Genomic DNA, 68,953 nt, shown 5'->3' on the forward strand with positions numbered 1-68,953 from the left:
AAGCTCTGATCATGACCATGTTGTATGTGTAGAAACATTGCTTTATTAAACAAGAATGAATACCTGAGAACTTAAGATTATATTGTAATGCTCATGCAGAAGACAGCAATTGAGGCTGGTCATTCAATCTAAATTGGATAGTCCTACATGTCCTCACCTTTATATGTAATTTAAGTGATGCATGTAGCTTTCACATTTAAGATATTTATGACTTTTCTACACTGAAAATAATAAATGAATATATCAAAGAAAGAAAGTAAAAGGAAAACAAAACAAGCAAAGAAAAAACGTTGCTTAGATAAATGCTTTTTTTTTACTAACCTCATTCTCAGGAGCAGTGGCATTGTTGAAGTCTCCCCACAATGCCTGCATGTTTCAGAACTCTGCCGTGCCAGCGCTGGTGCTGAGCAGGCACTTCATGCAGGGGATGGTGGACCTCCAGCTGGGTGCTGTGGTGGTCCCAACCCACCTTACCAGGGATCCCACCTACTCGTTCCTCCCTTGGCTCATGCAGCCCTACACCGGCCAGCTGGACCCCCCACTAGGCACACTTTAACTGCTGCCTGGGCTGGAACCACGCACTAGTGGAGTGTGCCTTTAGCTGCCTCAAGGACACTTGTGCACCCTCACTGCCCGCTTTGAGTTTCCCAAGGACAACATCCCCCAGGTCATCATTGCGGTCTGCATGCTGCATAACATCTGTGAGGCCCAGGGGGAGCTGTTACCACTGCAGAGAAGGTGCAGCGGGCGGAGCATGCCTGGCAGCAGGAGCAGGAACTGCAGTGGCAGTGACAGCAGCAGGCTCCCCCCACACTGAGGCCTCAGGTGAGCCGCACACCCGCCAGCAGGGGCCAGGACACCAGGTGTATGAGGGGCGACACGTAGGGGGTGCACGGGGATGTATGTGCACCCCCTGAGAGCGCCAGTGCACCCCGTCAGGCCGCACACCCTGTGTAGCCAGTGCCCCCCCTGCGAGCGCCAGCCAGGTAGTGGGGCTGCCAGCAAAAGTGGCTGTGCCCATGTCCCAGGCGCTGCACGAGGAGCTGTTTGCACAGACTGAGGGGTGCCCAACCCACTCTGCCCTGCTGCTGCTGATCGCCATGGTGCTCCGGGTGAGTCAGGAAGAGACATGAGGAGTCCTGAACACTTTTTTAAAATCACTTGTCCATGCTAAATTTCAAATGTAGAAGGTTTTAAAGCAGGGGTGGATAATCATTTTGGGCGGAGGGCCACTTACTGAGTTTTGGCAAGCCATCGAGGGCCATATGATAGGCAGCCAGGGGTAGATAAATGTTAATTTTCTAAATTTTTAAGGGGCCCCGAGGGCCAGATACAATGGCCTGGTGGGCAGCTTCTGGCCTGCGGGCAGCATTTTGCCCACCCCTGTTTTAAAGGAAAGGACACATATTTTTCCTCACATCAGAACTGAGGAAGTGGCTGCCATCTCTTTTTTGTGTTTTAGTTGTTAAAACTTCCCACTAGGCCTGGAGTATTTATCTGACTTTCAGGGTCTTTGGGGACCTGGTGAATCCTCCCGGTTCCTCTTTTGCTTCAGGCAGAACAAAGGTTCTCTTGGAAAGCGTTGCTTTGAATTGGAGAAAGCTTCTGGTCCCTCACTCTTTGGGGGTGAGCCCTAAGCAGAAGGGACAATTCAAATAGCCAAGGATCAAAGAGTTGGCCTTTCTCCCCCCAAAAATGAAGGTGCTGAGCTGCCCCACTTCAGCACCACGCAAAAATTGGGGATAAGGGCAGTTCAAGCCAGCACTGTTGCTCCTATCATGATTTGATATGGGTAGGCTACAAGGGCTACTCAGTGCAAATGCTGATCAGAGGTGGGCAGGGAGCCAAACCATAGGCTTTCCTTTAAGACAGTTTTAAAACATCCTATCCAACTAGGATCAGCCCTAGCACACCGCAAGGGGTTCCACCAGTTTCTACTAGGGGTTTCACGCTGTCAAGCATTCTCTATGGGTGTTCATTTTGGATCTTTCCCTTCCCCATGCTGCTCCCATGCCATGCTCCCTGACCCGTCCTTATGATCTGACCTCTCCTCTATCCTTATGTCTGGCCTCCTTAGGAAGCCTGGCCTCCCTCCACCTGTGGTCCCTCCATCTTATCAGTCTGACCACTCTCCTTACATTGCTCCCAAAACCAGTCAGAGTCTGATCGCCTCCACATACTGACCTACATTACCATTCCTTGTTGACACCCTAACATAAGTCACTGTAGGCCTTGCATATGCAGATATCACAGCTCTGGTCAGGTTACCTTGACTACACTGCTACCAGGATCCTGTGTTTAGGCCAGTGTACTTTTAAGCTTCCTGAGACTGAGCAAAGTCCAGGTAATACCTCGGGTTTGCGGATCCTAGGCCCACTCCTGGGATGCCTCCAATGTTCTTCTGAGAACTGAGACCCCTTGGTCCAACTGTCCATGCCCTATGAGAAATCCTTTCATCCCCAGGCTACCTGATAACATATTCCCATACAGACTTGTGATAGGGAAAGCAACTAGATTTCATTAGTTATACATAAATTGTATAACTAATGAAAGGAGGCAGTAAGGTCAAAGGACATGGTCATTAAGGTGACTTAAACTTTCCAGACATCTGCTGGGAAGAGCAGTCAGCCAGGTCTGACCGCTCACGTAGGTTTGTAGCCGAGATATAGGACCTCCATCTAACCCAGGAGGTGCACAGCCCCACCAGGGGAGACGCCTTGTTGGATCTGGTCCTGGCCATGGGTGATGACGTGGTGAGGGGTCTTCAGGTGCTCGAACACCTGGGTGACAGCGATCATCACCTGCTGGAATTCACCATCCAGTGCAAGGTGGTAAAGGCCTGCAGCAAGACAGCAGCCCTGGACTTCTGGAGGGCAGATTTCAATGAGGTAAGGAGAATAGTTGGGGGGAGGCACTGAGGTCCCGGAGGAAGAGGAGTCGGGTGTCCAAGAAGAGTGGTCGTTCCTTAAGGAGATGGTCCTCCAAGTCCAAAGGGAGGTAATCCCAACACAGATCAAAGAGGGCAAGAGGGTGCAAAAGCCCTCATGGCTCACCAAAAGCATCTGGGAACGTCTCCTAGCTAAAAAGGAGGCGTACACCCAATGGAAGGAAGGGGCCATCACCAGGGAGGTCTATACCTCAGTTGCTCGGGGCTGTAGGGGGGCGGTCAGGAAGGCAAAGGCGGAGATGGAACTGGGACTAGCTACCCAGATCAAGGACAACAAGAAATCCTTTTTTAAATACATAGGGGGTAAAAAGAAGGTTCCAGGTAACATGGAGCCTCTGCGGGACACACTAGGAAATCTGGTTGTCGCACCAGACAGCAAAGCTAACCTATTTAACTATTTCTTCGCCTCCATTTTTCTGAGCAGGGAACGGGTCACCCTCCCCAACCGGGACCCCTGTAGGCCCCAGGGGAGGTCACCCAGGCTTAGGGTCAGTGAGGACCTAGTCAGGGAACTTCTGGAGGGACTGGACATATTTAAATCAGCAGGTCCTGACGATCTCCACCCCAGAGTGCTGAGGGAATTAGCAGAGGTCATTGCGGGACCCCTAGCACGGGTTTATGAGCACTCGTGGTGCTCTGGTGTGGTGCCAGAGGACTGGAAAAGAGCCAATGTGGTTCCCATTTTCAAAAAAGGGAGGAAGGAGAACCCAGGAAACTATAGGGCAGTTAGTCTTACCTCGATCCTGGGTAAACTTTTTGAGAGAATTATCCTGGCGCATGTCCACGAGGGGCCAGCAGGGGAGGTTATGCTTAGGGGCAACCAACATGGGTTCATTAGAGGCAGGTCCTGTCAAATCAACCTGGTAGCCTTCTATGACCAGGTCACAAAATCCTTAGACACAGGGGTAGCAGTGGATGTAGTCTTTATGGACTTTAGGAAGGCCTTCGACACGGTCTCTCACCCCATTCTCATTAAAAAACTAGGAGACTGTGGTGTCGACACCTACACAGTCAGATGGGTCGCTAGTTGGCTGGAGGGCTGCACCCAGAGAGTGGTGGTGGACGGGTCTTATTCGACCTGGAGGGAGGTGGGCAGTGGGGTCCCCCAGGGCTCGGTCCTCAGGCCCACACTGTTCAACATCTTCATCAGTGACTTGGATGGGGGTGTAAAAAGCACCCTGTTCAAATTCACAGATGGCACTAAGAAGTGGGGAGAAGTGGGCACGCTAAAAGGGAGGAATAGGCTGCAATCAGATCTGGACAGGTTACAGGGGTCGGCAGATGAGAACAGGATGGGTTTCAACACAGACAAGTGCAAGGTGCTGCAACTGGGGAGGAAGAACCTACAGGCTGGGGAACTCCCTTCTCGTCAGTGCAGAGGCAGAAAAGGATCTTGGAGTCATTATTGATGCCAAAATGAACATGGGCTGACAGTGTGGGGATGCGGTCAGGAAGGCCAACCGTACCTTGTTATGCATCCACAGATGCATCTCAGGCAGGTCCAAGCAGGCCCTGCCATGGCAGGGGGTTGCACTAGATGATCTGCTCAGGTCCCTTCCGACCCTACCGACTATGAAACTATGAAATTGTCCAAATTGCCACTGCAGGCTAATTTTTTTAAGCTTCTTTTTCCACAGGTCTGAAAGATTTTGAAAAGGCCCCTTTATATTACAGTTCATTTACCAATCTACTGAAGGCAGAATAAGCCATATCTAAGCCATTCCACAGTCGTTTGCCTAACCCAGTCTTATAAACTTCCAAGGAAGGAGATTCCACAGACTTTCTAGGTGATCTGTTCCCCCATTTAACCACTGTGATGCTTAGGAAGTTCTTCCTAAAATCCAACCTAAAGTTTCCTTGTTGTAATTTAAAACTGTTACTTCTCACAGTTTCATAGTTGGTAGGGTCGGAAGGGACCTGAGCAGATCATTAAGTCCGACCCCCTGCCATGGGCAGGAACGAGTACTGGGGTCAAACGACCCCGGCTAGGTGATTATCTAGCCTCCTTTTGAAGACCCCTTGGGTCTTCTCCTATCCCCTGTGGCCACAGAAAATAATCTATCACCATTCTCTTTATGAACACCATTCTTGTATTGGAAAACTGTTAACAAATGATCAAATGCCCCCTCAGTCAAATCTTTTTGTGTAACAAGGTGTATGACTGAAAAGCCTAGCTGCAGGGGGTTAGAGGGTAATACACCTCCTTGCCTAGGAGCTCTGGGCCAGCTGAGAGTGCTGACTGGCTGGACCTGGAGGAAGTTAAAAGCTCCCAGAGAAATGATTCTGGCGAGGGAAGGAAGCTGAGAAGAAAGGCAGCGCTGAAGCACCATGGTGGAGCCCTTGTCCTGGACAGGAGAGACAAGGTGGGGTAGGGGCAGGGAGGTTCTATTGATGTTTTGCTATTCTGTTTAGTTTGAAGTAGGAAAGTGGGAAGGCTGGCTCCTGAGCCTGGCTCAGGGAGTAGCAACCTGCTACATTTCTGGACTAGATAATTCCAGCTCTTCTAACCTATCCTCAAATAAAATGTTTCCCAGACTTCTTGCTCTTTCCTGGATTCTTTCCACTTTTCCAGGTCCTTCTGAAAGAATGGTGCCCAAATGGAAGAAATTTTCCAGTGCTCCCAAGTACTGAATAGAGCATAGGAATAATTTCTCTTGAGTTGCAGGCAACACTCCTGTTAATACTACCCAGGATATGATTCCCTTTTTTTTGCAACAAGAGCACATTGCTGACACGTATTCAGCTTGAAGTTTACCATAAACCCCAGCTTCTTTTCTGCAGTCCTGCAAGCTACCCAATTATTGTACACTCTATGTTTGAGTATGTGATAGTTTTGTGGCTAAACAATCTCCCTGTCCTTAGCAAAGTTTATTTTATTAATTCCAGATCTTTTTCCAGTTTATCACGGTTATTCTGAGTTCTAATCCTATCTACCAAAACAGGGGTACTCAATGTTTTTGTGCAGCAGGCTGGATGAGTGGTATGCAAGGCTGGACACAGGCATGGGCAAACCAGGCAGCTGCCCAGGGCCCGAACAGAAAGGGGGTCCAAAAATAGTAATTTAAAAATTATTCTTATTATTATCTCTGGTGAAGGGGGGGGCGATACTAAAATCTGCCCGGGGCCACCAGAAGTTTTGCTATGGTGCTGGTGGTATGGAGCCTGTCCATTGGCAGAATTAGACTCCATACACTAAGATTCGGCCTGCACTGTCAGATGGGGCCCCATGCCACCTCTCTTGGCTCCCTGACATACAAATGGGACCTGCACCACTTGATCAGGCCCTGTGCCACCTCTCTGGGGCTTCACACTACTTCCCTCAGCTCCATGATTTCCACACCACCTCCCTTAGCTCTGTGCTGCCTCCTTGGGGCTCCAGCACTTTCGTTTAGCTCCAAGCAGCCTACACAGACTCCCTGAAGCTCTGTGCTGCCTGTACCTCCTCCCTTGGCTCCATACCCACTCCCTCAGCTCTGCACCACCCGTGCTGCCTCCCTAGGGCACCATGCCATCAGATCTGGGCACTGTACTGCCTTCTGTTGGCCCCATGCTTCAGGATTGGGCCCAGTACTGTCTCCAGCCAGCCTGTGTGCCTAGAATAGGCCCTGGACCATGTCTGTGCACTAATCTAGCATGCTATCTGTCCCATGATGCTCGCCACAGGTCCAGAAATTTGGAAGTAGGGGTGCAGCAATTGCTGCCACTGCTCCCCCACTGAATTGTCAGGGCTGTGGGGATCCCTGCAGCCTGGGTGGCATGGCTCTGTGGGCTGGATCTGATCTGCAGGATAGGGGTTGAGCACCCCTTCTCCAAAGGATTTACAAGCACTGTTTGGTGTCATCTGCATATTTGCTAACTGTGCACTCAGTCCCATCGTTCAAACCATTAATGAAAATATTATAAAGTCCTAAACCCAGTACAGACCTGGGGAGCCACACTTAATACTTCCAATTAGACACTGAGCCATCAATGACTGTTCTTTGATCATGATAATCCAACCAGTTATGTATCCATCTTCCAGAGTCTTCTGTAGACTGTATTTCCTTACCTTACTGATGCGAATGTTGTGCAAAACAGTGTCAAAAGCCCTGTCACTGTAACATGTACTATTTACATAGTGTGAAACAGCACTGTTCCATTTTGACTTGTGTTTCAACGGAACAGCGTTTTGTTTTGAATTTCATTTTGATTTGAAACCGCTGTTCTGTTTCGTTTCATCGAAACAGTTTCGCTGTTTCGACATTGCACCTATAGGCTATAATGGGGAAGCTCAAAACAGCCTATAACTTTGCCATTTCTGGCCTGAGTTGGATGAAACTTGCAGGAATGGTATCCCCTTTTGAAGGCATGAAGCCTGCCAAGTTTCAAGGAGATAGGTGCAGGGGTACAGGGAAACTACACCTTAAAGTCTTGAAAGCAAAACTCATGTCACATGTATGTGTTAAGTCACAGTGGAGTCGAAACTGCTAGCCCCTGCTGAGGCCACAAAGCCTGGCAAGTTTCAAGGTGATAGGTGCAGGGGTTTTGGGGAAACTGCACCTCAAGCTGCAGACAAGCAAAACTCGTTACACAGGTGATACTGTGTGTGTTAAGGTTTCATAGATTTCATAGACATTAGGGCTGGAAGGGACCTCGGAAGATCATAGAGTCCAGCCCCCTGCCCAAAGGGCAGGAAGTCAGCTGGGGTCATAGGATCCCAGCAAGATAAGCATCCAGTTTGCTCTTGAAGGTGTTCAATGTAGGCGCTTGAACCACCTCCGGTGGCAGGCTGTTCCAGACCTTGGGGGCTCGGACAGTAAAGAAATTCTTCCTTATGTCCAGCCTGAAACGGTCTTGTAGTAGTTTATGACCATTCGACCTAGTTGTCATCCCTTGGGGCACTCTGGTGAACAAACGTTCCCCCAGATACTGGTGGTCACCCCTGATAAACTTATAGGTGGCCATTGGATCACCCCTGAGCCTGCGCTTTTCCAGGCTAAAGAGCCCCAGGGCTCTCAGCCTGTCATCGTAGGGTCTGCTTCCCTGACCTCTGATCATGCGCGTGGCTCTTCTCTGGACTCTCTCAAGCTTCTCCACATCCTTTTTGAATTGTGGAGCCCAAAACTGGACGCAGTACTCCAGCTGCGGCCTCACTAAGGCCGAGTACAAGGGGAGAATGCAGCAGGGTGAATGCTGCAGGCATGCTAGCCCCTGCTGAGGCCACAAAGCCTGCCAGCTGTCAAGGAGATAGGTGCAGGGGGGTTCTGGGGCCCTGCACCTCTAGCTGCTGACAGGCAAAACTCGTGACATGGGTGCTTGTGCAACTGACTGTGTCTGTCTTAGGGCACAGGGGGGTGAAAACTGCAGGCCTCCTAGGCCCTGTTGCGGCCATGAAGCCTGCCAGCTGTCAAGGAGATCAGTGCAGGGGAAGTCTGGGTTCTGGGGCTCTGCACCTCTAGCTGCTGACAGGCAACACTGGAATACGCAGCCCAGTAACTGACACCAAGGCAGAAAGCAGGGCAGTTCAAACAATGCTGCCTCTTACGCAGTTTTTCCATCCCCCCCCCAGAGCACTGGGATTGGAAGAGACCTCAGGGAAGGATGATAGTCAGTGGCCAGCTACACAGTCAATAATGAGAGCACTCCTTCCCCCTCCCTTCCTCCCTCTCCTTACTTTAGTTTCTGTTTCCCTGCAGGCAAGCCCAGCTTGAGCTTCGAAACTCGAAACATTTAGAAAATTTTGAAACGTTTTGACTTGCCTTGTTTTGTTTCAAGGCTGTTTCGAAGCTCTCTGCTGCATTTCGATTTTACTGTTTTGAGCTTGAAACGAGTTGAAATGACATTGAAACAAAACTGCCAGCAAAATTTCGCACAGCCCTATTACATAGCCCCTTACGCAAGTTAACACTCTATTGAAAGACATCTTGTCGACTCCCACCAGATCTCTAGGAGTGTTTCTTACTGTGTATTCAGCAAAATGTTGCAGTAAGTAAACATAACAATGGGCAGTCCTGCCTTTTCTGTAAAAAAATATTCTATGGACCAATACATCTCACTGTTAAAATGTGTTACCTGGTGTAGAGCTGAACTCTTCCTTCCACCTCATAGTCTATTCGAGTGACTAGTGTGTTGCAAGATCTTTTGAAAAATTTGGAGATAAGGATGTGAGGGAATAAGTGCAGATTCAGTCTGGTCCCTTCCTGGCTGCTGCTCCATTACCACAGCTGGGACCTCTGCAAGTTGGTAAGCATGGTAATAAATAAATAAATTAGGTCCCTGGCACATGTTACATTTAAGACGTGATTAACCAGTTAATCACGTCTTAAGTACTTACCTGGTTGCCTATTAATGCAATTAATGGGATGGTAAAACAAAGAATAAGCCTCAAAGTTATTACACAAAATATGTCCAATAACTTTATGGCTGTTCAATATCATGCCATTAATTGAACATGTGACCAGGCTGATTGGGGTTCCCAGCTTCCAGAGCACTTGGGAGCCCTTGATTCCCATGCACTCCTGAGGCCTCACGGGCCCATTGAAATCTCTGAAGTGCCCCTGAGGCTGGGAGCCCCAATCGAGCGCCACTCACAGCTGCAGGGACACATCAGAGCCCTTGACTCTGATTCTTCCCTTCAGCTGACAGCAGTAGCAGACTGGGGCTCCTAGCCTTTGGGACACAGCTCGATTCAAGGGCTCCACTGAGCCCCTGTGCCTGGGTGCTCCAGTCAGCTGATCTAGGCTCCCAGCACTGTGGGTACACCATGAACCCCTGCAGCTATCATTTGATCCAGGCTTCCACTCATGAGAGCTTGCTACTTCTTGTTGCGGGGGAAGCACAGACTCCCTATACATGGGCAATATGGTGTGAGGGGATCTGACACATGATCCCACAATCACACCTCCTGCCATGAACGTATGGCATGGCAGGAAGTGCAATTGTGGCAATCAGTTTTCAGATCCCATTGCACCTCTAATTGCATGTCTGCCAAGGGCCTTTATTATTTGTAATGAAGTGTTGCTCAATTCACAAGTTACAGAGGGGTGCCTCAAGTCAGACAAGGGGTACCTCTAGTCCAGAAAAAGTTGAGAACCGTTGCTCTGTTACCTTCCACCCACCCCCTACCTCACGCACAATTGTTGTCCTTAGTCAAAGAAGTCTTTATGTTGATCAGCGGAAGCATCATATCCAATGTAACTGCTTCACAGACATCTTTGCAGTTGTCATTATTACAACAGAAGTGTTACAGGCAATATTGGCAAACATATAGGTCATAGACAGTCACATGGGGTCACAGATGTTTCAGAGGTTACATATCTGTAGCTCAGGTAACTCGGGTATATACTCCCCTTCTCCAATTGAAGGGGATTGTTAGCTGGCAGGTGTGCTGTGGGGGAACTGCAGACCGCTCAGTTTCCCTCCGTCCCTATAGGACCAGGCCAGGACAGTCAGGGGACTTAACTATATAGACATTATTTACATTAACTTATCACAAGGAAAAGAAACAGGGATATAAACATATGTACAATTTACACACACACACACACACACACACACACACGATATCTAAACAAATAACATAAACAATACAATCTGGGTAAATGCCATAAAACCTTATATCAGTGCTCCAGATACAGGTAAGTCACAGGTAAGTATCTGATCTGAAACAGATAAAACCCAAAATAAACATAGATAGCCAACATATAACCTATAGATAAGTATGGGTGAACAATAAATAAGCCACAAATAAATACAAATAAACAAGCCATACCTTGTCGTGCATCCAAAGATGCATCTCAAGTCGGTCCAGAGAGGCGATATTCGCCTTCTATGTAACTTTGGTCAGGCCACAGTTGGAGTACTGTGTGCCGCACTTCAAAAGGGATGTGGCCAGCCTGCAGAGGGTTCAGAGGAGGGCCACCCGCTTGGTGAGAGGGCAGCAGGACAGGCCCTATGAGGAGAGACTGAAGGACCTGAACCTGTTCAGCCTCAGCAAGAGGAGGTTGAGGGGGGACCTGGTGGCTGCCTACAAACTCATCAGGGGGGATCAACAGCAAATAGGCAGAGCTCTTTTCTCCCCAGCACCACCTGGGGTGATGAGAAACAATGGTCATAAGCTGATGGAGAATAGGTTTAGGTTAGAAATCAGGAGGCAATTTTTTATAGTTAGGGTGGCCAAAATCTGGAACCAACTTCCCAGGGAAGTGGTCTTTGCCCCTACCTTGGGCAAATTCAAGAGGAGGTTGGACGATCACCTGTCTGGGGTCTTGTGAACCCAGCATTCATTCCTGCGTGTGGCAGGGGGTCAGGCTAGAAGATCTGTTCAGGTCCCTCCTGACCCTAGCTACTATGAAACTATGAAACAGGTAAAATAATAGCAACAGGGGGTCCCAGCAGAGCCCTAGGACTTGACTCATCTACTCATTTACAAACATGAGAGTTCACAAAATGTAAGGCATGGCATCACACCACTTATGGCGCAAGAACCCCAAAGATAAACTTAATCCCAAGGGGAAACCCCAATGCCCTTGGGGTTTTCCCAAGCCCTATGAGGAAGCTGGTAACTTAAGGGGGGCCCTCTCAGTGGGACCTCCACTTTCAGGAGCCCTTCACTAACCAGGGGGGATGCCCCCTGCCCTGTGGGAATTCTCTTTTCCCTGAGGCTCCCAGGCCTGGAGGGTGACCCTCGTCCTCTGTGCCAAGCTGCTCTCTCACCTGCAGTGGGCTTCAGGGGGGTTGCTGTCCCCTGGAACAGGGCTCCGCTATGCAGGGCTTCTGGGGCCTCTGGCTTGGCCCTGTCTGCTGGCTCAGTAACCCGAGCACCATCTGGCTCTCTAGACACAACCTTTTGCTATGGGTTGGAGGCCTGGGCTGCCTCGTGCACCATGCTTCGTCCGCTCCCGGACCCTCTGTGCAGCACCTCCTGCACCGAGCTCCCAGCCTCGTTCTGGGGGTTGAGGACCTGAGCTGCCAGGCGCTCCAAAGGTCCTATTCCGTGCACTGTCCTGTGAACCATGTTTCTGGCTGCATACCAGAGGGTGCAGACCCGAGCCACCTCATGCAGCTCCCAGGGTCTGGACACTGTGCGCCGTGCTGCACACCAAGAGCCTAGCTGCTGGAGCCATCCACCGTTCCCCGCTGATGGAAGTCTTCAGGGGCGCTTCTGGGCTACTGCTTCGTCCTGTTGAGCAGCTCTCCTCAGGTCTTCTAAGCCCTGCTCTTCTCTCTTCTCTGTCCCAGATGTGTCCCCTCATGCTGGGCATGCAGCTCCTTTTATACGCTCCAGGGCTCCACCCTTGAAGTCTTCCAGACCCGAGTGTTGCAGTCATCAACCAGGTGGGGGGGGGGGGACACTACACTCCTGTCCCCCTCCCCTCAGGAAAGGGGCATGCCTTAACTCTTGTTGCTGCCTCCTGATTGGTGGATGGGCTCCACCAATCAAAAGAGCAAGATTTCAAGCCTGGGCTTGAACCCAAGCTCCAAAAGGCAAGCCTGCTACATCTGCTAAGGTCCCAGGATCTGGTAATCCCGTATGTCCCATGTGCTTCTATTTCATCACTGTCCAGTAGCCCTTTGAGAACTTGTTTCTGCCTCACTGTCCCCCAAACATACAAACAAAAGATGGCGATAAGACTTTTGGAACTTCCATGCTTAATAGACTGTTATCAAGCATTTTGATTCTCAGCTTTCTTCTCCCAGTTGTTGGGTTCAATGTTCATTGCTGTCGTATCACTCTTGAAAGCATCTTTAAACTAGAAATAAGGATGGTCATCATCTTGTTTTATTCTCCCAGTACTCCTTTTTAATGGCTCAGCAGAGCAAGCCCCTGGACCTTCTGAAGTTTAAAAGGAAACTATCCAAAAGCTCTTACTCTTCACTCATTGTATGACTTCAGAAAAATAACAGAACAATTGTTCTGTTCCAGAAAAACTCAGGAAGACCACAACAGGTCAGAATGTTTTTTGACACTATGGATTCCTGTTTGAAATATCTGGGTTTATCTTGTGAATCATTTGTAGGTGTCTGCACAGCTAACAGTGCTAAATTGTACACCACCCTGCCATACCTTTAAAAGGATCCTGCAGCACCCTGAGTTGAGAATCACTGGCTTGGAGTTTCATTTATTTCATTTAAACCACTTCTACTTAGAATAGTGGTGTGTCTCCCTCTAGTGGTGGTTGGGACACAGGAGGGGTTCAGGATCCTACAGAGCTGTAACTACTAACATGATTCATAGATGTTAGGGTCGGAAGGGACCTCAATAGATCATCGAGTCCGACCCCCTGCATAATGCATAATGATGATTCTACTACAGCCATTTCTAATAGATTTGAGTCTTTTAGCAAAAGCAGTAAAGACTCACACATTAAAATGCAGAGTTGCCAGTCACTGATGGCCTAGCCAGGGTGCAGGGTTTTACAGACACTTATAAGTAGGCCCCTCACATTCCCTGATCAAGCCTGGAACCCACATGAAATGCTTGGAAGGTTGTTCTGCTAAAGACTATTCCATCAGAAAAGCAACAATATTCAGATTTCAGGGGTATAGGTTGTAGCCATGTTAGTGTAAGGATATAGGCAGACAAGGTTCTTTGGTAAATCTGATATCTTTTATTAGACCAACTCAAATAGTTGGAAAAAAATCTTCTTTGCAAGCTTTAGGACACAAATACCCTTTGTCAGGTTGAGGAAGCATCTGCAGCAACTTCACATCCAGATGAATTTTCAAGGACAATAAAATTGTGTTGGGTTGTTTTTTGTTAAGCAGAAGGTCTAATCAGAAGAGCTGATTTGCACCTTATAGACTCGCTAAATCAGAGATGCATAAAGTTTTTGTAAGAAAAAGCTTACTCATAGATTCATAGATGCTAGGGTCGGAAGGGACCTCAATAGATCATCGAGTCCGACCCCCTGCATAGGCAGGAAAGAGTGCTGGGTCTAGATGACCCCAGCTAGATGCTTATCTAACCTCCTCTTGAAGACCCCCAGGGTAGGGGAGAGCACCACCTCCCTTGGGAGCCCATTCCAGACCTTGGCCACTCGAACTGTGAAGAAGTTCTTCCTAACGTCCAGTCTAAATCTGCTCTCTGCTAGCTTGTGACCATTATTTCTTGTAACCCCCGGGGGCGCCTTGGTGAGTAAAACCTCACCAATTCCCTTCTGTGCCCCCGTGATGAACTTATAGGCAGCCACAAGGTCGCCTCTCAACCTTCTCTTGCGGAGGCTGAAGAGGTCCAGGTGCCCCAGTCTCTCCTCATAGGGCTTGGCCTGCAAGCCCTTAACCATACGAGTGGCCCTTCTCCAGACCCTCTCCAGGTTATCCACATCCCTCTTGAAGTATGGCGCCCAAAACCGCAGTTGGAGTACTGCATGCAGTCTGACCAGCGCCCGATAGAGGGGAAGTATCACCTCCTTGGTTCTGTTTGTCATGCATCTGCTGATGCACGATAAAATGCCATTAGCTTTTCTGATGGCTTCGTCACACTGCCGACTCATGTTCATCTTGAAGTCCACCAGGACTCCAAGATCCCTTTCCGCTTCCGTTCCACCAAGCTGGTCATTTCCTGGGCAGTAGGTATGCTGGACATTTTTCCTCCCTAGGTGCAGCCCTTTGCATTTCTCCTTGTTGAATTGCATTCTGTTGTTTTCTGCCCATATGTCCAACCTGTCCAGGTCTGCTTGTAGTTGTTCCCTGCCCTCCGGCGTGTCCACTTCTCCCCACAGTTTTGTGTCATCTGCAAACTTGGACAGAGTACACTTCACTCCCTTGTCCAAGTCGCTGATGAAGACTGTCACGGCGGGGTCCTCGCGGAGGGCCGTGATCTCCTTGAGGTCCCTCGCTCCGTGTCAGGCCGGCCCAAGACACCCTCTAATTCTCGCCCGCCACGTCTTTGATGTTTCTACGATAGGGAGGCTGCCTTGTGTCTTCCCTGGGCACGGCTACTCGGGACCTCTGTCCCCGCGGTTCTTCCGGACCCCCTGGGGGTCTCCCGATATGGTGGGTGTTCCCCGGACACCCTAGCCTTATGGGCTATGCGTGGCTCCTACCAGCCCCTAATACCATGCCCCAAGCCTCGCAGATGTAATAGACGTTGTCCGGTCTGTACGCCCACTTCCCGGGCCTCCTCTCTAATGTGGCCCACTCTGGGCTCCCTCTCTCGTGCCCAGCTTCTTGCTGGAACTCTTGTCTTGCCTACTCTGGGCCTCCCCTGCCGGTGTGGTTCCGCTCAGGGACTCTCTAGCGGGCCTCCGGTCCTATGGGCCAACCACACGGGCACCCTCTCTGACCCTGGCTCACTGCGCTGCTACTCCCTGTCTTCTCGGGGCAACCGCAGCGCCCTGCCTCAGTCTGAGGGGTGTTGCCGCACTAGCCTGCGGCCAGGCTCGCTATGCCCGTCTCGGGCTCCTTGATATGGCCCCTCTAGGGCTCCTCAGTAATGGTGCTCCCTCCTCTTTGGGGTTCGCCGTGCCCACACTGGGCTACTCAATAATACCGCCTCTTTCCTGGGGCCGGGGGGTATGTTCCCCCACACGCAATCCGGGGTCTAGGTCCCCGTCTGCAACCTACGGGTTGCGCCCGCGATCCACTGGCCGCGCTCCTCGCTGCCAGTTGCTCACGCAACTGGCGTGCAAGCTGCGCCTTCCCTGGCGCTATGAAAATAATGCGCCCTTTTGGCGCTAGGGCACCCCACACTCTCTGGGGTCCCTGTGATTGAGGCCTCCTCCAACCCCTACAGCCTCACCCAAGCCTCCAGGTGTAATAACACAAACACAAAGCAAAACCACAAGCCCCTAGGCTGTAACATAACCACAAGCCGCATGGCCATAACTCATTATCATAGCTCAAGCCTCCAGGGCTATCAGGAGCTGTACTTGCAACTCAGGCTCCTTCCCATATCTCGGTTGAGGGAGCTCCTGCCTCTCCGGCTGCTGGCAGAGAACTGCCAGCCTGGCCTCAGCCCTGAGCTTTATAAGGGCCAGGCCCTGCCCCCTACAGGCAGCTGGCTCCGCTTGGTTGCTCTGGCAACCCGCAGCTGCGCTCATTACCTGAGCAAGCCTCAGCTGGGCACGTTATGTCAGGCCAGGGCACGCTCACTCGCTCCCTGGCAGTTTCTCCTCTATAGGAGCAGGGGCACCGAGGTGCCCTGCGACAAAGACATTGAAGAGTATCGGTCCAAGGACCGAGTCCTGCGGGACTGCCCGTCTAACTGCTTCCTTACACGTGCGAACAGAGGAGGTATACTCCTCTTTGGTAATCTCTCCCTGTTTCCACTTTTTATATGCTCCCCTTTTAGTCTGCAGTCTGCCCTGGATTTCTCTGGTCAGCCAAGGAAGCCTCCTGGCCCCTTTCCCCCTTTTTCCTCGCATCGGGATCGTCTCCCTCTGTGCCCAAAGGATCATTTCCTTAAGGCACAGCCACCCTTCCTGGGCTCCCATCTCTTCAAAACTCCTACTCCGCACTGTGTCCTTGACTAATCGCCTGAGCTCATTGAAATCATCTTTCCTAAAGTCTAACACTTTCACCCTACTAGTTACCTTACCCACTCGACGTCTTATGATGAATTAATTAATCAAAAGCTGTAAAGGAACCTCAGAAAGCAGAGCTCCTAAATAGAAAGCAGTGATTAGAATACAAAACAGGGCTCCCATGTTACCTCCCAAATAAGTAAATGCATGTATGAAAATTTCTGCATATTTTAGGGAAAAAACGTTTCCTCAAGAAATATAAGTAAAAAAAATGCAGCAAGCAATACATTTGGATCAGCACATAAAAAATAGTACTGACAACATCAAGGAATGCAACTATACAGGTCGATTGCATTCTGCCTTTAGCTTTTGTTTTCTGCTTTTTAATAATATTCTGACACAGGAAAACTTCACTGAAGGAAATTAAAATCACCTTGAGGCATTATAAATGCACATAGGCAAGATACTAGTAACTTTGGGGCCTTATTTTTTGATATCCAGCTTACAACACCTTAAAAGAGATCTGATCTCCCGAAGGCAGATTCTCAGTGCTTCTTAAAAATCAGACCCCTGAAAAATATTCATGATTCGTTGTTCCAAATCCCAAGTAGACATGGGCAAAATTTTGCTCAAAAAGTTCATTTGTCAGAAAAAGCAGTTTTGGAGGGACTGAAACTATTTGTGAATTCAGTTTTAAAATGATGAATCTTGGCCAAAAATATATTTTGAAAAATTTAGAAAAGTCAAAATATTTCTTTATAACATTTTCTCTAAATAACCCAGGTTTAGTTTTCATTTTGAAATGATATTTCCTGAATCAACTTAGCTAAATTAAAATTTTAAAATAAACTAGCAAAAATAAAAATCCCCAAAGGAAGGTGAAATGTTTCACTTCAGTTAGGTCTAAGACAAGCTTTTCTTGGGAGGTATATCATTTTGGCAAAAATCCCCAAACTTTTCCCTTTAGGGTCTAACAAACTGAAAAATAAACCAATCACCCAGCTCCAATCATTACTTGATTTTTTTTTTTAATTTGCCATTGTCTATCTAACATTTCAGTAATGACATGATTTATGGGCACTGTTACTTCATAATCATTATACTACATGCACATGATACCTACTTTTAGTATCTGTTTCCTTATTTTGTTGCAGATAAGTTATTTTCTTCATCAAAGCTGGTTGTTGGCAATCTGTCCACCCACTCCAAATGAACAGAAGGTATGTTTGTGCTTGTATATTTGAAATTACATGAGTAGCAAGTCTTTATCTTCCCTATTTTTGTAGGCGGACTCTGAAGTGTGAAGTGGGATCCTTCTCAGCATTTAACTGATGAGGCACAGGCACCAAACTCATGATATCTAGAGTTTTCCTCCCATGTTCTGGAACTAAATGGATTTGAAGAAAATCAAAATCAAGTCAAGGACAGGGAAGTCTCCCCTTGCTCTGTATATTGTCACTTTGTCATACAGAGGCCATGGGCACTAAGAAGAAACTCTTTGGGGTAGGTACTATATGGGAAAACTACAGACTGCCCTACACCAGCCCCTGCATAGCAAGGAAGTGGGTATACTTGAGACAGGAGGACTGTATCATATTTCTTTACTAAAGTACTTACATTGCCCCCATCACTACAGCCTCTGAGTGCTGCAGTCATTACCACATGGGGTTGGACTAAATAACCCATGAGCCTCCTTCTTGCCCCTTAATACTATTATGTGGTTCTATCCTCCTAACATCCTTGTGAGATAGGACAGTGCTATTATCTTCCTTATAAACACAGGAAACTGAGGCACAGAGTAGCTAAGACAAAGCTCTGCACATGAGTGTAGGCACTTATCTTCTATTTAGGTACCTCAACCCCTCTGAAAGTATTGGAAATCAGGTGCCTTTGACGTTCTTTGATGATCAGGGCTTAAGTGACTTGCCCAAGGTCACAGAGAAAGTCTGTGGCAGAGACAGAGAACTGAATCCCTGGGTTGCCACATGTCATTCTCACGAGTGAGCCAACCATGCTGGATCTAAGTACACAATTTTGCAACCCTTTTGGTTCTTAGGGCCAGTAAAGCCCATAGTTAGGAAGCAAGGGTGATATAAAGGTCAGTTTATTTTCATGTGTCATTCACCTGGAGGGGCCCGAACCGGAGAGGTTTGGAACTCCAATGTGTCTCAGAGAAGCCATAATCAACGCCCCCTTCAGAATCTGACCTTCTCTGGATGCTTCCAGGTTAAAAAATCATAAACTGCTGATACTCTAACTGTCTGCCCTCTCTATCTCCCCTGACCCTGCTTGGACCTGTGTCCCCACAAACCACCCAGGCCCTGATCATATGATAAGCTCTGAGAAGGCAGACCCTGGAAGAAGGCAGGGGGAATTCTGTGCTTGGGCATAGCAGTTTGATTGTATGAAACCCACTGCAGAATCAGGACCCTGAGTTTTCCCTAAAATGGTGAAATTAGAAGGAATTTGAATCTGTGCCTTTCCCTCCTTAAAAACAGACAAGCCTGCTGGGAACACAGGCAGTTTCTGCCTCAGTTTTCCTCTGATCCTACTGCTATGCATTTGCATTTTCACAGACCTGTATTTTGCATAATGGCTTCTGTTCTACCTTAGACAACACATAACACCAGCAGACTCTCCTTATGCCTGCAGAGGGGTGTTTGTGCCCAAAAGCTGTCAAAGAGCAATTTTTCCAACTATTTGGTCGGTCTAATAAAAGATATCACATTTACGCAAAGAACCTTGTCCGCCTGTGCCCTTAGACCAACAGCTACAACCAACAAGCCTCAGTTTCCTCACATTTCTCACACTAATCTGGCTAGGGTGGGGCCAGAGGCTACAGATCAGCCAGCTAGAAAAAAAACCAAAACCAAACCTCATTTGATTTTTTAAAAATGCACAAAATATAAGAATACTTTCTTGGAGCATTTTGATTCTGCCAGTAGATTGGATAGCTCTTCTGAGTTCCCTCCTTCGGCCTGACCCGTGTCCCTTTAAGAGGTTTTGGTGAAGCTGATTCCCTCCACAGGTAAAGTGGGTGGCTCTTGTCTGTCTCCTCCCCTTCCCTCTGAGTCTTTTTCTCCCCCTCCTCCTTTCTCTCCCTGTGTATGTCATTGTGGATTAGCAGCTGGGGCTAGCTCAGAGCAGGAGGATCAGGCACACACACAGACTTAGATTGAGAGTGTTGGGGGGCAAAAATAACAGCAGCACATGTGTGTTGGTGGGGGTGGGATTTTTTTTTTAAATGTAGTCTAACAAGACTCAAACGCTCCTCCTAGTGAGGGAAGAAAGGAAGAGAAAAAAAGAAAGCTCATCTACCTTTGACATCTGCAGGGACGGGGCCTGGGCTGAGACTTCCTGGAAAAAGCTTCCCTCTGGGGAGCTCACCTGTGAGCCCTTTGCTTACTGGGAGAAGCGGCTGCTCACCTGGGCAGCATGAAGGACCGGCTGGAGCAGCTGAAAGCTGTGAGTGCCCCTTGGCTCTGCTTGGCATGAGCTACACAAGGGAGAGGTGGGGCAGGAGAAAGGGGCAGAGAGGGCTGATTCCTCTGGCTTTGGGGTGCTCAGTGTTACTGGGGAGTGGTGGTCCCGTGTTGATGATAGTGTAATACCTAGCTCTCATATAGCACTTAGTGGGTCAGGGGACTTGGGTGCCACAGTAATAGCTTTAAATGCTGGGAGAAGTGTTGAAGCAATTTCATTTACTTTTTCTCCCCCAGTATTTCTGTATTCCCAACTCCACAGCTTGCTTTGCTTGAGAGAGAGAGGGTCTCAGCAAAAGAGATTGGGGGACAGTCTGAGTGCTGGGATTTGTGTGACAAGCTGGGGATCAGCCCTGACCCCTCCCCTAGGAATATGTGGCTGGGGGAAGGGGTAATGCCCCTTCTGTATCTTGCTCCAGGAATTTCTAGATGAGGTGGCTCAGAGTCATGAGGGAGCAATATGTAAGGTGGGGTGGGGGAGAGAGAGGGGGGTTGGCACCCTGGGAGCAAAAAAAGGGATAAGGATGGGAGGGGCTGAGCTGAGAGTGGGGACCCACAGACAAGTGTGGCTTGGAGGGGAAGGGTCCTGGGACAGTCAGGGGAAGGGGTTGGGCTGAGGAGAGCTTGACACTGGCACCATCTCGCCACCCTTGCCCCCGCCACCCTCTGCTCGCAGCAGTCTCAAGCTGGAATGAGTCAATTCAACAACTTCCTCCTTTTCTTTTCCTCTTTGGATGCTGTTCCTCTTACTGCTCAGATGGTCCGTTAACGTTTATACCCACAGCCAGACCTTGTCCGAACAGCACACCCTGCCCAAAAGCTGAGTGCTCCTCTGCTACTGCATTGGACATCCCCCACCCCCTCACAGCCCATCCTACCCCACCCTCCACATCACACTTGGCTACTGGGGCAACCTAGGATGGCTTAATTTGGGGAGGATAGCTTTGGTGCTCTAGAGTTACCTGCTTTGGTTTTTTAAGTGTTTGGCAGGGGGTGAAGCAGTGCTTGACAGCCCCCCTCTAGCTGTGTGTGCTGTACTGTTATGGTTGAGTCGCTCAGGATCTCCAGAGCCTTGTTATTAGTGGGTTATTGCAGCCACTTCCTTGGAGCAATGCTACAGCCCCTGTGTGCCACTCCAGTGCCATCTGTGGGTCATAAAGGCCCCGTACGTCACTATGGGAAAGTATTTCTTTGGGCAGGAGTAAAGAGAACAGCCACAGGCTGTTAGGGAAGAGAGGATCTGCTGAAAGTCCCTGACTCTGAGCAGCACATGGCGTCCTTGGGGGCTGCACGTGGTGTGCTGTTGTTGTAAGGTTGCATGCAGCTCCTTCCTTTGGGTTAAGCACTTGTTTTCTTGCTCTCACAAGAGTTCCTAGGACCATGCTTGGTGCAGTGTTATTGTAGGGTCACTCATGTGCTCCCTGGGGAGGTGTGTATGCTGCATCATTATGGCAGAGCAGCTTGGCAGCTCCCTGTGGGACTAGGCCTCCGACTTCTTTGTTGTGTGATCTCCTGTGAGGCCCCAGGAACTGTGCTCAGTGCTATGTTCTTTTAGGATCGCTCATGTGCTATGTACCATGCCTTGGGGCTATGTCTAATGTAAGATGGTCAGTTAGTCAATGCTGGTATTGGCATTGGGATCACCTCATGTAGTCTTAATTGCTCAGAAGCATTAGATAAAATAGACATCAGATAAAATCAAATGACTTTTTTCCAGAGGCACAGAATCCAAGGTCTAGCAGGCTTGTTCTTTCCATCCTGCTGGGTTAGCTGGTGCCCTTATGACCCCCTTTTCCACCCAACAGCACCCTGCACTGACAGTGGGTATGAGGTGGCATCAGTACTGCTTATAAGAAGTGGGACAGCAGGAGACCAGAGCTGTGGGCAGGGAAGAGGAAGTTGCCTGCTATTGGTACCATACACAGAGCAGCACACCTTGCCATAGTGTCTGCACTTTCGGAAGAGTCAGGATTTATCTCGCAGTCACATAATGGTGGAAAGCACGTGTTCAGTGTGGAGGGGGATCTCCCATCTTTGAAAGTGCCCTGTTGAAGGGGCATGAAAAACAAACCCTTTCTCTTGTACTCCCATTGCCTGAAGCAGCGACATCCTCGCCTGAAGGCCTCAGCCCAGGGTGGTTGTACCCCTCTAGCAGGCTGGGAATTGGGCATATAAGGAAGTGTGGCCTTATGGTCAGAACAGGGGCGTAGGGGTCTGCCCTTGACTAGTTGTGTAGCCTTGGGAAGGGTGCTAACCCAGTTCTCTCCCATGGCTCAGTTGTCCCATCTATAAAATGGGGCTAATGATGTACAGAGCTGTATTCCAGAATGAGCTGTGGAGAGGCAAAGTCTTGTTACTACTTTTATGACTTGGGTAGAAGGCAGACACAGCAAAGGAGGTGTAGCTCCTCAGGGCCCTGAGTGGGAATACCCAATCTTCTTCATGCAGGCTGATGCCTCTACCCTTTGGGGAAAGCCCTGAGCATCTTAGACCTGTGACCCTGAGGGGAGAGCTGAACCATCACTAAAGATGGGTCATCTCCCAGAGAAGCAGCAGGTTGGATTAGAAATCTGCTCCCACACTTCCTCAAGAAACCAAATCACTTCTGGCCTGCCCAATTAATCCCCTCCCTGTTTCCACCCCCCAGACACAAATGTCTTGGCCTGATCAAGAAAGAGAGTCATCTTCCAGTTTAGATCTCTCTCTTGATTTCTTCCACTTCCCTGGGAAGCAAAGGCCCTTCCTTTCCAGGCCAGATGAGCAGCTCTAGAGCAAGGGCCCTCTGCTCTTTGCTCCTAGGGGCTGTACGTAAGCAATAGATTTCAATAGAAATCCCTCTTCCCGTTACTTTTGTGGGGAGCTGGCAGGAGAGGAGGAAGCAGGGCTGGTTTCCTTTTTTTGTCCTTTGTGCTGTCCCCTCACTGCCACACCAGAGAGCTGATTAGTTTTCTGTCTGTGTCAGTGGCTGAGAGAGAAGTGGGGGCGTCGAGGGGAGGGAAAGATTGAGGAGGATTTACCCGGGATTACAAAGCCATCAGCCAGGGGAAGAGGAGATAAAAAGCTTGGAATAGAGAGAAGGGGATTAATTTTATTTTTATTCCTTGGAGGACTGGACTCCCAAACTGGCAGTGAGAGCAAGAGGACAAGCAAAAGGAGGTGTTCTTAAGAGGGGTCTGGCTGACAGGGGGGGGGGGGGGGGGGGGGGAGACGCTACTAGACAGTTCTCTGCATAGGTACGACTCCAAGTCTGTCCAGACGTGGTGATCTTACCAGTGTATGAAAAGCAGATGGTGAGGAGGGAAGCTCTTCACCATTTTTGGATACAATCCTAGGTCTGTCCCAACAAGAGCTGGGGAGGAAATCTTCAACTGTATTTTTTGCAAGACGGAGAGAAAAATGCAGTCAGATACTCCCTAAAAGTTTTGCAAATTTGTCTGTTTTGCCAGAGCTTTTCTGTTGGCGAAGCACCCAAAAACATCAAAATGAAATACCTGATCATTAAAAAAAAAAATAAAAAAAATAAAAAAATTAAATGCTTGCATTATTTGACTCAAAATGACATTTTTTTTTCTTTCAGAAAAGACCCCTGAAAGGTATTCAGTTTTGAAGGAGTTTTAATTATACTACAGCAAAACTAAACTTTTGATTCTGGGTCCAACAAAATGTTTAACTCAAGCCAAAACAATTTTTTCTAAGGGTTTTTGTTGTTGTTGTTGTTTAGGTTTATTTATTTATTTTTTTGGTGGTGATATCTCTTATTGGACCAACTGTTTAATTGGAAGGGGGGAGGGGAGGGGGTTAGACAGGCTTCCAGGCACAAAATACCCTTCTTTAGTTCTTCTTCCCCAGACCTGAAGAAGGACACTTTGTCTGAAAGCTTGTCTAACAACTCTCCCAATTAAACAGTTGGTCTGGTAGAAGGTATAATAAAAAAAAGCAATTCCCCCCCCCCCCCCCCCCCGAAACAAAACAAAACAAAAAAACCCCTTGCTTCTCAAACATTTCCTAGATTATCATGGCTACAACAACCCTCCAATTCTACTACTAACTTTATCGGAATATAAATTGTATACAGCCCTGTGTTCCTTGGCTATGATCCTAATTCTAGCCTGTATCAGGAATCTTAGTAGGTTACGGCTAAAGTGGTGGTAGAGAAGGACAACCCTATTGGAATAAAAGCATGGCTTTTTTAGGGTTATTTTGTATTTGGTGATGCTTCCTGATGGCATGTAACCATTGTCACTTTTTGCCTTTGTTCACATTAAACCATGGATTTCCCAGCTCCTTAGCAGCTGACATCTTGGGGTCTTATTTTCAAACTGAGAAGTGCCACGTAAGTGGGAAGTTGCATTTGGTTTTCATCCTGGCCTTGCACTGACGAGGCGATGAAAAGCCACAGAACCATGTGATGTGTAAACATGTTGGGGTTTTCTTGTTTAGATGTGATAACAATTATGACTGAGTCTATATGCAAAAAAAGGAAACGGCAGAAGTGAGATCTTTGCGTCCATCACTGTGTGGATTGCAGCAGGCGGTCTTCCAGTGCACAGTTTAATCACCAGCAATCTCCTCGGCTCCTCTGCCTCCCTCCAGAACGAGCAGGCCAGGCAACTTCTGTGGTTAATGCTTGGCCAACTCTAGCTGGAGCAAAGTTCAACTTTATTTTGCTGAGTGCCCTGAAGACAGCACAGAGCTAACAACCAGTTCAGAGTCAACTGACTGTTTCTTGGGATCCTGTGCAGAGATGCACATGTCCCAGGCTATGGAGATACTTAGTGTTATGGTACCAGCCAATATAGAGGTAGATTTGGTGACAGCCTGGTACTGTTGTGAAATTGGTAGGTTCAGGATCTTTCCAAAATGATGTTACAGCCTTGAGAGTTGCCTAAGGTATTTACCTCTGGACTGCATAGCTATTGCAGGATAGCACCGCATGATTTTACTCCAGAATACTTATTCTGCATTGGAAGCACGCTTGTCATTCTGGATTTGAGTGGCTGTCATCCCTGAATGGTGTATCTTTGTGGGGAGATATTCCACGGCAGAAATGACAGAAGAGTTAATTCTGGAATAGCTTTGCCTGGTCAGTTTCCCTGTGTAGGCAAAGATTAGAAAGCTGATGCTTTCAAATTAATATCATGATCAACATGGGCTTATTTCTCTGTTCTGTAAGGCCATTCACTCTGCAGGCCATTCAGTGTAGTGACTCCAGCCAATCAAAGAGAACTCCTCCTGTCACATGCTTTAAGGAATTCCGGGTGGGCAATGAACCAATGGACTCTAGTTAATAGCAAGGAGAAGAGTTCTGCCATTAACAGGCTACGGTCAACATCTGTTTGCAGCCACACCTGGTAAGAGCTGTAGCTGCTATTAGCAATATTTCCCCTGGAAACAGTTTTACTGTCTATTCATATGATGCTCCTTATAACATCAGTGGCAGCTCAGGAGCAACAGAGCGCCAGGACTCCAACCTGTTGCTACTAATAACTGCTAGCCATATTAAAAAGGAAAGCTACGCGTCCCTGCAAGCCGATATTGGCGACCAGGGTGGACGGCTGGAGACCCTCTGGGTTAAAATCCGTGGGGAACACGGCACAGGGGACACAATGGTGGGAGTCTGTTACAGACCTCCCACCCAAAGTCCTGAGCTAGACCAGGAGTTTGCCCAGGAACTGGCTGAGGCAGCTTGCTCCAGGACCATGGTTGTCATGGGTGACTTCAATTACCCAGACATCTCGTGGGAGGATCGCTCAGCAAAATCTGAGCGGTCGCAGAGCTTCCTCTTGTGCGTGGATGACCTCTACCTGACTCAAGAAGTCTATGCGCCAATGAGAGGCAAAGCACTGCTCGACCTGGTGCTGGCTACTGGGGAGGACCTAGTCGGCGACCTAGTGATCGATGGGAAGCTGGGTGACAGCGACCACGAGCTGATCACCTTCACCATCCGCCGAAAAGCTGGCAAGTCGGTCAGCAACACGCAAGTCCTTGACTTCAGGAAAGCCGACTTTGACAAGCTCAGGAGGCTTGTCAGTGAGGCCCTAAGGGACTGTGACCGCAGGGAGAGGGGAGTTCAAGAAGAGTGGTCGCTCCTCAAGGGAGCGATCCTCAATGCACAAACTAAGTCTATTCCATCTCGGAGGAAAGGCAGCAAGAGGGCACAGCAGCCCCCCTGGCTCTCCAGGGACCTAGCAGACCTCCTGAGGCTAAAAAGAAAGGCCTACAAAGGATGGAGGATGGGAGTCACCTCCAAGGAGGATTATTCTGCACTGGTCCAGTCCTGCAGGGAGCAGACCAGGAAAGCCAAGGCTGCAACTGAACTCCAGCTAGCTTTGAGCATCAAGGACAATAAAAAGTCCTTTTTCAGATATGTGGGGAGCCGGAGGAAAAGCAGGGGCAACGTTGGACCCCTGCTGAACCAGATGGGGCAACTGACAACTGACGCCCAGGAAAAAGCCAACCTATTAAATAGGTACTTTGCGTCGGTCTTTCATCAGCCCCATGGGACGCCTGTGCCTGCTACAGGGCCGGGAAGTCCGGGTGAGGGTGATCCCCTGCCCTCCATTAATGCTGACTTTGTGAAGGAACATCTTGAGAAGCTGGATACCTTCAAGTCAGCCGGCCCTGACAATCTTCACCCCAGGGTACTCAAGGAGCTGGTGAGCATCATAGCCCAGCCTCTAGCGCGGATCTTTGAAAACTCTTGGCACTCTGGTGTAGTGCCCAAAGACTGGAAGAAGGCCAACGTGGTGCCTATCTTCAAGAAAGGGAGGAAAGTGGATCCAGCTAACTATAGGCCCATCAGCCTGACTTCTATCCCGGGGAAGATCTTAGAAAAGTTTATTAAGGAGGCCATCCTTAATGGACTGGCCGACGCCAACATCTTAAGGGATAGCCAGCACGGGTTTGTTGCGGGTAGGTCTTGCTTGACCAATCTCATTTCCTTCTACGACCAGGTGACCTATCACCTGGACAAGGGAGATGAGATTGATGTCATATATCTTGACTTCAAAAAAGCCTTCGATCTGGTGTCCCATGATCGTCTCTTGGAGAAACTGGCCAATTGTCGCCTTGGGTCCCCCACGATCCACTGGCTGGAAAATTGGCTCCGGGGTCGGACCCAGAGGGTAGCAATTGATGGAAGTCACTCATCGTGGTGTCCTGTGACCAGTGGGGTCCCCCAGGGCTCTGTCCTTGGACCCATACTGTTCAACATCTTCATTAACGATGTGGACACTGGAGTCAGAAGCGGACTGGCCAAGTTCGCCGATGACACCAAACTTTGGGGCAAAGCATCCACGCCAGAAGACAGGCGGGTGATCCAGGCTGACCTGGACAGGCTCAGCAAGTGGGCGGATGAGAATCTGATGGTGTTCAACGCCGATAAATGCAAGGTTCTCCACCTTGGGAAGAAAAACCCGCAGCATCCTTATAGGCTCGGCAGTGCTATGTTGGTTAGCACTATGGAAGAAAGAGACTTGGGGGTCATTGACCACAAGATGAACATGAGCCTGCAATGCGATGCTGTAGCTAGTAAAGCGACCAAAACGCTGGCTTGCATCCATAGATGCTTCTCAAGCAAATCCCGGGACGTCATTCTCCCCCTGTACTCGGCCTTAGTGAGGCCGCAGCTGGAGTACTGCGTCCAGTTTTGGGCTCCACAATTCAAAAAGGATGTGGAGAAGCTTGAGAGAGTCCAGAGAAGAGCCACGCGCATGATCAGAGGTCAGGGAAGCAGACCCTACAATGACAGGCTGAGAGCCCTGGGGCTCTTTAGCCTGGAAAAGCGCAGGCTCAGGGGTCATCTGATGGCCACCTACAAGTTTATCAGGGGTGATCACCGGTATCTAGGGGAACGTTTGTTCACCAGTGCCCCAAGGGATGACGAGGACGAATGGTCACAAACTACTACAAGATCGTTTCAGGCTGGACATAAGGAAGAATTTCTTTACTGTCCGAGTCCCCAAGGTCTGGAACAGCCTGCCGCCGGAGGTTGTTCAAGCGCCTTCATTGAACACCTTCAAGATGAAACTGGATGCTTATCTTGCTGGGATCCTATGACCCCAGCTGACGTCCTGCCCTTTGGGCGGGGGGCTGGACTCGATGATCTTCCGAGGTCCCTTCCAGCCCTAATGTCTATGAAATCTATGAAAAAGGTTGGGTGGGGAGTTGGGACAGGGGCATCTGTGTTTGTTGTCTCCATGCTGTACAACATAGTGTTATGCCTGCTGTTCTAGCCTGAATGATGCAGGAAGCCATTTGAAAGGCATAATTATAGCCTTATTGAACCTAACGGCTCATTAACTATGCTACAAACAGTCCTGTGCCCATAAGGAGCACTGTTTCCACTAGCTAGATAGGGAAAGATCTATCGCTTTTCAATCTAGTGTTCCTAGAAGCCAAAAGGCCTCTTGCTCTTACAAGGAAGGAAAATTTCTGTATAGTATTAGCAGTCTGGGGCCTAGGGTGCATGGATGCGCAATTCTGATCCCATTCACAAGAGTGTTTATTTTGCTCAAATTAGTTTGAACAAATTAGGCCTGAGAGGTTTGTTTTTAACTATGACTCCTGTATTGGTTAAGGTCCAGAGCATCTTGCTTCTTTCTCCCTTCTCCTGCCAATGTTCAAGCTGGAGGCAGAGTGCTTTTGATGGTACCCATAACTCTGTGCATCAAGGGAGTGTTAGCTGGGGCTTCCAGGGCTAGACAGAAAGGACAAGCAAGAGGCAGAGAACTGATATGGGGGAAAAGGAAAGTAGGAAGGGCAGGTGTTGGGGGGGCTGTGCTGCCATTGCCTACAAGGCCTGACATTAGGGTTAGTCACATGGTTCTAAATAATGCAAAAAGGGACAGGGTTGGTTCCATGGGAGCATGAAGTTGATGGAGGATTTGTACCAGGGAATTTAGATGTAGCTTCAGCAAGAACATCTCTGTCTCCTAGGCAGGCCCAAGCTTAGGCCAGAAGGTAGACAAGTCGGGTGCCTATAAATGTGCTTGCTCACATTCTAATTCGAATGCTCTGTTGTCGTCTCACCATCATGTGTATTAAGCCTGCGTGCGTTTCAAAATGGCTGTGGGGGTGCTTTATCTAAACCTCATCGGATGAGCTTTAGAGAGAGAATCCCACAGTCATTTTGAAATGTGTGGGGACTTAATATATGTGACAGTGAGCTGTTTTAATTAGAGTGGCTGTCTGGGAACTGCTCTAATTAAAACGCTCTCCCCCCCCACATCATCCTGCCCAAGCACATGTATAGGCAGCCAGACTGGCCCACAATAGAGACTCTTGGCTAAATAGAAAACTAGGGAGGCAGCCTTTGGGGTGGGACAGGGGTTAGGGGGCAGCAGGGGAGAGGCAGATAATCTCTGGGATAACACCATGGGATGAAATGCAGATTTCAGCGGGGCAAGAACACTGATAAACGTGGTCCACTACTGCCTTACTGCCTTTGGGTAGGTGGCTCTCCATTCTGATGTTCGGGGTGCAATATCAGTGCAAGTCAGATCCATGTGTCCTTCATGGATGATGCTGTGAATTCTGTTCTCTTGGTGCCCTCCATGGTGCTCCTTACAAGAGCCTACAAAATAGTTGATGTTTGCTCCATCTTTCTTCTTTGTACCCTGGACAGTTATCAGCCAGCAGAGATGGTCCCTGAAGTGGCATCTCCACAGCAGTCTTCCCTGCACATTTGCCTTGCTCCTTCTCAGATGCTCTGTTAAGTGAGGAGGAAAGGACTTAGGGAGAAGTCTTTTCCACACAAGCTCATAAAGGATAAAGCTGAGTTTGTCTCCCCACACCTTCTGCATGTCCCAGCAGAACAGTTTGAGCATTTGGCTTGAAGTTTGGGATGCAGCTAAAATCCCTTGTTCTGGATTGTCTCCTCTTGAGGAAATGTTCAGGAAACACCTGGCCCAGAGTTAGATCTTGGGGAAAGCCAAGGCATGAGTCTGTGTGAGCCTCAGCGACTTAGCATCCCTGGTAGGGCAGTAACCTGGGGTGTCATCAGTCAGCATATAACCTTGCCTTCTGTTGGTGGTGGGATTTCTTCTTCTTTTGTATGGCATCAGATTATTTGATTGCCTTGGTAATGACATTTAGTTTTATAGCTTTATAGCTACTCATAGGAGGCACAATGAGAAGGTAGTTATTATCACCCCCAAGGTAGGATTTAATGTAAGGGGATTCCTCAAGGGGCACTTTCATGTCCTTTCTCTGCTGGGCTCCTTACAGAACAAATAGAAAAATACTTTTAGCCCCAAGGTGCTGGCAGTCAGAGTCCTTGGCCCTGCAATATGGGCTTGAAGGAGATATGGTCTAGTAGTCGGGAAGCCAGCCTGCCACATGGGAGGGATTTAACTTCTTCTGCCACAGACTCTGTGTGACCCTGGGCAAGTCACTTACCTTCTCTGTGCCTTTGTTCCTGTGCTGTGAGCTAGGGATTACAGCCATCTTTCCTCCCTTACTAATCCCTGCCGCCCTCCCTAGCCTCCCCTGAAATGTCTCATAAGGCTAAATATTGTAAGGACACTGCTGTTCAAGTACTCTTGTAAAAGGGGTGTATTAAGGCAAGGCTAAAAGTCAACTGTGTGGTTTCCCATGCAGAATCGGGTCCAAATTTGGTTGTGACAGGCTGTGAGGGGTTAATGAGTAGCAAGGGAGGGGACAGTCTGAATAGTGTCTGAAGTTTCAGCTGTAAACTGGTATGGTGACTCAGTCTGGGCCCTTCCCACCCCTGCTTTTCAAAGTGACTCTTTGACCAGCCGCTGTTAGGAGTGCAGTGGGTTGTGGGGGAGGGATGGTTGCTTCAGCAGCAACCCAGGTTATAGCTGCCTTCCCTGAGCAGTGCCCAAGAGTTGCGTAGCTGCAAATGGGCCTGATTTTTTTTCCCCCCTGGTTGCTTAAATATTCTCTCTCTGTGGACAGGTCTAGGTGAAACACAGTACTGGAATGAGAGCTGCTGTGTCTTGTTGAATTGACCAGTGTTCCTGGTTACCTGTTATAAACTCACCTCACTTCTCCACCTTTTGGCTCAGATCAAGTGTCTCGGTGGGGGCATCTGATTCCCAAGACCTCCGGGCTTGGGCCTGCATTGAGGATGCCTGCCAATGGGTTTGGGAGTATCTGAAGTCCCAGGATGAGAGCCTGGGATGGAGGATGCTTGCTGGCTGTAGCACTGTACATGGTGTTTAGAATGATTGAGTTCTGCCTGCTCAGTTGATACGGTTTTTTGGAACGATTGAGTTCTGTCCAGTTGTTACGATTTGGAACTGATTTGGCTGATTTGACCTGGAATATGGAATATATTCATCATAATAATAAAATCAAGTCAGTTCTGCCTTGCCATCCCAGCCACCCCTGCAGCTCTGCTGGTGCCCCTCACTCCTGACCTACAGTCCCTCTGTTATTCCAGTGATGCCCTAGCTGTGCAAATATCACTGAAACCAAACTCCCAGCACCCTGCCCTCTTTTGAGCCCTGGTCCCATATGGGGTAGTCAGAATAGCAGGAGCTTCCATATGGACTGTCCCTCTCCTGATCCCTCCCCTCCACAAGAAGAGAGGACATTTCAAAATGATCTTGGCCATAGCAAATCTTCCCCACACTGGGGTACTTGTCCCTCTCTGCCTTCTCCTTCCACCTGTCATCTCTGCCTCCTGCTCTCCCTGTTCCTGTTAAGAAGGTGTCAGGCTAAAAGCTGGAGCTATTTTTCCCCCCTCCTCCCCTCCTCCTTTGCCTCTGCAGAGGGCATTGGGAAGGGTGTAATGCAATTAGACAGGGAAGCCAGCCATCTGTCCTGGCTTTCCTCGGGCAGCAGCTGTGGGGGGGCGTGTGTTTGTGTGCCTTGGTATTTATCCACCACTTTAAACCAAGAGTCTGGCATGAGGAATGGAGTTGGGGTAAAAGTTAAAGCTTGGAACTGAGACCAGAAATTCTCTTGCCCTTTAAACACCAGGGGATGGGGAGGGGGAGACTGGAAAAACCTGATGGCCAGGGTTTGTGCACGGGTACATGGAGAGTCTCTCTGTGTGTTTTAGGGGAGTAGCTGTCCCTTTGGGATTTGAGGGGGAGGGAACAGCCATGTGTCTGGGCATGGGGGTGTTGTTCAGGGGAACTGCTGTCTGTCTTGAGCTGGGGTGGGACTGGTTTGCCTGTGTGGACACCTTGCACACAAGAGCAGGGACGCTCCACCCCTCCAGGGCTGCAATCTGTTAATACCTTGGCTCTGTGTGCACATGGGGGATGGGGGGGCAGGACCAGATGTAAGATTAGCTTGGCTCCTCATGAATGCAGATGGCTGAGTGACCTTTCATCTGGTTAACCTCTGACACCCCACTCCCAGACTGTGGTGTGTCTGAACAGACTCTCCCTGCCATCTCTGTTCTTGGACAGATCTTCAAAGGGCTCCTCCTCTGGGCTGGGGAAACTCGCTCCCTGTCTCCTTGCTCTGGCCTCTCAAGCTTACCCTGCTTTTGATCCCTGCAGTAGTGGTGCTGGGTTTGCTTTAAACCTCTCGGCCACAGCGGGGAGCCGATGGCTGTGGGGATCAGAAGAGTTTCTTCCTCCTAGGTCACCAGCTCCAATCCAGGCCCAGGTTATGAGTGACCAAAACTGCTGTCCTTTATAGAAATTACAGCTGGAAAATAGCCTTTCTGGCATATTTTAACTGTCCTTCCATGCAGGGCTTTGCCCTTCTCTCTGTTTCTGAGTGCTTGGCCCAGTCTAATTTTAAATGCATCAGGGCTTTCACCATTTCCCTTGGGGACTTGTTTCACAGCCCATCAGAAATCCTTCCTGCCATTCAGCCCAGCTGTCCTCTCTCTTTCATGTCATCCCCTTAGTCTCTGTTTTGTGCCCACAAAGATTGTTTTTCTCCTTCCCTGATGATTAGACCCTTCAGATAGGTTTTTACCCACCTCACACTCCTATCTTTGAAGCCAAGTCCGACATAACGCCACTCTCCCATGTAGGAGAAGCCTCATCAGTTGTGGTATTTGAACCGGGGAACTTCTGGATTGTTGCACATCTGTCACTACTGCTGCCTGAGCTGAGTGCCCCCTGGCTGCATTAGCCAAGATGTGGCTGGCTTGTCTGCCTGCCTCTGTGGCCCAGGTAACAGGAAAATGGACAGATTCCACACCAACCTAAGGTGGCATTACATATGTGGCCCTCTATCAATCTTTCCACAACCCTTGGCACATCCTGCCCCCTGAGCATTTCTGTCCCTCTCCAGCTTCTTACAATCTGCCTGGTTAGGGTAGGGGCTCTGTTTCTTTGCTGATTAGGGAGCCACAGCTGGATAGAGTGCAGGACACTAAACTGAAGCTTAGGAGACTTGGATAGATATTGCTTCTCCATCACAGGCTCTTTCTGAGACTCCGTTTCCATTCTGTAAAACATCAGTTTACTTGATTTTGAGTGGCAGTGTGGAAGGGTAAAATCTGCTAACAGTTGAGAGGCTTAGTATTGCAGTGATGAGAGCTATAGAAGTAGTTAGGTCTTGCTAATGAGTAGTCTGATACAAACAGTGGCCCATTTTGTGAATTGGTGAAGTCCTGGTCAAGTGAATTGGTCAAGACCTTTGTCTTGGACCACTGACCAATAGTTTCTAAGCATATTAGAAGTGTTCATATTGGTTATGCATGTGAGCTGTGATAGGCAAAGGGGAACCTTCATGACCCTAGTGCAACAGACTGTGATGAGGGCTCAGAAAGCTTCCTCCCCTGACACCGTCCTATTTGCTGGAGTCCTGACCCACAGCACTCTTTATAGCCATTATGCCTATGTCTGGAGGTCTTGCAGTTCTTTAGGTTGGTTTGTTGACCAGGAGATGGTCGATGCCACTGTCACTGACTGGTCTTTTGGTAAGGGCAGAGAGGAGGCAGCCACATTAGTGCCATGGAGCTGTCAGCTGTCTTTAATACAATGGGCTGTGGAGAGGCCTTCACTCATCTGCACACCACAGCTGGCTTGGGTGCCATTATGTTCCACTGACTTCATTACACGCCCCAGAGGGTGTCCCCAAGGGCTTCCTTTCACAGGGTTCCTACTGCTCCACACACAAACAGCTCCCTCTGTTGTCACTAAGCTGATGATACTCACCTGGGTGTTTCTTCAGTAGACTCAAATCATGATCCCTGCACTTGGCTGAGACTACTGCATGGATGAGAGTGAGCTGGCTACCAGCACAGCCCATGTAAGATATAGACCCTGCTAGTTACTTTTGGGGAATCATCTGAACCCTTAGTTGGTGTCAGTGCTACTCCTTTGTACTGAAGTGTGTGACTGCATGTCTGCTGTTTTTGTGCTGCATCCACACCCGCTGGCCTTTGGGGAGTTATTGCTACCTTTTACCATCTCCATCGGATCAGCAGTCTGCTGATTTCCATTCAGAGGCAGGCCTCCTCAAAGTCATGGCTGCTCTGGGGACCTCTGGGTGGGACTGTAACAATGAGACCATCTTGGAAGACTATTGCTAAGTTTTGGGCAGAACAGATGGTGACCAGTTGTTGTGGAGCATATTTTGATTGCCTGCTATACATCTCATTGCTGCTGGGTGCTGTTCAAAGTGTTGCCTTTGACCTCTCCCTCAATCCCTGTGTGCTGTGGGTCCTGTCTGAATGAGACATGTCCTGAACTGGCATACCACTTCAGCAGCTGAGGTCATACAGGCTGTTTTTTGCTAAGTGTGCACCTAAGGGGACTTGCAGAGGCAGGGAAGGCTCTTCCATAATGCATTGCTGCACAGCAGTCCCTGTGGGTTATTAGTGTCTAGCATCTTGTGTAGCCATTTACACCCATGCAAAGTGTCTAGCTGATCAGGGTGGTAGGGCTGGATTCTCAGTCAGACTGGGATTGAGCCCAAACTAACTGCACTGACTTTAGTAGACCTGTGATCTGAATCCAGGCTGTTGCAGGTGGCACTCCCTGTCCACAGAGATACAAAGCTAGGGAAGCAGAGTCAGAGCCTCTCTGGACAATCCTTGCCCTAGAGCATGCTTCCTTTGCCTCTCTCAAACTGCCAGAATGTGAGTTCCAGGGCATTGTGCCAAGCCCCCAAGCTTTTAACCAGGGCTTGCTTCAGAAAGGGGAGGAACAGGATGAGCTGCACTGTGGGGGTCCTTTGTGTAGCTGATGTTGCCCTGTTAGTGGTGGTGTGAAGTACGGCTGTGCTTCTGGGCTGGGCCTGGGAGCAAATGCTGCATAAACTAAAGACTCCAGCTTGTGCCTGTTCACGTAGGCCAATTCTCCCAACCAAATGTTTAAAGTAGGGACCATGTGTCAAGACTCTGAACAGTCTTCCTCTTGGTTACCCCAACAGTTCTCCTGTCGTCCCTACTCACTTTTAGCCCTCTCATCTTTTCAGTCTTTAGACACTTTCCCCTTCCAGCAGCAATACTGACTGCAAAGCAGTCTGGACACCAGGGCCTCAAGCCTGGTGGGGCCTCCTGGGATGGGTTTTCTACCCTGGTCTCCAACACCAGCACCTTCTCCAACACCTTCTGATGGTTGGTAGCATGTGCAAGAGGAGCTGGTTTTCCTCCCTTTAGGGAATAGATGGCCACAGTACAAAAGTCATCACCACTCCTTGTTTGAATGGTGCCTTTGTCATCTGTTTCAGTCCAGATGCCCAAGGTGGTGAGCTGTGAAGGTTGAACTCGGGTGTCTGCTGGGTCAGATTTGATGCGTATTGCCAGTACATGTTGCTGGGAGCAGCTTCCAGGCTGCATTTATGAAGCTCCTGTTCTGGGGATAGACCAAGGGCTGCAGTCCTTAGGATGGTCATTCTAGCATCTGGCTTCACTTAAAAGCTTTTGATGCTTGATCAGCTGCGTTAGCAACAGCAGCAGGAGAAGGAGGAGGAAGATCCTCATCCCTGATCAGGAGGGCCCTTTGTTTTGCAATCCACTGAAATGATTTTGTCCATGCTGGGATCCTGCTTCTTATTTGGCAGCTCAGAGAGGAGACTACGGTCACCCCTATTCGTCACCCATTTGTGGTCCCAGATTGAGGGCCCCTGTGTTCCTGCATCCTTCACATGTCTGCCATCAGCTCTTTTTAACTGTGTCACCATTGGAGGTCCAAAGGCAAACAGCCTTGCAGCTAGGCATGGAAGGCCAATTTCTTCTCCCTTTTACATGGATGTAGCTGACATGCTTCTGTGGGGCACAGTGAAGGTCAGGCCACATGGCCTGTGGTTCTCTCATACCCTGCTCCTGGGGTTTCAGCACCTCCACACTTTGCTTCCTGAAGCTGTGGAGGAGGAGGGGGTGGAGGATATTGTGTCCTAGGATCCACAGAAACAGGTCTCTGCACGTTGGGGCTGAAAATGAAATCTTGATATAGGCAAGGGGCTTCTGCATGTGGTGGGGGGATATGTTGAGGTGTTCCTCCTCTGTACAGGGATGTGGAAGGAGAACCACAGTGTTAGCATGTGGGGTGGTGGTGGTTGGAAGCACTAGTCCCTGCCGTCCCCTGGCCCTCTGACTGGCCTTTCACCCTCTGTTTCAGAAGCAGGATACAGACGATGACACCGATGATTTGGAAATTGCCATCGACAACACAGCATTCATGGATGAGTTCTTCTCAGAGGTGAGGAGGGGTCTGTGCAATGGGGATGCCTTCCTATAACCTGTCTCTTCCTCATTAATGTTCAGTGCTGTGCACATCTCAGTGATGGCTTTCTCTCTAAAGGAAGAAGTGAGGCAGGCTGGTGAACTGCCTTTGCAGTTCACCAGCCTGGAAGTTCTCAGGGGCAGGAAGTCTTGTCCGCTGGTGGGGTCATGTGCAGTCTACTGTATGTGGTACGGAAGGATGTGGTGGCACAGCTGAGGTGTCTTGCTACTAGGTTTGGGCTGAATTCAAGTTTCAGTCAACTTTGCTGTGAATGGGTACCTGGTCATGTGGGCTGAGGTGTTACAGGTGGTTAGACACGATGCTTGTCATGTCATGCCTGTGTGTGCTGCTGGCTAGAGAAAACATTGTGCTTTAACATTTTTAGCCCCAATGGATCACCAGGCTTAGGGGGACCTTGGATAAGATGCTTAATTTCCCCTCCTTCCCTCCCACCCACTGCCTGTTTAGCTTGTAAGGTGTTCAAGGCAGGGACTGTTTCAGGATGAATCTGTGCAGGCCTGAGCAGTCAATAGGGTCCTAGTCTCTGTAGGTGCTAGCAGAATATGCCATAATCCATAAAATCTTTCCTCATTGTTTAGATTGAAGAAACCCGACAAAACATCGACAAAATCGCAGAGAATGTGGAGGAGGCAAAAAAGCTCTACAGCATCATCCTGTCGGCCCCCATCCCTGAACAAAGTGAGTGCTTGAGAGCCCCAGCTCATCCCTTGCTTCTGAGCCTGACCAGAAACTCTGGAGTAAATGAGTTACCCAGCTGGGCTGGGCTGTTCCTGCTGGGGCTGGGCTCTGTCCCTGGAGTCTCAGAAGACATTCTTCTGGTGGCATTACCAGCCAGCACCCTTACCCTGTGCTGACTGGGTTCTTCTGCTTGCATTTCTGCAGAGACAAAAGATGACCTGGAGCAGCTCACGACAGAGATCAAGAAAAGGGCCAACAGTGTCCGAAACAAGCTTAAAAGTAAGTCTGTGTTTCTTCCCCACCTCCCCATCCTCTGTACTAACTGCTTTCAAACAGGCATGGGGGTGGAATAAACTAGGAGGGTCCTGTGGTCCAACCCCACCGCACAAATGCAGGATGTGCTATTTCTAAGCCATCACAGCCAGATGCTTGTCCATTCTCTTCTTAAAAACTCTTTTTTTTTTTTTTATGGCAGTCTTTCAAATATTTGAAAATTGCCACGTCATCCTTTAATCTCCTTTTTACCAAAACAAACACACTTGGCTCTCCCAGCCCTTCCTTGTGTGGTTTGCATTCCACCCCTTTATTATCTATGTCACTCACCTGTGCATCCTTCTTCTTATGCAGAACTCAGAACTGTTCACAATACTGCAACTGAGATCTAGCTAGTGCCAACTAGAATGGTACTGTCGCTTCTTGTGTCTGACATGCAGTACTTCTGTTAAGGTGACTGAAAATGTCATTGGCTATTTTTGTGACTGTATCACAGTGCTGACTCATTTTGAATTTGTGAACCACCAAACCCTCTGCTCCATCTCAGCCTTGGAGCTGACCTTCTATTGTACAGCAAGCCATCCTTCCAGTTGACCATTCCCACACCCATCCTCCTCAAGATCTGTCCACTCCATTGACTGTCTTTTGTACCTTCTCTTCCTCTGAAGGAACTGATCTCTTCTCCCTGTGCTTGGGAGCATAGCTGGCAATCATTCCCATCCCCCCAGTCGTCACCGTTAGTCTCCTTCAGAGTGACAGACCAGATCCTCCTGTCTTGCTATATGTGCTAGGGTTTATTACGGGCAAGCTTGAGACTCTCCTGGTGTGACTTTCTGCTGTTGGGTGGGTTGTCAGTAGTAGAAACTGAACCCAAGATCTAGGGCATTTAAGGCATGAGCCTCTACTGGATGAGCTAAGAACTCCTCTGTTAGCTGAGGCTGGAGCTGGCTCTTCAACCTGCTTCTGTTCAGCCAATGCTCTGGGGGATGGAGCACCAGATGGCACTGGGTGTAGCTTACCTCTGGTGGCTCCTGGACACCCAGTGCTAACAACAGGTCAGACTGGGATGGGGATGAGTTCAGAGGATGGTATCCTCTGTGTTAGCTATGGCAGGGTGGGAACAGAAAGGAAATGCTCCCTTTTCTACAAGGGATCGCAGAGCTGGAGAATGAGATGACTAGGGCTGGGGAAGGGGCCAAGCTGTGCAGCCAACCCAAGCCTGTCTTGTAATTTCACTCCTCTCCCCCCTCCTGTGTTGCCAGGTATGGAGCGGAACATCGAGCAGGATGAAGCCCGGTCATCAGCAGACCTGAGGATACGGAAGTCTCAGGTGAGCAGGGCTCCCCTTCCCTCCCCACTTCCTTCATGCATGTTATGTCTCTTGATCAAGCCACAGTCCCTGCTTTTAGCCCTCAGGCTGGTGGAGCCCCAGAGGTGGCAACAGGCTGTTCCATTATGGGGCCCTGCTGGGAAAGAGGACAAGGGTAGTGTCCAGCCCTCAGCATTGTCCTGTGTGGGGAGATTGCGCATTCTGTGGAACAGACTGAGTAGAACAAGGGTGATGATACAATGAGGTGCAAGCACTGCTGGCTTTCTCAAGAACCTCTTCTGCCTAGCAGGCAGAGGTAGAAACAGGGCACAGGGACTGGACAAGGAAACTAGGCAAGATGAGACTAGAAAGGATGCAGAAGTGGTTTATGTTTATGGATAGTGATTAACCTTTGGGGTTGATTCTTCATGGCTGGAAATCTTCAAGTCATAGCCTAGATGTTGTTCTAAAGCAGGGATGTCAAACTCATCCAGCCCCATGGGGCCAAGTGAGTGGTGCAGGGCCAGTCTGTGGGATGGACCAGACCTACAGACTGGCCCTGCATTCTGGATCCGGCACGTGTCCTGGAGTGGCTGGAGAGGGTGGCCAAGTATGGCTGGGTCTTGCTCTGGCTGTCCCAGGGCTGTGCAGCATGATCTGGAGCTGTTGCTGCTGCCACTGCCAGGCTGTGTTACATGGCTCTGGAGCCTTGGATCCACTCCAGAGTTGTGCTTCATGTGGCAACCACTCCACTACCCTGTGACACAAGCTGAAGTGGGTACTATGTGTGGTGTGTGGGGCTATCTGGCCTACTCTGTAAGCTTCCTGTGGGTCACTCTGAGATCTGCAGGTAGCACAGGGGGGCAGATGACATGGCTTCATGGGCCAGATCTGGCCCGCAGGTCATATCTTTGGCACCTCTATTCTAAAGGATTTGTCCTGGCTCCCACTGGAGCTAGGGACTTAGTGTGAAGAAGGAGGCTTTCCTCCTGGTGGGCTGCCAGGGGTCCAGTTCAGGGGTCCCTCCATGCCTCATATATTCTATGGAAGAACACAATGAAATGAAAGGGAGTGCCATTTTATATCTCCTTCATACCATTGGAGAAACTGAGGCATAGACTGTCAAGGTGACTTCCCCAAGTGGGAATCAGTGACAGACCCAGTCAGGATGTATCTGGGCCTGGGGAGTAATACCAGAAATAGATGGGCTGTTTCTGAGGCAGTCCAAGGGGATATGATGGTACTAGGTAAAGAGGAGGGAATGCATGGGGAGCAATTGAGTTGTCTTCTGCTCAGATGGGTGCCCCAGCTGGCCGGGCAGCACATGAGCTGGTGTGTACCCACTGTGCCAGCAGGCGGCTGTGATGCAGATTAAACCGCAAACCCTGGGGTCTCTCACTGCACCGCTTGTCCCTCCAGCATTCTGTCCTCTCCCGGAAGTTCGTGGATGTGATGACCAAGTATAATGAGGCACAGGTCGACTTCCGGGAGCGCAGCAAAGGGCGGATCCAGCGACAGCTCGAGATCAGTATGTTACCTTTTGCGCTCTGGAGCATGACTGACAGTTGTCCCTGTCCCTGTTCCTTTCCCACCAGTCTCCCCCAGTGACACGCCAGATATTCCTGTTCTCTCCAATGCGCTTGGGTTTGTTGCTGGCAAGGCTGAGATCTCCCCAAGGAATCAACCACAATCTAGCCAGCATGTCTGGTCCATTGCAAGGGCCATTGCCCACCCTGTGATCCCCTAGTCACAGCACCCCTGTTGGGGAGGAGAGAGTGGGCAGTACAATTGACACCCCCCTCCCTCCAATGTCATAGTGCTGGTTGCTGGAGGGGGCTGGTCTCTTAGTCTTCCTTTTGGTGTCATGGTAGCCCCTGCTGGGAGGGTGGGACCCAGCATACGCAGGATTTCTCCCTATCACCCAACAGCATGGAAAGTATTTATCACCTTGAAGGTCAGGGATGTTTTACAAGTCCAGCAGCAATGTCTGTTATCGCTGCTTGGACCCAACATTCACATACTACCCTATGACCCATGCCCAGGGAAGGTGATCTGGTCTCTCCTCTTCATGCCCATTTCTCTTTTTACCATGATGCAGCTGGGAAGAACACAACAGATGAGGAGCTGGAGGAAATGCTAGAGAGTGGAAACCCATCCATTTTCACCTCTGGGGTGAGTGTGTGTATTAGACCCTACCCCTAGACATAGGAGCTACATCTGGGATGAAGAGGACAACTGTGTACAGTGAGGATTTGAAGGGCATATGGAGAGGATGTATATATTAATATTAGTTAATACTTATTGTGTAGATCTTAAAGCACTTATGGAGGGGATGGAATATCGGAGCAGGGGGAGGCTGGGGACTGGGTGAGGAGCACTGGGGTGTGGTGAGGAGGTATCAGCAGGGGATTGATTGTGTTCCTCCACAGGGGAAGTGGCTGGGTATTAGTTGAAACTGCTCTGGTAGCAAGGACTCCACCTTCACCCTTCACGGTAACTGAGGCTGTCTCGGCTTTGTTCCAGATCATGGATTCACAGATCTCCAAGCAGGCACTGAGTGAGATTGAGGGGCGGCACAAAGACATTGTGCGGCTCGAGAGCAGCATCAAGGAGCTGCATGACATGTTTGTGGACATTGCCATGCTAGTGGAAAACCAGGTAACCAGATCACCATAGAGAACTGCTGAGCTGGAGGCAGTTCTTCGGTGAAGCAACCAGGTGGGCAGGCTCAGAGAGATAAGGACTGAATGATAGTAAAAGGGTGAAATGTGGTCTAGCACCTAGGGTAACCGAGAGACAGTGGAAGAGTGACAACCATGTCACAACAGTAGGGGAAAGTCATGGGGTGGGCCCAGGTAACTGTGTAAGAAGACAATGTGACAGCCATGTAAATTAAGAAGGGGCGATAGTGGGTTACAATCAAACTGAATGGGGTAGGGTAGAAATCATGCTACCAAGTCATGCTGAGCGTGGATGAAAGGGGGCGCAGACATCAAGCAACCAGGCTGCTAAGTAACCAAGCAGTGTAGCATCCCAGCAACCAACGAGCTTATTTTCATGGCAGCATGGACCTCAAAGTCAGGTACAAAGTAGTTGAGGTCCTGATTACAACTGATGGTCCAGTGGCCTCTCCTTCCATTCTCAATGAGTGGCACCAGGCACCCTGGAGACCCTAGAAATTGTTGGAAACAAGAGTCTGCTGTCTGGGCCAGGTGTTCTTAGTTTGTTTTCATGAGCATTGCCCACTGTCTCACTCCCCCAATGGCTTACAATTGCCCTGAGGTGGGAGAGCCTCAGTACATCCTTTCATATGCTTGAGGCCTTCCTGTCCCTCTCTAAGGCTCCTTTTCTATTTTTACCCACAATGCACTGCCGAGGAGATGGTGTGTGAGTCGGGTAATGGTGAGTATGCCCCTTTCCTCTACTTAGACCAAGGGAGGACCAGTGGAGTGATCCCAGAGCCTCGCCAGTTGAGGAATGTCCTTGAAGACCAATCTCCCCTCTCTCCTCAGGAGATGGGAAGGGTGGGATGGCAGGGTCAGAGGGTATGCCTCCCCCCACCTCGCCAGGGTAGGGCTGGGCTCTTGTGGGAGTTCTATGTGCATGATGAAAAATCATGTCAGGGAATGAATGAGTGGCTGCAACTGTGCCTGAGTGTATGTGGCTAAGAGAACCTCCCTTTCTGGTCATTGGACATTTAGATATCTCCAATTCCTTGACATGAGTGTGTATCTCTCTCTCTGTCCCCCGCCACAGGGCGAGATTGTAGATAACATAGAGCTGAACATGATGCACACAGTAGACCATATAGAGAAAGCGCGCGAGGAAACCAAAAAGGCCCTGAAATACAAGAACCAGGCGCGCAAGGTGAGTTCTGCAGATGCCACCTGTCCTGATCTCACCCAGAGGCCCCTTTGCTGTTTCTTTCTTTCTCTCTCTCTCTCTCTCGTTCTCCTCTGCTTTCTTCTGCTGCACTCTCCTGCTCTCGCCTTCTCTGTTTTCCTCTGCAAGGGAGCCATGATTGACCGTATAGAGAACAACATGGACCAGTCTGTGGGCTTCGTGGAACGGGCTGTTGCCGACACCAAAAAGGCTGTGAAATATCAGAGTGAAGCCAGAAGGGTGAGAACAGCCAGTCAATACTAGCCCTGCCCTGGCAACTAAGGCCCCCCTCTCACCCTTCTGATCCCCACCCAATCTTAACCAGACCACTAACCCATGCCCAGTCCCGTCCAGCCTTCCTTGTTTCCTATCCCAACTTTTTCAACCCTTTCCAGTCCTCATCCACCATTACATCCTCAGAATGCAATGGTATATCCATTCCTAGCCCAATTCCTGTTGGGAAAGGGCCGATGTCACTGGTTGATTAAAGTTCAGGCCACCCTGGGGCAGCTCTCACAACCCCGTTTCTTCTCAGTAGCACTTACCCACTCTGTGCCCCTCTTGCTCCTCCTCTCTTTTTTGCTCTTCTTTCACAGACTTCCTCCCCCATCTAACAGCTGCTTGGGGCATCTCTCTGCTTCCCTTCTGTACCTCTGCACTCTTCCATGGCCCTTCCTTTTGTTAACTCCTAAGAAATGTGTTGTTTGGGCTGTGCTGTAGCTGTGGGCTGCCTCCATCCCCAGGGCACCTTTGCCATTCCCTAAAGTGCCTCCAGCAGGGAAAGGCCAGGAACATCTCCCCCACCCGGCACCTCTGCACAGTTCACTGCAGCTGGGAAAGGTCGGTGCTGGGGTTATATGAGCTTGACTTTAGTCAGCACTTTTGCCGTGATCCCTACACGACTCCTTCTGGGACTGGAGCAGCTGGAAGCTCCCACTACAGACAGCAGCTCAGCCCCTGGTTCCTACAGCACCTCTTGCTGGGAAAGGTTGGGGCTGGAGTAGATAGGAGCTACCCCAGCCAATGCTCTTGCCTTGTTTCCCACAACATTGCCTGCTGGGAGAGGCTGGGTCTGGAATAGTTTAGGATTTGGACCACACGGCACTCCTGCATTGTTCCCAACAGTGCCCCTTATGGGTGGAGTCTAAAAACAAAAGATCAGTGAACTCAGAGGTTTCCTATGCTGTTTTCTGTAATGTATCCTGCTGGAGACAGTTGGGAATAAATGGGCTATGTTTGAGGTGGGAACAAGCCTTAGCATTAGAGAGATGCAGATGGTTTGATATCTGTTGTGAAGAGATCTGACTTGTGAGTATTTTTGAGGAGGGCAAAAACATCTCGGCTGTCTTAAAGGAATGGATGAGTTTTTTGTGTGCTCCTAAAGAACTGCCCCTTGCAGGGTCACAAGCAAGGGTACCCAATGCCACTGTGCAGAGTGCCTCTCCTTCATTGCTCATGATTCCTTCTCCTTTTTTCTTTTGTCCCCTCCTCTAGAAAATGGTCATTATCATTGTGATAGTGGTCGTCTTGCTCGGAATAGTAGCTCTCATTATTGGACTTGCCGTAGGGCTAAACAAAAAATAGCCCCCTAGGGCTGCTGGCTCTAAACCGTAAGTAGAGTGTGGAAGAATACACGGAGAGGGGGTGGAATCTCCTTGGGAGCCAGCTCAGGAGCTGAGCTGACAGGGTGGAGCTAATTGTACTTCTTGTGGCCTCTCTTTGCTGCCTGGCTGCTCTGGAGATTTCAGAACCTCTCAGCTTCTGGCTCAGTGGTTTTCATGATTTGGATTCCTTTTTCTGTCCCTGCGTTCCAGCCTTTGGATGCTGTGTTCTGGGTTCTAGGTGCTGGCTCTATGCTACAGTATTCATGTTTTGTTTTCTAGACCCGTGTTTCTCAACCCATGGGTCACAACCCAAAAGTGGGTCCCAAGAATATATGAAAGAGTTGCAAACAAACTTTTAAAAAATGGACCAACAAATGTTAAAAAATGGTTTCTTCTTTAAAGGAGAAAAATGTGGCCTTTCCTTTGCAGGCTGGCAGAGTTCCAGCCTGAGAGGGGCTGCTTGTAGTGCCTCCTGCCCCACATACCCACCACCTATGCTACACACTAGGGGGCTGGGGCCTGGAGGGGGGTGGGGAAGAGGACAGCAGGTCTAGAATGAGGAGCACTAAGTCAGGACTAGCCATCAATGTTAACAGAGGGGTCCTGGTACAAAAAAGGTTGAGAACCACTGTTCTAGACCTTGGTTTCTGGGCCCTGAGCTGTCTTTTGGTGCTGGGAGCTGACTTTGCATTCTGGCTTGACATTCTCTGTGCTCGACCCTGTGCTCTGTGTTCTGGCATTAGGTGCTATACCTTAAGTTTGTTGCTCTTGGTTCTTTGCTGTGGTTTTGGGTTTGTGCTTTGGGTGGTGTTCCAGCTTTTGGCTCTAGACTTTGGGCTTTAAGTTATGGGTTCTACTTTTAGGTCCTAGACCTTGTTTTCTGTAGGGCAGGAGATTCTTATTTCTGACTTTTGGTTTTGTGCCTATGGTCTGTGTTTTTGGGGCTCTGTGTGTTGGCTTCTTGGCTCTGTCTTTGGGTCTCTGTAGACTTGGGCTGTGCATTCGTTGCTCTGGTTTCTGACCTTTGTGTTTATGTTCAGTCACTTCCACTTCTACAGTCATGTCTACTACAGTTTTTTACTGTAATCCCTGGAACCTGGGGCCAGGGCAGGAGAAGGTGTTTCCAGGTGAAGGGATGGAGATGTTGATAAAAGGGAGCTTGGCTCATAGGGTGGCGGGCTTCAATTCTGAAATTTCCAGAACTGCTTGTGGGGAGGGTGACGAGATGTGGATGTGGCACAAGTGGAAGCAGCTGCAACACTGCTGCAAAGCAGGCCCTTGTGCTTTTCCCTTGAAGGTCTCTGGCCTATGCAGACACAGTGTGGGCAGCCCCCATGCATCCATCCCTCCACTCTATGTGCAAAAAATGTGTTTTCTCTGGCTTTTCTCTCTACCTGGCTGTATGGAGAAATGAAGAGCCTTAATGGGATTCTTCCAAGCTCTGCCTCCAAAATAAGCTCCACCTTTGGGTGTCACTGATCCCAGAGACCACTCACACTAAGCTGGGCAGAGGATTAAAATTTGGCTGTGAAGCTGTCACCAGGACTGCAGTCCCCCTTGGCAGGGCTGACACAGATTCCCCTGGGTTCTGCTGTTTCCTGGACATGGCTCCTTCATGAGCTGGGGCAGGGAAGGAGGGAATGTGATATCTTCTGCACACTGCCCATTTGTGGCACTCAAATGGGCTGTGCCAATCTATGACCCTCCCTCTGCCATGAGCAGTGACCTGGCCAACACTGCCAACGTCTAATTTACTCCACAGTGGGGGCACTTAATGTGTCCCACAACCATGTCTCCAACTGCCCTACAGACATGGTTCCATCTCCTTGGCACTGGCCGTGTTGTTGAGGCTTTCTTGTGCAACTGGAACAGCTAAAAACTTGTGTTCTATCTTAACTGACTGCTGAGGCTGTGGTTTCTCAAAAGTTTCTGTGAAATACTAGATAACAGTTGGTTGTGTGGTGCTGTTTATCAGGCCATCTGCAGAGGTGCAATTCGCCCATCTTGAGTCTTCAGGCCCAGCGTGTCAGTGCTAAACATATATGAGCCAATGTTAATACTGCCTTGCTGCGAATGAATTTCTCTCTTATTCCTCCCCTTTTTCCAGACACTCCTGACCATCTTCCTGGGTTGGTAGCGAGGTCTTCCCCTCACGGTCCTCCTCGCTGTTGTGTCCCATGTGCTTACCACCTCCTCGTCCTCCCCCTGCCTTTCCTGAGACCTGTTAATCAACCTGGCATCTCTGATCCACCCTGAACCATGCCCCAATTTGCACCAGCATTTCCTGTGATGGCTACACTGTGAACATCCAGCTGATGGTCCCTTGATAGAGGATCTGGGCCTGCTTCATCCAGCCCAGGATGTAGGCATGTTTCCTATACTGCCAGTGAGCTCATGAGAAGCTGTTACCAACCCTGCCTTACCTCTCCATCTCCCAAGAGGTTTTCACTACTGCAAACCCCAGCCTCTAAGGTCCATTTTGTTTGCCAAATTCTCACTTCCTGCTGGGATTCCCATCAATCACAGTGGAGCCTTCAAGGCATTTCCAGAACTGCTTGTCCTACCTCACTGGCTGGCCTCCATCTCACATTTCTTATGGGTTTGGGGTTTTTTTTTTAAGTGGATAGTTAAAATCTTTATTTACAAGGCAATGCAAGAACTAAATCTGCCCCTCAGAACTGCCTCAGTCAGGTCAGAGGGTGAGAGATCAGGGAAGGAGTTTCAAATTGACACTGGTGAACAATAGACGTGTGGGCTTGAGGTTGGATGCTGCAGAGGTCCCAGTGCCTGCCAGGAGAATGAGCAACTGAACCGGGACCTTGGATCTTTTGTGCAACAATGCAGGTGGCAAAGCAACCCCCAGACTCCATTGTGCTACCCACTGTTGCTGGCAACAGGGTTAAGGTGGGCGTTGGATCTCCTGCCCCATAGGTAGAGGGGCCAGAATTGTCAGTGCCTTACTAGCTACAGCAGTTTAACCACAGATCCGAAGCAGAGCCAGGACATGAGGGTGGCAATCCCCATGTTCCCGCTGGTTGGGGAAACAAGCAACGGGGCTGGGAACTCAAGGTAGCGGGGCAGTGGCACATGCTGGCAGTGCTGTAAGACCTGAGCACTTCCCTGGCCTGGATCACTTCTCTCTGATATATCAGTTCCCAAGGTGAAGGCACCTGTGTACTGAAGGAGGGACCCGGAGAGACCTGTTTCTTGTGATCAGTGTTTGTTGACAACAGTGACTGGGAGGAATTGACACCTTTGTTTGCCTGAAGTGTGAAGCTTTGTCACTGAGTTTTCCACCCAGGTATTTACTCAAGTAGCAAAGAGCAGACAGACATCTTGCATCTCAGCCCTTCACAGTAATCCCAGCCTCTGAGTCTGTGGGTCCAGGCTGAGTGGTAGCAGGAGGGGAACTAATTGAAACACTGGAGATGTTGCTTCTCTCCACCTAAATCCCTGGCATATACCTTGTCTGAAACATTTGGGGGGAGGGGGGGGGTTGGTTCTCATTCATTTGGGGGGAGCAATGAGTGTTTTCATAGCTGTTTGCCCTTGCTAGTATGTAGTTTGCAAGGTTTTGCATGTGTGGTTGATGTCCTTTTTTTCCTCGGGACTCATCACATTTTTATGGGTATTGTAAATTTGTCAGGATTGGGGTCCTTGCATATATTTATTATTTCCAGGCCATCCAGAACTGGTGTCCCCTCATGTGCCTGAGATTGTGGCAGCCTCCTCTTTCTCTGGTGTGATTTTGAGTTTGGGTGGGATGGGAGTGACCAGTTCCTGCAACTGTTGCAGCTGTTTGGTAGCCCTGGTGGGGAAATGAGCTGCAGAGTGTTAAGTTGGTTTCCACTGGGCAGACTTCCATATTGTAGAAACACTAACATATGTGGCACAAAGTGAGACCTCGTCAAGGCTGAGGACTGAATCACCCTTGGAAATTCAGCTCCCTCCTTTCCTTGAGAGGTGCTCTCCCCAAGGCAGACCACAGGGATAGGCCCACTCATAAAATGAGGGCCCACCAGGCTGCACTCTGAGTTCACTATAAACGTTTTCTTGCGTTGTTGAAGACGGGTGATGGGCATTGAGTCAGGGCAAGTTTTCTCTTTTGTGGAAGAGGCAAATCTATGCTGTCGCAGTGTCTTGCTGGTCCAGCTGCATAGCTTTCACCATCACAAATGCCACCCTTGTAATCGTCCTTACTGAAGATCCAGTGTCTCCTTGTTGCCCATAACACATATGTGAGATTTACTGGTCCAACCCCTGCTCCTCGCTCCCAAAGAGAGCTTCTTCCCTTGCAGAATGAGGCAAGGTCCTCCAACGCACACCTGCACTTGACCACTCTCCCCCAGCATGCAAACGGAGCTGTGAGCAGGTTCCTGTTCACCTTCCTCTTCTCTGGGTTTTGATGTCTGCAACTGTTAGGTAGTGGCCATGTTTGCTCGGTGCTGGACTTGGGGAGAAGAAGCTGCTGCAGGCAGATCCTGCCTAGGGTCTGAAACTCCCCAGAGCTCTGCAGATGGCAAGAGTTTTGTCACTGCAAAAAACCAAAGCTGTCAGCTGTTGTATTTTGTTCTTTTTCTTTGTGTGGTTTTTTTTTTTTTTTAGTGAAACTTTGTTTTTAATTAAAAGCAAAGAAATAAATTTATATTTGATCATGAAAGCCTCATGCTTCTGTCATGTTCTCCTCTGTGAGCTGGATTTCCCTGAGAGCAACTCCTAGTTATGGCCAGCCTCAGCCCGTTCATGCAGGTGTTTGTTGTTTCAGTGTTGGCAGCCAAGGGTTAGAGTTTTGATTAGGGTGTGCCAGTGCTCCTGCTGGGACTAAAACCTGGAGGTTTTGACTAAATGATCATGCCCCTTTGCTCAGGGTCAGAGCAATGGCCACATTTGAGATCTGGAAGGAATTGTACCACGTGGAACAAACTCTGTGGGGTTTTGCCTTCTTTTGTAGCAGGGGACATGATCTCAAGTGCACTTTAGCAACCCTTGCAACAGTAGGATTGTGATTAGTCCTTATCCCCCTGCTTTACCTGGGGCAGGTTAGAGTGGTTTTGGTTATTTGGGCAATATGCCTTGTAATTGTGACAGTTGATTGCATAGTCTTAGGAATATGTTAGGCAGGGGCTTGTATGGGATGGTTTGGATAGGGATGATCCTGCCTTGATTGGGGGTTGGAATAGATAATCACCAGAGGTCCCTTCCAGTCATATCTTTTCATGATTCTTCACCTGTGCTTGGGTTGCATCCCTTCTAGTAAAAAAAGAGACGAGGGCCAATAATAATGAATGTAGACAATACCCAAGCGACTATTTAGCACTTTGCCTCAGTGGATCTCAAGTGAGGGTCTTATAATTGTCTCCATTTTACAGATGGGGAAACTGAGGCACTTAAGAGGCAAAGCAATTCGCTCACAGAAATCTAGTATTGGAATGGGGAAAGGGACCCTCATCTTTCAGTCCCAGTCCAGCACTCTTACATCTATACCAAACTGTCTTCTATGTAGAGGGTATTATTGGGGCCACTGGTCATAGATGAATCCTGTGGTTCTTGTGGTTTCCAGGATAAAAGAAGTAGTGCTAGCAAATTTCACCTATCCATGTTCTAATCTGGAAAACATGCAAATCCTAGCATTTTCATGTGATGCATACCAATTTATGGTCATCTTAAGCTGACACTGGGTTTAGCTCAAGATGCCGAGATCTGTTGCTTCTGAAACCTTTCCTTCCAGTTAAGTGATGGTAAGAGTTGAGACTGAATAACACGAGATGAGGGGAGGCAGTGAGCCTGCCTGCTGCACAGTTAGTGACACTGCAGCGTGGGGAGACGATAGTGTCATCTCAGGGAGGAGTGTGAAGCTTTGAGCCTCCTTAACTGAACTGGGCTGAGAACTGCTTTGGTGTGACTCATTGAGATACTTAGATCAGCTTTTTTTTCCAGAGTTGCAGTGGTGGCTAGGTTTTGGGTTGGGGACAAGATCTCGTCTCTGATCTGACTGGCTGCACTAAGGAGTATTGGTAAGTGAGAGTTGAATGGACCCAACCCAGGCAGTTTGGCCTGCTGTTTGAGGTCTCTGTGCGGGCCTTTCCTCTCAGTGGCAAGCAGACCCTCTCCCACTAAGCTGATCTGCACCAGAAGACTTGGACAGATTTTTCTCCTCTGCTGCTGTGCAGCAGCCTGTCTTTTGGGTAAGATAACATGCCTTGGCATGAAGTGTTATTTCCTTTGGGTTGGGTGGACTAGCCCCTATCCATGTGTCTAGCTACTTACCTGGTTCCCATAACTGTTGTAGCTGTGCATGCATGTATACACCTTGCTACCCCAGCCTGGCATGTAAGTTAGGATTGCAGGAAGCTCTTCAAGCTGTTTTCTGTAAGGGCTGTAGACACTATTTCCTGCCTCTGTGAAAGAACAGTCTGATTCCCTCCCTGCCACTCTGCCCACAGATTTCCTTCCTGTCTCCGTTTCCCCTCTTCCAACTCAAGGTTACAGTTTCCTCTTATCCCCCTGAAAGACAGAGGTAGAATGTCCCCTCCCTCTCCTCTTCTCCTGTCTCCCTTTTTATGTGGCTGCAAAGTTCCTGGTATTATTGCTTTTTCTCTCTGAGCAGAAGAAGATCATGATCATGGTTTGTTGTATCATCCTTGCCATCATTCTGGCATCCACCATTGGAGGCATCTTTGCTTGAGCGTCCGCTCTCTGCCCCCTACCTGCCACAGGTGAGCCCTAGCGCCATTGTGAAGCAAGACTATCTCCCTGCCTGTGCTAGGAATATGCTTTGGTCAGTGCTTACATTGTTACACATCCTTTGTTGTGGCTATGCCCCCACTTTGGGTGGGGTTGGAGTGGTTTTTAATCTGCAGTTTCTAGCTTCTTCAAGAGTGCTGTCTCTGTACTCAGCAATGGTTAGGCATCATCTGGAGTACAGTAGTGGGTGCAGTTCTGGGCTCTGCATTTTTAACAAAGACACGGAAAAGTTAGAGAGGGTCCAGAGTTGGGTAACAAAGATGATAAAGGGTTTGGAAAGCAAGTAATATGAGAAGAGGCTGACACAACGAGGAATGTTCAGCTTGCAGAAAAGGGTTTAAGAGGAGACATGAAAGCAGCCTTCAAGTACTTGAAGGGCTGCCATAGAGAGAGAGCGCACCTTTTTTCTCTTGCTGCTGAGAGAAGGATGAGGGCCAATGACTTAAAGTTGCAGCAAAATAGGTTTAGATTGGCTATCTGGAAAAAACTTCTTCACTGTTAGAACAGTGAAGCAGTGCAATAGACTGCCTAGGGAAATTGTGGACTAGTCTCCATTGCTGGAAGTGTTCAAGAAGAGGCTGGAAAGCCACTGGCTGGGGATGATCTAAACCAGGGGTTGGTGACCCCCAGCACATGTGCTAGAGCATGGCACATGAGGTCATTTTGCTTGGCACACCTGCAGCCAGCCACTAAGCCCAGCCAGCTACCCTGCCAGCCCCAGTACCCACTCCCACTGCACTGAGCCAGGCTGCTGCCGTCAGGTAGCATACACCTCTGCCATGGTCCTTGTCCCCATCATAATCCAGGGGGTTCCAGTGGGGTCTGGGCTGCATGTGTGGCAGCCTGAACAAGGAAGGGACCACCTCATCCCCCCCCTCCCATGCCCTGTACCCCAGCTCCTTTCCCACTATGCCCCTCGCAGTGTGTAAGCAGTCACTGCCAGCAACAAGCAGGGCTAGGGCTCCAGATCCCAGTGCAGCTGCTTGTAGGCTTACAGCTACCTACTGCAAGCAGCCCAGGCTCTGTGGTGGGTAGCAGGGGCCTCCCCAGATCCTGAGTTGCTTGTAACTACAAGGCCAGTTCATTGCTGGCAGCAGCTGCATGCATACCTCAGGTGGAAAAAGGGAAGGGGCTGTGCTGCCACAAGGATCAGGCCCCTTATGACTCTCGCCATCCACCCTGGCATGCCAACACAAGTCAAGATTGAGGTGTTTTTAATGCTCTGACCCAAAGACGTTGCCGACTCCTGCTGCAGGCATAGCTGTGCCTATGTTCTACTATGGATATTTCCCAAGCTTCTGGGCTGTTGGTTGCCCCCACACTTTCTTTCTACTATGTGTTATACATTTTTAAGCCTCCCTCAGAGACACTGGGTGGTGGCTACAGCCAAGACTAGAGACCTTAACTAAGGTGTTCTAATGTTCCTTCCGGGACCAAACCCAGTTTCCTGGCTAGATGGTCTTGCCCCTCCACTCAGGGTCAGATCAGTCACCATATTTGAGGTCAGGAAGGAAGATTTACCCCATGGTCAGATTGGTATAGACTAGGGAGGGGGAGGCTGACTGCCTCTGTAGCAGGGAGGGCATGGCCTCTACCCAGGATCTTGAGAGTGTATATTGACAATTTTTCATAGAAGCAGGATGTTGGCTGCTACAGTTCTGCTGCTTTACATGTGGCAGATGAGGGTGTTAGGTCTACATTCTGTCAGGGCTGACAATACTCTTATGTCAAGTTTAGGTTATGGATGCATGGGATGGTTTGGATAGGGATGATCCCGCCTCAGACAGAGGGTTGAATTAGATGATCTCTGGAGGTCCCTTCCAACCCCACTTCTCTATGGTTTTATGATCCAATGTCAGGAGTAGTTCTGAAATGCCACAACTGATCAGGAGCTGCTGTGGGATGCTGAGCTAGATCACGCAGCAGGGGTGGGAGCCATACCATGAAGGGAATGGACAGGAGATGCATTGTAGGAACAGCTCTGCTCACCCCATGGAGTGTTAAGGGGGACAGTGACATCGAGAATGAAGGACAATAGCTTAGTGACAATGCAAGGGACAGCCTGATGTGTAGGACTTCAGGAACCCATGACTTCATCTGTTTTCCTTTCTCCTTTTGGTGTCTTTTGCTTTTTCTGATTTCTTCCAGATGGACTTGCAGCTGGCCTTTCACCATTCTTCCATTCTCCCTCCCCTGAAGTTACCACACCAGCACTCTTCTGGATTTCCTACCAGCTCCTCCACCTCTTATCTGTGGAGAAGCTATGGCCACAATCTCTAGCCCTTGCCTGCCAAATATTCCCTTTTCAGAGCATCTCTTGCTAGACTGCCAGAGGTGGATGGAGGCATAACAAAACGCAGCAGAGGAATTTCATTTGAAGGCATGCGTATACTCAAAGAATCTTGCCTAGCACGGTATCTCATAGCCTGTACCATTATCTACAAAGCTCAGGAAAAATGTTGTTCTTTTTGGTGTCCATGACAGTAGGGGCAAAATGTTGTGTATTGTAGTTGTGCCAGCCTCTCAAATGTATGATATAACCATGGCACAATGCACTGAACTTATAGATCACTCCCTAATGAACTACATTCTCTCTCTCTCTCTCTCTCTCTCAAGATCTTTGTTTTTGCAGTTTTAGTTCCTTCCCAATCTGTTCATGTTAGCGGTGGTAGAAATGTTTGCTTAGCTTTAACTTCTAATGCTTGGAGCACACCACATCCCCTCTCTACCATGCAGCTATGATCCTGTAGGCTCAAAAAGAGGCCAATTCTCCTGTTAACTGGGAAGAAGTGTTTGGCAGACCTGCCAGGCCCAGAAAATTAATCTTATAAAACTAGAGCATATCAACCTCAAGCCTATTTATGCTTCTCTTCTCATCTGCAGCAAGGAATAAACAATCTGAAAGTCCAGCTGATTCTGTTACTTTGGATCATCTTCCCCCTTCTGCCTGAACAGGGGAAGCTCCAAGGTTGTCCTTCCCTATTCTCCTACCTATGACCCTAGCATTTCTTGGACATGAGCAAATTGCTAGGCAGAGGCTCTTCAGAGGGTAGGCAGCCTCCATGAAGTACAAGGACCCCACCTCAGTTACGGAGAGGTAACATAAGATATGGTCTCACATGGGATGGATCCTTTGCCTCACTTGGTACTGAAGGAGAGCCCCCTTCCTCCTGCCCAGAATTTCTATTAAATAATGTACCTGTGTAGTTATTGTGCAAAAGGCACAGTCATCTACACAGAAATCTTCTTTCTGAATAAAGAGTTCAATTAAGTGACCATTATTTTGGTGCATTTAATGTGGGCCAGGGTGTCAAGGGGAAGGGGAACTGTTTTTGGGTGGGGATTGAATAGTGGGATCTTCAGCGTGCATCTCCTTGTTCAGAAAGATCTACCATGTAGCAATTCAGACCCTAATACCTCATCCCATGCAGGGTCCCTAAGCCTCCAAATCAAACAGGACACTGAAGCATAGGGGAAGTCTTTGCCTCTGTAGGAAAGATTTTTTTAATCCAAAATAATCATCAGCTACTGCAGCCCCCATTATGCCCCCAGCTCTACCATGTACAACTCCTCCACCTTCGGAGCAAGGATAGGTTACTACAGCGTTGCTCGGAAGACTCAGCACCCCACATGGGTATAACCATGTTTGGTTTCACAGATAAGAGGGGACTGGGGCCTCTTTTGGTTGCTTGGGGAAAACTATGCATGTGAGGGAGGGCTCCAAAACTTCACCTAAGGTTGGTTATTAAATCCTGTCTTTCAGATAGAATTTGCCCCAGTACTGCCCCTTAAATTTCAGATCATATGGGCTCAGATACTTGCGGATTCCCATCATGTTGGCAGTGGCAATGCGCTCAAAAGTCCATGGGTTTTGGTTGTTGTGTGCTCTCTCCTCTTCCTTCTGGTGCTTCTCTTTCAGGGACTGGCAGGAGACTGCCTTGGCTGGGAAGGGTAACTTACGGGCTACTTGTATAAGGAAGTGTTTCACCTCCTCAAATTCACAGTGCCCGCCCACTTCCAAAATGAGACGGCCAGTCTTCACTGCTGTCACGTAGAGATTCACGTTACCTTTGCCGCCTCCCATGCGATGTCCTTGGCTTTTGCGGGTGATGGGTTTGTAAGGGGCTGGGACACGCCACAGAGCAAACATGGTCTTGGGATCCAGAAAACGGTTGACTGTCAGGCGCATCATTTCAAAGTGACCCCAATGGAGGTAACCACCACCCAATGCCTGCGCAGGAGAAAGTGACCACACATCAGGGACTGGAACTCAAGTTCAGACCAAAAGTTCCTGAAAGCATCTGGGTTTGCCCCTTCCTCCCCCAAACTTTGCTTAGCCTATGTCTTTATCCCAGGTGGAGTAAGTTCTAAGGGTAGCAACTAGCCTGAGCAACATGAACAAACCCTGCTCTCTCATTACCTTGCCATGGCATACAATATACAAGGGAAAAGACAAAACAGTGACCATAGCAATTCCTAGGTCTTCACTTACGGAAGAAGAAATTTTCTGTTTCCTGAGCAGAACCCTTCTAAGCATCTGCCTTTGCATCATTTGCCACTACTTCTGAGCTTGGCTCCGATTACAAGCATTAGATATATGAACCAGGGTACAGAAGGGCTGGAAGTTAGGTACAGTAAGCTGTAGGAGTGCTGCTGATGGGCTTCCTGTATTTGCAATCTAAAGTGTTTGGGTGAGTTTTAAACATTCTGCATGGAAAGGTCAGCTTAGAGCAGGCTCAACTTTAGGTGCCCTTTCAGAAGCAAGTTGGACCTCATTTGGCAAGCAAGTTAAGGCATCTCTAAGATAGATGACTGGTGGTTTCAACTAGAGGTTGGACTCAAACATCAGTGCAGACATGCCCTGAAGGCTCCCATTAGTTTAGCCCTTTGTCCTGGACAAAAAAGGTCTGATTTGAGGATCTTATTCTTTTTACCCCACCTCACTGTTTGCTTCAGGTGGAAAAGTGAATCTAAAGATAGCTGGATTCATATCCTCCCTTCTGTCATGCTCACCAGAATGCCATACTGCCCCTGGATGAACTCAGTGGCCTCTGTGGATGGGCCACGGATATCCCGTAAGTTCCTGAATTCCCGTACCACTTTAGGTAAGGCTGGCACCTTGTCGACAATCTTCAGCTTAGGTCTCTCAGGAATGGTGATGTCTGGTGGGAAGAACAAACACAGAAGGGTAACAGTAAGTCTTTTTAAAAAAATCTGTCTCTGCAATGAAACAGATGGTCTAATGGGTCCAAATCTATGCACACTGGCTGCAACTGTGAAGCCTCTGCCAAGCAAAAATACAAGCTAGTTATGCCTGGTGGTTTCCGCTATTCTTAATACTGTGAATTTCCACTCTGGCTCTAGTGCTTCCTTTTTAGGAAAGCTTATCAAGAAAAAGAATGAGCTTCCATGTAGCCATTACAGGAGAATGCAGCAACATCCCACCACCATACTGCTGCAGATGTAAAAAACAAATGCTATGAAAAGATGATGGTCTATCTTCTTGGATCAAACCAGGGGGTGATTATAGGCTTCAAATCAAAAGCCTACATGTGCATGGTCCCACAAAGGCTCCATTCATCTTGCCTATATTACCTAATGTCTTTATGACATTATGTGCTAGGACAGGAGTTGGCAACATTTTTGGGCAGAGTGCCAAAAACACTTGCAACTTCAGTTTGTAAGATGTTGCTGTGCTAGGAACAGATGGTGGGGGAGCCATGAAGGGCCTGATCCTTGTTGTGGCAGTGTAGCCCCAGCCTCTTTCCCACCATCCACCCAGACACTTGCGTGCTAAACAAAAGGTCTTTGAGTGCCACACTGGCACCCGTGCCGGGGGTTGCCTACACATGCTAGACAAACCAGCACAACAACGCAGATGCGCACGCTATGCACCTAGCCCACTCTTCCATCACACAATCTGTACAACCTCCCCTCCTACCTCAACACAGGTCGCTATCAGGACTGGGATGAAGAATAGTTGACTAAAAACAAATCCAGGCAAGACTTGGGATTGATTTTTGGCTTCTGGAAACCAAGCAAGTACCGGAGGGACATGGATGATCAATTCAAATGTTCTAGGTCCTGTCTAACTGAACGCTAACAGGAGAGTGGGTCTAGCTTTAGGAGCTGTGCCCCTTCCACCCTCACACTCATGGGCCCAGACCCCAAGGGCAAAGGCAGGGAAGAACTAGCAGAAGATGGCACGTAATCCCCCTCCCCCAGGCATCTGAGAAGGGCATCCTGCTTCTATAGGCAGCGTCTTCCATTGCAAATAGAGATAGGCAATTAGGAACATTTTACAAAACTATGAAACTAATACATACATGGCTCTTCTACAGCGAGGGTCAGGATATGCTCTAAAGATCCCCTCTCTGTCTGCTGTGTGTGTGCATGGGTGGGAGTCAGTCACCTGCCTTGTGGACGGCAGGCTGCTCTCCCCCATGACAGGGAGAGGGGGGAAAGTGGCTTTTAAACAAGTGACCCAGACATCTTGAGTCACTGCTCTGGCACCCTCTGCTCCTCCTGTACCTGCCCTATGGAAAAGGGGGGAAAAAAACCCCATGCTCATGGGTGCTCCGTGCATCCCCCATCATGCACTCCCCCCCTTCCAAGGCAGGTGCTACTCCTGGCCCAAGGCAGCATGATGCCCTCCCCATGTCAGTGCCCACCCCCTTCCTCACCCCTTACTCACTGCTGTAGTCTGGAGGGAGCTTGTACCTCTTCAGCCCAGCACAAGGGGGCTCTGCACCCCTGGGACCTGCAAGATGAAAGGAATGAGAGCTGGAGAGGGAAGGGCTCCTGCCCTGCCCTGCCAGATGTCCACCTGCCCCCTCCCTGCTGCCATGTCCTGTCCTTCAGGTCTGGGGCCAGGCACTGCCTTCCTGGGGACAGGATTGCAGGGGTACACAAGGGAAACACCTCCTGGCAGGGTGGGGGGGCAGGCCCAGCCACAGGGCAATCACCCCACCCCCATTCCTGACTGCCCGGGTGAGTGAGCGTGCTCGCATGCGAGTGCACAGATGTGCCCACACACGTGTGTCCAGGTGTAAACATGCACGTGCCCCTGCAGACGGGAGAATGGGGTGGGCAAGCAGCTCTGCCCACAGAGAGCCCAGGAGTCCCGTCCCGCCCCCTCCTAGCGAGACAGGGCAGCGCGGCCCCACCAGGGACACCAGCACCCTAGGGTGTGTGTGTGTGTGGGGGGGGTCCCCACAAAGGGGAAGCTAGCCCTTTAAACACCCCCCCCCCCGACCTGTGGAGGCCGCCGACAGCAGCGGGCGCGTGAGCCGCCGCCACATGATGTCACGCGGGAGAGGCGGGGCGGGGCACGGGAGAGGGGCGCGCTCAGAGCTACGCTCGCGTTGGAACCCCCCACCACGAGACGTCCGGCTCTGCAGGAAGGCAGACGAGCAGCAGGAATCGGTCACAGGGCGCAGCCATCTTGGGGCCACTTTTTAAGCCGTCCGGGAAGAAGCACTTCCGGTAAGGCAAGAGCCTCGTAGGAGGCCGGGGAAACAAAAGCTGTGATCTTGCGGTTCCGGTGGGTGGAGGGGGTTTGTCTTGTTGGGGTTGGTAGTTTCTTGTTGGTCGCAGGGAGGGGAGCACCTGTGGGATTTTGCTGCGTATGGGCATGTGCCTCCACAATCTGTCTGCTGCCCCCAAGGGGTCCCCTCTGCTCCGCCCCAGCAGCCCTGGTACAAGCCAGACCTTCTCAGTCCCCACTGTTGCAGCAGCACCCCTGGGTGGTGCCCGACCCTGCAGTCCAGGGGCTCCCAAGGTGCGGCCAGCAGGCCCTGTGCAGCCCGCGAGTTGGCCTTAGAGGTGCCCAGGGCTGCTCTTGGGAAATGGCCCTGCAGGGGCAAAGCTGTAGGACCCCCTGTTGTAGCCGGTGGGCCCTCACCCACTTGCGCTTTCTTTCCTACAGGGCTGACACCGCCTGTGCCAGGATCACTGTGCTGAACGGTCCAAAACTTGGGGCCATCCCCAAAGAACCCTGTAACTGAGACTTTTGTCCCAAATTTGGTCCTGGATAGGCTGACCCTGCATGGGCCTGCAGATCTGGGTAGCATCCGGCTGCTTTGATGCACGTGGCACAATGCTGTGCCTCCTGAATCGGTTGCCTCCTGAACTGAAAACTGTAGCTGTAGTCATGCTGTACTATACTACACCCCAGGTACTTGACTCTGCCTCCCAGCAGTTAGTTAACTTGGCCCCAGCAACTTGCTGTGGCAGTTGTGTTAACTGCAATGAAACTTGTACACTGCTATGACAGCAGTTTTGCTGCTGCCAAGGGGGTCCTGGCTAGGGGGCCTTGCCTCTCCACTCAGAGTCAGACCAAGCACCATATTTGGGGTCAGGAGGAAATTTTACCATATAGTCAGGTTGTTACAAGCTGTGGGTTTGGGTTTTTTTTGCCTTCCTCTATAGCAGGGGCCCATGGCACTCTGCCTAGGATCTTTTGAGCATAATATATTGACAACATTTTATAGAAGCAGGACACTAGGTGCTGTGGGTCCCCTGCTTTACCTGTGGCAGGTGAGGGTGTTAGGTCTGTGTTGTGTCTGGGTTGACAGTAGTCTGATACAGAGTTAGGATTATGGTTTGGAGAGGGGTGATCCTGCCTCAGAAAGGGAGTTGAACTAGACCCCTGGAGGTCCCTTCAAGCCCTACTTCTCCATGACTCAAAGACTATGAGCATTTGTACACATGCTTGCGCCGCAGCGTATGCATTTGTATAAATGGCAAAATGTGCATCAGTGCTGAAAAAATGGCAGTGGCGCGCTTTTGAACTAAAACACATTGAAGGTGTTTTAGTTCAAAAGTGCACCGCCACCATTTTCTCAGCGCTTGTTAGGCCCCAGCCCAAGTCTGGGTTCGTGCCCGGTATGCAAAGGCCAATAAAGATACCAGGGGTGAAAGTATAAAAATGATTTATTGCTAGCAATAAAAGGTGCAAGCGGAATAATCTCCCAAGACAAGCACATGCACATTCAATACTGAGCCCCTTATATACCAGAGGTTGAATCTTCATAAGCATCCTTGTTTGCTAATTGGTTATAAAGGAGTGACGCAAGGAGTTCTTTACTGAGCATGTCTCTATACCTGTGTTTTAGCTATGTATCTCATTAACGTACATATATGTTCCATTAGCATATATCTTCCCTGCCTCGGGGTGTGATTTTTAGTATTTTAATGAGCTCTTTGCTCCAGTACCTCTGATTCTGTTTTTTGTTTTCAAGCTTCCTCTATCTAAGACTGTCTGCCCCTTATCATTGCAGATGGGCATTCGACACACAACATTCACTTTTGCTTAGGCTTTGCATAGTAGTTTCTAGGTCAAACCTTACACGCTGACCTGTGTTTTGCTGTTTATACAAATGCATGCAACATAGCACCGAGTGCATCAGCTCGTGTGCGGAGCAGACTCAATCAAGTCTGCTCCAGTGTGTTGGATCTCCAGTGCATCGGAGCAGACAACGTGTATGTATAAATGCCATATGCTTCCAGTTGCAGAGATCTGTGGACTGTGTCCTGAATCTTGCTCCCCAAAAGTTTGTTGATTCTATTTTGTTGCAATACGGGGTTGCATAGGCAATACCTCCTGCTCAAGACATTCAAAACTTCATCCTCAAGGCCCCATTGAAATGTATGGTTATCGTGAGGTCTTTAGAAGACTGATACCTTGGAGGTTCATTGCATTTGCTTGCTGGATTCTGAGCCTTCAGGCCTTCAGATCATATTCCCCAGCTCTTCTCTGAAAGAGTGGTCAGCTGTTTGCTTGACAAAACAACTACTGGATTAGCAGCCTTCACCACCCACCGTCTGATAACACATGGTTGGGTCACACCAGAGTCCACCCATTGTCCATTGGACAGGACTGGACCACTGTTGGGGCTAATGTGGAACTGCACAAGGGGGATGTCAGGATTCCTGGATTCTCCACCTACTCCAGGAAGGTTGTGGGTCTAATGGTTGGTGCAGAAGAAGATGGGAACCAGGACTTCTGGGCTTTGTCTTTAGCTCTGGGCACAGCGAGGCTATCTGGGCTAGGAAACACAGAATATAAGGTTTGTGATATCACACAAGTACTATTTTATAATCACAAGAGCTGGCAATGCCATGCAGGGTGTGGAAGAAGTTGAGAACCACTGCTTTTAAAAGTGGGTGTCCTTAGTGATGCTATTCTATTGTTCCCTCAAAAGGACTGTCTCATCTTGAGGCCGCATTGGTATCCAGGTGTTAACTTTCAGGTAAAGTCCCTACCTGGGACTCCTCTAAATAGTGTGATCAGGCTTGGCCAGGACAGCCCTGGATTTCATAGGCCTTCCTGGTGTCCTGGCCAGTTTGTGAAAATTGAAACAAAAGTCCCAGAGTGGGCCACCTAACACGATCCCTTTTTTCTCTACTGACTCTACTGCACATGAGCATGTGGCAGCAGAGCCACCCTTAGGGAAAATGGTGCCCTGGGCAAACTTGTATTTTGGCACCCCCTCCCCCCACGTCAGCAATGTTGCTGCCGGCAGAAGCAGGGGGGTAGGGCACAGTCCAGCAGGGAGGTGAAGCAGTATGGTGTGCTAGGCAGGTGTGTGGGGAGGCACCACTGCTGCTGGGCGGGAGCAAGATGCACAGACTAGAGCAGTCACCACCCTGCCTGCATATGCCTGGCCCAACTCCTCCTGAGCAGCAGCTGGAGGGGTGAGGACAGACTGCACCGGGGACCACTCCTCCTGCCTGGGGTGGGAATTGGCCGTGGGGTGGGAGGACAGTGCTGCTCCGTGTGTGTGTGAGTGCGGGGTGCTCGTGTGTGTGTGTGTGCGCGCGCGCGCGTGTGCAGGCTGCTTGTGTGTGTGTGCGCGCTCAGGCTGCTCATGTATGTGTCTGTGTGTGTGTATGTGGTGCCCTGGGCAGTTGCCCACCTCTAAGGCCAACACTGCACACCTTCACTTGAAGCACAGTGTCTCGGATTTCCTTAAAAATAATATGGTCACCAGACCTCTAAAAATTCATTGATACTCCATTTTTATTTTTATTTTGCAATTTACACCCTAACCTGAGGGCCTTTTAGAAAGGGAAGAACTGAATTGATACCATAGCATGAGAAGACCAGAATATCCTGATCTAAGAGAACTTTAGATATCAGGGAAATGTATTGATACCAGTGGAAAGAGGTTTCTTATACCTATGGTAGATGTCATGTAAGGGTAGGAACGCTGGGAAGCACTGCTGGGGTTGGCTGAAGGGCTTGTCCCGATGTGTGATTGGTAGGGAAGTGGGAGTGGGCAGCGGGGTGGGATGGGATGGATGGAGTTTTGAATTGTTGTGTGGGGGGAGGAGTGCTATTATTTCTTACCCATGGGTTGTTTGTCATTTATTGTAATACGTTCTGAGCCTTTTTTGGATAAGGGCACAATATAAACCTAAATTTAGATAATAAGAACAGTTGTAGTTGTTGTTTGTTAACTGCAGTGGCCATGCTGTTCTAGGATCCCCTTTAGATGTATAAGAATTTACTGATACTCATCTGGTAGATAATAATCTATCCTGGAGCTTCTTTAGTTGGAAGAAACTTTATCAGTATCTTAGCTTGGGCTGATTCAGAAGCCCCTATGTAAGAAAGGCCTGCCAGGTTCTAATAGGGAATAATTCAATCACAGCTTAGGGACTGTTTAGAAATGGAGAACTTTATTGACACCCTGCCATTGCAGATACGATTGGAATAAACACTCTGTGATCAGGATACCCCAAAAACTCTTTTTCTGTTCTCGAGCTTCCTGCATTCACAACTCTACATGGTTCAGTGTGTTTCAAACACATCTGCAACCTGTCCTGCTACTTCTCTTCAACCTGGAGGGATCTGTCCTACTTGTGCTGATAGAGGATGACAGGAGGCAGGTCCCACTCCAGCTACTCCTCTTGTACTCCATATGTGCTGAAAACAGCCTTGATGCTTTCATTGCCTGTTAGCTTGTAACTTTCAACGCCTGGAACAGATAGGGGAGTGGGGGGATAACGGGTGAATGGAGCTGCAAAGACTGAACTTCTCATAGTTTCTGCCTTCCTACAAAGCATCCTCAGGCGTGCACATGCAGCTGATGGTGACAAGTCTACCGGAGCCATCACAACTCTGAGGACAAGTGAGATGAACAAGGAAAACCATCTTGCCTGGCCCCAGTTCAGCACAGCCCCAACTTCCCCATTACACCACACCTTGATCCAGAGGCGTTTCACCACTGAAGAACTCCCAGTAGGTCTTGTCTCTGGAGCTGGCAGCAAGGCCATGGATGGAGATTACCATCAGGCCCCAGGAGGTCTCTTCCAATTTAAAACTGCAATAATGGTCATAGGAGTCAGAAAAAAACACTGGGCTGCATGTGAAGGAGAGCAGAGACAGGCAAGGGAAAACAGAGGGAAACTGAGGCTTTGGGAGAGAGATTGAGCATCCTAGCACCTTTTTAGCTGCCCTGGCTTCAGGTTAGCTGTTGCTTCTATCCCCCACATTGGGATTCACCCATGCTTGCCAGGACAGATCAACAGCCACACTCACACTTCTTTCCAGGTAGTCTTGTTCTTCAGATGTACAAACTTAGGTCTCAAAAGCAGTTTCTCTGTTCATGCTGGGTTAAGTTCCCAGCTGTTTCTCTCCATCCCTCCCTCTCTCTTGATAGCCAAAACATGGAACCACTCACAGCCCTGCCTCATGAGCCCATCTCCCATGCCTTCATACAGAATACCTGACCCCTTTCTGGGCTGGGTCTGGAAGCAGTGGCGGATTTATGGTTAGCGGGGCCCTGTGCACAGCTTCATGTTCAGGCAGTGCTGTACCATTGGCCCCTGAGGCCCAGGGGCCAACGCCTACACTTGTACCCCCCTGCTCCCCCGGGATGATCCAAGCAGGGTGTGGGGCCCCACCTCTACCCCATGGTATGTTTGTGGGGGAATTAGCACAGCACACCAACCACGGGGGAGAAGCAGTGGCCAGAATTTCTGGCCGAAACAGCTGAAGAGGCCCAAAACGTGGGAGGCGCCTCTATCTCTCTGGCCAAGGGCCGAATCTCCCCCGGCGGTGGTGTCGGTGGCGGGGTCCCCTGTCATTGGGGTTTGTTTCACAGTAAATTTGCCACTCTCCAGAAGGTGTTCAAGGCTGGCTCTGGGCCCCATAGCCCTCGGAGCAGTAGAGCACCCTGGCCATACCTATGCTGCTTCTGACTATGCTAGGGGCCACCACTCTGAGAATGTGCCTTGCCCATTTGCCTCTGCTTTGCATTGGCCAAATGCTAATAAAAGGAAATGTAGCTGCTGTTTGGTGAAGACCTGGCACCATGTTCAGGCCCAGCTATGCTTCTAAGTGTGTGCCCAGTGCCAGAGACATAACAGGGCAGCTGGGCACCAGGGCAGAGGCAATGCGCAAGGGTAGTGGCAACTTCCAGCTGTCAGTGCTGCTGATGCAATTGTATGACTGCAATAGCAGCTATTGTTTTTTTGCCCCACCCCAAAGCAAGTGCCTGGGGCTGCTGCCCTAGTCACCCCACCGTAGTGGTGCCACTGCCCAGTGCCACTCTCACCACTTTACATTTCTGAGATATAGTAAGAGGAGCAGAACTGAGTGGCTAGGTCATGTTTCTGTAATGCAGCTCCTAGCTTGGTTAGAGGTGGCACACATGTGGTATCAGGAGAGTTACCCTGGCAGAGCAGTAAATGTGAGCCTGCATTTATGATGGTCCCGGATCTGCCTCTCACCTGAATACCATTGCATTTTTGTCCCGAGCTGCTTTCAGGACATCGAGCAGCACAGAGCCTTTAGGCACTCGCACCAAGGTGGAGTTCCAGAAGGGTTGCCCTCTTAGCTTGTTGATGATGGTGTAGTTCACTGTAACTGAGCAAGGAGAGGGGGAAGGAAGAGACAGGTGAACCTAACACATGGATTGAAAGTGGGTTCAGGAGGCTTTTTTTGTGTCTGCTGCACTTGTGCTGTCCTGGCCCTTCCATGCTGGAAAAAGGATAATACTACAGGCTCCGTCAGAGCCCTGTTGCAGATGCCTCTTGCCTTGGCCTATTCCCATAAACAACAGTGGTAGTGTGTGAATGGATAAAGCTGTGCTCAGAGTAGGCAGGTTTTGCCCTGGCATTTTGGGGGCAACTCTCAAAAGAGGGTAAGAGGGACAATGACCTCCCAGTAGAGGAAGGGTGTGACCATACACCATTGGGATACAGGGAAAGGGACTTGCCTCAGTGAGTAATTACCCTTTTGATGTGCTGCTGAGCTGGTGGGGTGGTGCACTTTGGACTGGGTATAGCTGGCAACCAGAACCATTCCAAAGAGGTCGCTGCAACAATCAGCAATGGAATGTTTCAAAAGAGTGCCGTGGCAAGTGAGAAAGCGAGCACTAGGGCATTACAACAGGTAGCAATATGGCTCCAAGGCTAGAGGCAGTATGGAAATGGTAGTAGGGAGATGGGGTAAGAGGGAGACCACATGTCCACCAATATCTCCCCAGCCCAGCAAAGAGCGCAACATGCTCACTCTGGTTTCTGATGTACTCCTGGTGCAGTCCTTGGACTGTGCCAGAGCTGCCTAGCAGCTGCTTGGACTTGGATTCAGCTGTGTGGACTATATTTGCAGGCAAGAATAGCAGGAGGCAGGAGCCTGTTGGTTACCCAAGGACAGTACCTGCCATGCTGCGCACGGTGGATGTCACTGGAGGCATTCTAGTCGTCTCCTGCTGCTCGCTCTCTGAGAGACAGTTGATTTTGGTCACATCCAAATAGGTTTTGCCCACAAAGAATGGGAGGATCTGGGAGGCAGCCATGGGGTTGCTAAAAGCCCCACTGGAGACCTGGGTCAGCACTTTGGTGAGGGTTTCTGTGCAGTTCCACACCATAGGGGAAAAGAACTCAGGGGTGACACTGAGTGCCTGGAAAGTAAAGAAGTGAGAGGCCTTGGCTAGAGGAATGGGGCATAGCAGGAGAACACAGAGCTCAGTGTCTCTGTACCGTCGCCCAACACTCAGTCCTACACCCTCTGCCCTTCTGTTTCTGGTAGCTATGGCAACCTATTTTGAAATACTCCCCTTTGAAGACGGTGGGAAGAGCTTACCTGCATGGCCAAGCCAACGCTATAGATATTTCCGATGATGCCATGGCCTTGCTGCTGGGCGCGGAGAATATCCTTTGCAAGGTTTTCCAGCCCCTCCACAATTAGTAGCCGGTCCAGATTCTGCGGATGCTTGCTCATCTCATTGTACACACATCTCAGTGCCAGAGCTGCCATGGACTTGGTATCTGTAAACCCCATCCTGTCCTGTCATCACCATGACTAACATGGATGGCATGCGAGAATGAGGCTGGGAGCCACCCTGTGTTCTGGGGAGCATGGCTTCATGCAGCAGGAACAGTGAGTGGGGAAGAGGGTATTGGGTGCTCAGGAGGCAAAATAGGGGCTAGTGAGGAGCAGATTCAACACCTAAGCTTATATGGAGTAGGAAGGGAGGGTTCAAGGAAGGAGGTGGGGGTTGGTTTGCTGAGCAGGGAGGCAGAGGGGAAAGAAGGGCTGATATGCAAAGCAGCAGCTTTTTTACCCATGGAAAGGTTGATGATATTCTGCACCGCTTCCCTAGCCAGGATTATAGCTGCCATCTCGTTACTCCTTTCTCCCTTCAGGCACAGAGCCAGGACGTCCAGGCCCAGCTGGTAGTACGTGGTCTTGGGGTAGCCGTTCTCCTCTGGAAAGCACCACAGCACACATCAGCACACACTGGACCACAGAGATTCTCTTGCCTTCTCCTCCCTGAAGGGCCGGGTGGGGGAGGCCCAGTGACCGGGTTTGACTGAGGGGAGGTTGCTTGGTCCTGCCTTTGCTGTGTGACATTTGGGCTGTCAGTATTATGCCAAGTACCTTTCACCACTGCCAGGCCCCGTGTGGAGACAGAGCAAGACATTTACTGACTTCTTGGTTGAGATTGGGGGCAGGGGTTGCACTGTGCTAACCTGAGCATCCTGAAAAATGTGGTAGCATCTGTTGTTCTCTGTTGTCTGTTAACAAACAGACAAAGGCCAGAGCAGAATCAGGCTGGGTCTCCCCAGCTGAAGTGAAGCCTACACACCAGTCCCTGATGATAACAATAACTATCCCTTTCCCTCTTAATCCATAGCTCTCAAAACAGGGGCATTGTAATTCCCTTTATACAGCTAGAGAAACAGAGGCACAGAGAAGGGAAGCAATTTGTGCTAGGTCACCTAGTCACTACAGCAGGGCCTTGAAGCCAGGCTCAGGTGTGCAAAGCCTGCTGTCAGGGGCCATAAGAGGCAGCCCAGTGTGAGTTAATTACCTAGTGGGTCACGCCTGCCTTGGGCTTTGACTGGTAGCCCTAACCTAGCTAATGTTTCCAGCTGGCCACTGTCTGGGCATCTTGATTGGCTGCTGGGAGAGCAGCTTCCCTATTTAGCTCAAGCTGTGGCAGCAGACTCCAGGCTAGCCAACAGTTCCTGCTGAAGGTTTGCCCTGGCAAACTGCTGTGAACTAGTACTCCTGGCTTCCTGACTCTGCTCCTGAACTCTGGCTTCTGGATTTTCTCTTGGGTTTGGTCATTTGGCCTCTGACTCCTGAACTTTGACTTAACTTGCGATTCAGACCCTGCCCCTGGACTTGGTAACCTGCTATCTGCTTCCTAACCCTAGACTGGGCCTGTGTTTTGGACTATGCCTTGGTTTCTGACCCTGCTTTGGTGGCCTAACCACTAGACCAGACCATCCACAACCTGGTCTGTTATAATCACTTACCATAGCAGGCCACTTCCTCATGTGTTTTCTTCTCCAAGTCCTTGGTCAAGTTGATGGTCTTCCCCTGAATTTTGATGTCACTGGGGTTCACACAAGATGACATGAGAGCAAGGACATAAAGGGCCACACTGCCAGAGGTCATTTCTGCAAGAGACAAGGATGTCAGCAGGAAAGAGTGAGAAGGCCAACCATTTGTTATGTAGGGATAAATGGCACCCTGTAGGCCAGGGGTGGGTAATTACTTTGGGTGGAGGGATGCTTACTGAGTTTTGACAAGCCATTGAGGGCCACATGACAGGCAGCTAGGGGCAGATAACTATTTTCTAAATTTTTTAGGGGCCCCACGGGCCGGATAGAATGGCCCGGCAGGCCACATCTGGCCTGTGGGCCGCATTTTGCCCACTCGTGCTGTAGGGTCATGTCTTTGCTATATTTACATGAACCCTAGAAGAGAGAGGATTTCCATGCAGTGAGTTGCTGTAGCCAGGTTCCTAGTACTGTACTAAGAAGATCGGTTGGGACTTGCTATTTTTTCTGTTGAGTCAGAATGGCCCCTGGGACCTTGGTATATCCAGGTCTTTTTACTGGGATGTAAAAATGAGGTACTGCTTGTAAGTGCATGTGAAGGGTGTCATGTGGCTTTTCAGGGGAGAGAGGCTGTTAATAACAGGTTGAGATCTATATTTCAGCTCTTAACACTCTTCTTTAAAGTGCAGCTTTTATCTGTTATTATTTCTGGCTTGGTACTGCTTAGTGTCCTTTGCTGAGACCATGACCCCATGGTGCTTGGTGCTGCCCAAATATGTAGTAAGAGACAGCTGATGCCCCCAAGAGTGTCTGTACATGTGTTCGGGGGGTGGGGAGGGGGAGCGTTTTAATTAGAGCAGCTTCCAGACAGCCACTCTAACTAAAATGCTGTCGTGTCACACGTATTGAGCATTCTGCATATCAAAATGATCACAGGGGCACTTAAACTAAAGCGTATTCGATGAGTTTTAGTTAAAGCACCCCACAGCCATTTTGAAATGCAGTTCACTTAATGCACATGACAGCAAGGCACGCTGGAGCATTTTAATTAGAACGCATCAGAGCACATGTATAGACACTCAAAGAGCTTGCAGTCTAAAATGACCAGACAGCCAAAGGAAGGGCTGCTGCTCTCACTGTGCAGCTGGGGAA

The 68,953-nt window shown here is 49.5% G+C and overlaps 4 protein-coding genes across 11 annotated transcripts in view; 2 read left to right on the plus strand and 2 right to left on the minus strand.

Annotated features, from left to right (window-relative positions):
- The window catches only part of LOC132248665 (olfactory receptor 10V1-like), a 10,543-nt gene extending 10,528 nt beyond the window's left edge, over positions 1 to 15 (plus strand). Inside the window, exon 2 of the mRNA XM_059722476.1 lies at positions 1 to 15. This exon is cut by the window's left edge and continues 3,405 nt beyond it. The gene's annotated coding sequence lies outside the window, so the exon portion shown is untranslated.
- A 19,459-nt stretch (positions 16 to 19,474) lies between these two features.
- Positions 19,475 to 54,271, plus strand: STX3 (syntaxin 3). Of its 8 annotated transcripts, none has more exons than XM_014593455.3 (11): positions 19,475 to 19,857; positions 36,380 to 36,460; positions 37,084 to 37,183; positions 37,388 to 37,462; positions 38,719 to 38,786; positions 40,185 to 40,293; positions 40,864 to 40,937; positions 41,289 to 41,423; positions 42,522 to 42,632; positions 50,859 to 50,967; positions 53,144 to 53,904. In XM_014593455.3, the coding sequence occupies exons 1-10, from the start codon at positions 19,828 to 19,830 to the stop codon at positions 50,934 to 50,936; spliced, it is 861 nt and encodes a 286-aa protein (XP_014448941.1). In that variant the 5' UTR covers positions 19,475 to 19,827; the 3' UTR covers positions 50,937 to 50,967; positions 53,144 to 53,904. The 8 variants fall into 8 exon arrangements, 7 of the variants coding, with proteins under 7 accessions (XP_014448941.1, XP_019340842.1, XP_059578460.1 ...); XR_002089668.2 differs by lacking the exon at positions 53,144 to 53,904 and adding an exon at positions 50,189 to 50,265 and having other exon boundaries at positions 19,476 to 19,857; positions 50,859 to 50,929; XM_019485298.2 differs by lacking the exon at positions 50,859 to 50,967 and adding an exon at positions 44,142 to 44,257 and having other exon boundaries at positions 19,477 to 19,857; positions 53,879 to 53,904.
- Positions 54,272 to 54,464: 193 nt separating this feature from the next.
- Positions 54,465 to 58,422, minus strand: MRPL16 (mitochondrial ribosomal protein L16). Its single transcript, XM_006274679.4, has 4 exons — positions 58,251 to 58,422; positions 57,690 to 57,755; positions 56,009 to 56,157; positions 54,465 to 55,226 (listed from the first exon to the last, which is right to left on the minus strand). The coding sequence occupies exons 1-4, from the start codon at positions 58,294 to 58,296 to the stop codon at positions 54,741 to 54,743; spliced, it is 747 nt and encodes a 248-aa protein (XP_006274741.1). The 5' UTR covers positions 58,297 to 58,422; the 3' UTR covers positions 54,465 to 54,740.
- Positions 58,423 to 62,902: 4,480 nt separating this feature from the next.
- CBLIF (cobalamin binding intrinsic factor) overlaps positions 62,903 to 68,953 on the minus strand; it is a 7,690-nt gene continuing 1,639 nt past the window's right edge. Inside the window, exons 3-10 of the mRNA XM_059721327.1 lie at positions 67,775 to 67,918; positions 66,574 to 66,717; positions 66,093 to 66,277; positions 65,667 to 65,910; positions 65,240 to 65,322; positions 64,736 to 64,908; positions 63,206 to 63,324; positions 62,903 to 62,979 (exon numbers count right to left, since the gene is read on the minus strand). Coding sequence (XP_059577310.1) covers positions 62,903 to 62,979; positions 63,206 to 63,324; positions 64,736 to 64,908; positions 65,240 to 65,322; positions 65,667 to 65,910; positions 66,093 to 66,277; positions 66,574 to 66,717; positions 67,775 to 67,918 — 1,169 coding nt within the window. The remainder of the gene's footprint in view (positions 62,980 to 63,205; positions 63,325 to 64,735; positions 64,909 to 65,239; positions 65,323 to 65,666; positions 65,911 to 66,092; positions 66,278 to 66,573; positions 66,718 to 67,774; positions 67,919 to 68,953) is intronic.

This window comes from Alligator mississippiensis, chromosome 2 (assembly GCF_030867095.1).
Source record: "Alligator mississippiensis isolate rAllMis1 chromosome 2, rAllMis1, whole genome shotgun sequence".
Lineage (NCBI taxonomy): Eukaryota > Metazoa > Chordata > Crocodylia > Alligatoridae > Alligator > Alligator mississippiensis.

Bases quoted from the DNA above. Each gene is read 5' to 3' on its own strand.
- MRPL16 (XM_006274679.4), bottom strand. From the start codon at position 58,296: ATGTGGCGGCGGCTCACGCGCCCGCTGCTGTCGGCGGCCTCCACAG. The intron at 56,158-57,689 runs GTGAGTAAGGGG...TCTTCCCACCAG, and splicing joins GCTCCCTCCAGACTACAGCA to ACATCACCATTCCTGAGAGA. The intron at 55,227-56,008 runs GTGAGCATGACA...TCTCCTGCGCAG, and splicing joins AGGGGCAGTATGGCATTCTG to GCATTGGGTGGTGGTTACCT.
- STX3 (XM_019485297.2), top strand. From the start codon at position 19,828: ATGAAGGACCGGCTGGAGCAGCTGAAAGCT. The intron at 19,858-36,379 runs GTGAGTGCCCCT...CCTCTGTTTCAG, and splicing joins GGCTGGAGCAGCTGAAAGCT to AAGCAGGATACAGACGATGA. The intron at 37,184-37,387 runs GTGAGTGCTTGA...GCATTTCTGCAG, and splicing joins GGCCCCCATCCCTGAACAAA to AGACAAAAGATGACCTGGAG.